This window comes from Oncorhynchus mykiss, chromosome 3 (assembly GCF_057628025.1).
Source record: "Oncorhynchus mykiss isolate SJ-2025 chromosome 3, ASM5762802v1, whole genome shotgun sequence".
Classification (NCBI taxonomy): Eukaryota; Metazoa; Chordata; class Actinopteri; order Salmoniformes; family Salmonidae; genus Oncorhynchus; species Oncorhynchus mykiss.
The window spans coordinates 79,750,022-79,822,110 of record NC_143024.1 but is presented as its reverse complement, the minus strand read 5'-3'; the positions used below and the strand labels follow the sequence as shown (position 1 = coordinate 79,822,110).

The following is a 72,089-nucleotide window of genomic DNA, read 5'->3' as shown; positions in this document are numbered from 1 at the left end:
CAATACAACACATTATTACACACTACCACAACATATCTACAATACAACACATTATTACACACTACCACAACATATCTACAATACAACACATTATTACACACTACCACAACATATCTACAATACAACACATTATTACACACTACTCTACCACAACATATCTACAATACAACACATTATTACACACTACCACAACATATCTACAATACAACACAGTATTACACACTACTCTACCACAACATATCTACAATACAACACATTATTACACACTACGCTACCACAACATATCTACAATACAACACATTATTACACAATACTCTACCACAACATATCTACAATACAACACATTATTACACACTACCACAACATATCTACAATACAACACATTATTACACACTACTCTACCACAACATATCTACAATACAACACATTATTACACACTACCACAACATATCTACAATACAACACATTATTACACACTACCACAACATATCTACAATACAACACATTATTACACAATACTCTACCACAACATATCTACAATACAACACATTATTACACACTACCACAACATATCTACAATACAACACATTATTACACAATACTCTACCACAACATATCTACAATACAACACATTATTACACACTAATGTACCACAACATATCTACAATACAACACATTATTACACACTACGCTACCACAACATATCTACAATACAACACATTATTACACACTACGCTACCACAACATATCTACAATACAACACATTATTACACACTACCACAACATATCTACAATACAACACAGTATTACACACTACTCTACCACAACATATCTACAATACAACACATTATTACACACTACTCTACCACAACATATCTACAATACAACACATTATTACACACTACCACAACATATCTACAATACAACACATTATTACACACTACTCTACCACAACATATCTACAATACAACACATTATTACACACTACCACAACATATCTACAATACAACACAGTATTACACACTACCACAACATATCTACAATACAACACATTATTACACACTACCACAACATATCTACAATACAACACATTATTACACACTACTCTACCACAACATATCTACAATACAACACATTATTACACACTACCACAACATATCTACAATACAACACATTATTACACACTACCACAAAATATCTACAATACAACACATTATTACACACTACCACAACATATCTACAATACAACACATTATTACACACTACTCTACCACAACATATCTACAATACAACACATTATTACACACTACTCTACCACAACATATCTACAATACAACACATTATTACACACTACCACAACATATCTACAATACAACACATTATTACACACCACCACAACATATCTACAATACAACACATTATTACACACTACCACAACATATCTACAATACAACACATTATTACACACTACTCTACCACAACATATCTACAATACAACACATTATTACACACTACCTCAACATATCTACAATACAACACACTACTCTACCACAACATATCTACAATACAACACATTATTACACCACTACTCTACCACAACATATCTACAATACAACACATTATTACACACTACCACAACATATCTACAATACAACACATTATTACACACTACGCTACCACAACATATGTACAATACAACACATTATCACACACTACTCTACCACAACATATCTACAATACAACACATTATTACACACTACCACAACATATCTACAATACAACACATTATTACACACTACCACAACATATCTACAATACAACACATTATTACACAATACTCTACCACAACATATCTACAATACAACACAGTATTACACACTACTCTACCACAACATATCTACAATACAACACATTATTACACACTACCACAACATATCTACAATACAACACATTATTACACACTACCACAACATATCTACAATACAACACATTATCACACACTACCACAACATATCTACAATACAACACATTATCACACACTACCACAACATATCTACAATACAACACAGTATTACACACTACTCTACCACAACATATCTACAATACAACACATTATTACACACTACCACAACATATCTACAATACAACACATTATCACACACTACCACAACATATCTACAATACAACACATTATTACACACTACTCTACCACAACATATCTACAATACAACACATTATTACACACTACCACAACATATCTACAATACAACACAGTATTACACACTACCACAACATATCTACAATACAACACACTACTCTACCACAACATATCTACAATACAACACATTATTACACACTACCACAACATATCTACAATACAACACAGTATTACACACTACTCTACCACAACATATCTACAATACAACACATTATTACACACTACCACAACATATCTACAATACAACACAGTATTACACACTACTCTACCACAACATATCTACAATACAACACAGTATTACACACTACTCTACCACAACATATCTACAATACAAAACATTATTACACACTACCACAACATATCTACAATACAACACATTATCACACACTACCACAACATATCTACAATACAACACATTATTACACACTACTCTACCACAACATATCTACAATACAACACAGTATTACACACTACCACAACATATCTACAATACAACACAGTATTACACACTACCACAACATATCTACAATACAACACATTATCACACACTACCACAACATATCTACAATACAACACATTATTACACACTACCACAACATATCTACAATACAACACATTATTACACACTACTCTACCACAACATATCTACAATACAAAATCCGTAATACAGCAATATAACAATATTACAATGTACGTGTGTGTAGAGTGTGTGTGGTAGCATATGTGTGTGTGGTAGCATATGTGTGCCTGTGTCTCTTCACAGTCCATAAGGTGTAGTTTATCTGCTTTTCAAATCATATTTTTCTGTTTGCATGAATTACTTGATATGGAATAGAGTTCCATGTAGTCATAGCTCTATGTAGTATCATACGTTTCCCATAGTCTGTTCTGGACTTGGGGACTGTGAAGAGACCTCTAGCTGTGTGCTAGTCATTTCAACTAGGGCTGTGGCAGTCATGAAAGGTTATTGTCATACAAAAGACTGCCGGCCTCATGGTAATTGACTGTTAATCCATAGGTTGCATATTTAATGCATGTCTCGCCAATGCGTCAAAATACAGCTATAACATTTCCCCTGTTTCGGCGCTGTCTCGTATTGCTGTCCATATGAGAGCTTCGGTAAAGAATATGTTATCAACAAACGGTATGAGAGTAGACACAGGAAAAATGTAACAGAGTTGATCCGCGTTGCGATTTCTTGATATTTAAACAATTTCTCTACATCTCTCCGCTATTCATGAGCTGATCTGCTATCTGTATAATCATCAACTAGATTTTGTCAAATAGCAGATATTCTGTCATTCGTTGGAGGTTATCTAGTGCGAACCACTGGTTTTAATCAGGGCAAGGCGACCGAAAACATGACCGAATACAAACAGTGTAGCTATTCCCTCCGCAAGGCAATCAAACAAGCTAAGCATCAGTATAGAGACAAAGTACAGTCGCAATTCAACGGCTCAGACAAGAGAGGTATGTGGCAGGGTCTAAAGTCAATCACAGACTTCAAAAAGAAAACGAGCCCCGTCACGGACCCGCTACTAAAACCTGCGGGCTTAACACCATAGTACCCTCCAAACTCGTCATTAAGCTCAAGACCCTGGGTCTAGACCCCGCCCTGTGCAACTGGGTCCTGGACTTCCTGACGGGATGCCCCCAGGTGGTGAGGGTAGGAAACAACATCTCCACCCCACTGATCCTCAACATCGGGGCCCCACAAGGGTGTGTTCTCAGCCTTCTCCTGTACTCCCTGTTCACCCATGACTGCGTGGCCATGCACGCCTCCAACTCAATCATCAAGTTTGCAGACGACACTACAGTGGTAGGCTTGATTACCAACAACAACGAGACGGCCTACAGGGAGGAGGTGAGGGCCCTCGGAGTGTGGTGTCAGGAAAATAACCTCACACTCAACGTCAACAAAACAAAGGAGATGATCTTGGACTTCAGGAAACAGCAGAGGGAGCACACCCCTATCCACATTGACAGGACAGTAGTGGAGAAGGTGGAAAGTTTTAATTTCCTTGGCATACACATCACAGACAAAATGAAATGGTCCACCCACACAGACAGCATGGTGAAGAAGGCGCAACAGTGCCTCTTCAACCTCAGGAGGCTCAAGAAATGTGGCTTGTAACCAAAAACACTCACAAACATTTACAGATGCACAATCGAGAGCATCCTGTCGGGCTGTATCACCGCCTGGTACGGCAACTGCTCCGCCCACAACCGTAAGGCTCTCCAGAGGGTAGTGAGTAGAGGTCGACCGATTAATCGGAATGGCTGATTAATTAGGGGCGATTTCAAGTTTTCATAACAATCGGAAATTGGTATTTTTGGACGCTGATTTTGCCCCCCAAAATGTTTTACACCTTTATTTAACTAGGCAAGTCAGTTAAGAACACATTCTTATTTTCAATGACGGCCTAGAAACGGTGGGTTAACTTCCTTGTTCAGGGGCAGAATGACAGATTTTTACCTTGTCAGCTCTGGGATTCAATCTTGCAACCTTACGGTTAACTAGTCCAACGCTCTAACCACCTGCCTCTCATTGCACTCCACGAGGAGCCTGCCTGTTACGCAAATGCAGTAGAAGCCAGGGTAAGTTGCTAGCTAGCATTAAACTTATCTTATAGAAAACAATCAATCAATCATAATCATGAGTTAACTACACATAGTTGATGATATTACTAGTTTATCTAGCGTGTCCTGCGTTGCATATAATCGATGTAACACTGGGGGATGATTTAACAAAAGTGCATTTGCGAAAAAAGCACAATCGTTGGACGACTGTAACTAACCATAAACACCAATGCCTTTCTTAAAATCAATACACAGAAGTATATATTTTTAAACCTGCTTATTTAGTTAAAATAAATCTACCCCCCCCTTTTTTGAAAATTCTGTTAAAAATCGCGCAACTTTTCAGCGTCCTGCTACTCATGCCAGGAATATAGTATATGCATATGATTAGTATGTGTGGATAGAAAACACTCTGAAGTTTATAAAACTGGTTAAATCACGGCTGTGACTATAACAGAGCGTGTGTTTCATTGAAAAACGCAAGAAAAACTGCTCTCTGAAAGCAAAAAATAATTTCCATAAGTCACTTCCACCAGTTGTTAAAGGAGAACAGAATTTAATGGGAATTTGCCTGCACCGTCTACAAATTCCGCACGATGGCGCCATTGTACTAATTTTCAATCGAATTAATTGTTGGAAAATCCATCCGTCTGACCCCAAGTTCTCCAGTCTTCACCCGGATGCAGTTTAAGGAGAGATCAGATTGCATTGTTTTTCAAGTGAGGACCTATTGAAGAGACATCGCCCTGTAATCGTTTTGATAGATTATAAACGTTTACTAATACCTAAAGTTGGATTACAAAAGGATTTCGAAGTGTTTTGTGAAAGTTTATCGTCGACTTTTTTAATTTTAAAAAATTACGCAGCGTTTAAAAACGATGAATTTTTCTGAATGACACTACTTCTATACAAAGCTATTTTGGGTATATATGGACCGATTTAAACGAAAAAAAGACCCAATAGTGATGTTTATGGGGCATATAGGAGTGCCAAGAAAGAAGCTCGTCTAAGGTAATGAATGTTTTATATTTTATTTCTGCGTTTTGGGTAGCGCCGTCTATCGCAAAATCTGTTGTTTACGTGTCGAGCTGGCATTTTGGGGGGTGCATGCTATCAGATAATAGCTTCTGATGCTTTCGCCGAAAAGCATTTTAAAAATCTGACTTGCTGGCTAGGTTCACAACGAGTGTAGCTTTAATTTAATACCCTGCTTGTGAATTTTGATCAAGGTTTGAGTTTTAACGAGTACATTTAGCATTTAGCGTAGCGCATTTGCATTTCCAGGTGCCTACTTGGGACATGTGCGTCTCAAGTAGATTCAAGAAGTTAAGAACACATTCTTATTTTCAATGACGGCCTAGAAACGGTGGGTTAACTTCCTTGTTCAGGGGCAGAATGACAGATTTTTACCTTGTCAGCTCTGGGATTCAATCTTGCAACCTTACGGTTAACTAGTCCAACGCTCTAACCACCTGCCTCTCATTGCACTCCACGAGGAGCCTGCCTGTTACGCAAATGCAGTAGAAGCCAGGGTAAGTTGCTAGCTAGCATTAAACTTATCTTATAGAAAACAATCAATCAATCATAATCATGAGTTAACTACACATAGTTGATGATATTACTAGTTTATCTAGCGTGTCCTGCGTTGCATATAATCGATGTAACACTGGGGGATGATTTAACAAAAGTGCATTTGCGAAAAAAGCACAATCGTTGGACGACTGTAACTAACCATAAACACCAATGCCTTTCTTAAAATCAATACACAGAAGTATATATTTTTAAACCTGCTTATTTAGTTAAAATAAATCCAGGTTAGCAGGCAATATTAACCATGTGAAATTGTGTCACTTCTCTTGCGTTCATTGCACGCAGAGTCAAGGTATATGCAACAGTTTGGGTCGCCTGGCTCATTGCGAACTAATTTGCCAGAATTTTACGTAATTATGACATAACATTGAAGGTTGTACAATGTAACAAGAATATTTAGACTTAGGGATGCCACCCGTTAGATAAAATACCAAACGGTTCCGTATTTCACTGAAAGAATAAACGTCTTGTTTTTATGAGATGATAGTTTCCGGATTCAACCATATTAATGACCTAAGGCTCGTATTTCTGTGTGTTATTATATTATAATTAAGTCTATGATGTGATAGAGCAGTCTGACTGAGCGATGGTAGGCAGCAGCAGGCTCGTAAGCATTCATTCAAACAGCACTTTCATGCGTTTTGCCAGCAGCTCTTTGCAAGCACAGCGCTGTTTATGACTTCAAGCCTGTCAGCCTAATGACTGGTTTAACCGTAGTGAAATAGCTAGCTAGTTAATGGGGTGCGCGCTAATAGCGTTTCAAACGTCACTCGCTCTGAGACTTGGAGTAGTTATTCCCCTTGCTCTGCAAGGGCCGTGGCTTTTGTGGAGTGATGGGTAACGCTGCTTCGAGTGTGGCTTTTGTCGATGTGTTCCTGGTTCGAGCCCAGGTAGGGGCGAGGAGAGGGATGGAAGCTATACTGTTACACTGGCAATACTAAAGTGCCTATAAGAACATCCAATAGTTTAATGATATACAAATGGTATAGAGAGAAAGTCAAATACTATATTAACTACAACCTAAAACCTCTTACCTATTGAAGTCTCATGTTAAAAGGAACCACCAACTTTCATATGTTCTCATGTTCATAGCAAGGAACTCAAACGTTAGCTTATTTACATGGCACATATTGCACTTTTACTTCTCCAACACTTTGTTTTTGCATTATTTAAACCAAATTGAACATGTTTCATTATTTATTTGAGGCTAAATTGATTTTTATTGATGTATTATATTAAGTTAAAATAAGTGTTCATTCAGTATTGTTGTAATTGTCATTATTACAAATTTTTTAAAACATTTTTAAAAATCGGCCGATTAATCGGTATTGGCTTTTTTTGGTCCTCCAATAATCGGTATCGGTATCGGTGTTGAAAAATCCTAATCGGTGCCACAGGCTCGTGTGGCGCGGTCACGAGAGAGTTAGCTCTCGTTCCATTGCTTTTCTACAGACAATGGAATTCTCCGGTTGGAACATTATTGAAGATTTATGATAAAAACATCCTAAAGATTGATTCTATACTTAGTTTGACAAGTTTCTATGACAAGGAATATAACTTATTGAACTTTTCGTCCGACGTTTGGCTGGAACTGAACACGCGTTTGGATTTGTTTACCAAACGCCCTAACAAAATAAGCTATTTGGACATAAATTATTAACTTTATCGAACAAATCAAACATTTATTGTGGAACTGGGATTCCTGGGAGTGCATTCTGATGAAAATCATCAAACGTAAGTTAATATTTATAATGCTATTTCTGACTAATGTTAACTACACAATATAGCGGATATCTTTTTGGCTGCTTTGTTGTCTGAAGGCTGTACTCAGATTATTGCATGGTTTGCTTTTTCCGTAACTTTTTTTGAAATCTGACACAGCGGTTGCATTAAGGAGAAGTATATCTCTAATTCCATGTATAACACTTGTATTTTCATCAACATTTATGATGAGTATTTCTCTAAATTGATGTGGCTCTCTGCACAATCACCGCATGTTTTAGAACTACTGAACGTAACACGCCAATGTAAAATGAGATGTTTTTTATATAAATATGCACTTTAGCGAACAAAACATACATGTATTGTGTAACATGAAGTCCTATGAGTGTCATCTGATGAAGATCAACAAAGGTTAGTGATTCATTGTATCTCTATTTGTGCTTTTTGTGACTCCTCTCTGTGGCTGGAAAAATGGCTAGGTTTTTCTGTGACTTGGTGGTGACCTAACATAATCGTTTGTGGTGTTTTCACAGTAAAGCCTTTTTAAAATCAGTCACTGTGGCTGGATTAATGAGAATTTGATCTTTAAAATGGTGTAAAATACTTGTATGCTTGAGGAATTTTAATTATGAGATCTTTGTTGTTTTGAATTTGGCACCCTGCACTTTCACTGGCTGTTAGCGAGGTGGGACGCTACCGTCCCATATATCCCATAGAGGTTAAAGTGTATATTTCCCAGCTGCCTGGTTTACATCTAAATATTGTGAAACATATGTGATTAAACATGAAACTATTTGTGAAAAGAAGTAATGTGATGTTAACCTTCTAAATGAGTAAATGGATTTTCATATAAAGAGTAACTAGTCAGTGTACACACCCCTGTGAGCCCAGACATCACATTTGGCATCATGGACCGGCCTTTTCTCTGAAGTGTATAAAATCACCAGTGACAAAATGTACATTTCATGCCAAAGAGACCCACGGTAAGCCGGACGTCTCGCATGGTTACGAAGTCAGAGAACACCAGGACAGGTCCCCACGTTGGGATGGCTACAATTATATAGACCATTAGACCATACAGCTGTAGTTTGGCTACACTTTCTCAGTCCTCACCCGTTTCCTTTGTCCTTTTGTCATATCGGTTTAGCCCACTAGAGACTTTTCTATCATTGTTAGTAACCCATATCTACTGTTTGTGATGTATGTTTGTGTGATTATTTAGTTAGTAAATAAATAATTAAGCCAATTTGTATATTGCTGATTCATTATGGAAACTAGGGTTCATGCAGATAAGGTAATAACTACCACATTACAGAGTAATAACTTGGACCCAATATCTGACGTCTCTCTCTCTGTCTCTCACTCTGTCTCTCTCTGACGCTCAGTCTGTCTCTCTCTGTTTGTTCTTCAATTTGTTCAGCTCGCTCGTATCTTTTTTTCAATCGTAAAGCGGCAATTTAAATTTAACATCATGTTCAATTTGTTAATTTTGTTCCCATCTCCATTGAGGGCGAGGGAAATAGAGGGAAAAAAGACACAGTGGGAGCTTTGAAATGCTAAACAAGATTGTTCTTGGCCAGCTGCCTCTACCCAGAACAAAACGTGTGTGTGTGTGTGTGTGTGCGTGCGTGTGCGTGCGTGGGTGCGTGCGTGCGTGCGAGACACAGACACAGAGAGAGAAGGAACCTGGACTTCACCAAAGAAATCAGAAATACAGACATTGTCATCCTACAAGAAACATGGTATAGAGGAGATGGTTGCCCTCTAGATTACAGAGAGCTGGAGTCTCACCCACCAAACTACCAGGTGTGCAACAGGGAAGGGACTCAGGGGGTATGCTAATTTGGTATAGAGCAGACCTAAGTCAATCTATTAAATGAATCAAAACAGGAAAAATTTACATTTGGTTAGAAATTCAAAAGGAAATGCTCTGTCGCACGCTGGGTATGTACATTGTCAAAGGTAGGCATCGAGGGAACTCCTAGGGTCGGTACACCTATAGCTCATCTCTTGGCAGTAGTACTGTAGACTACTTCCTCACTGACCTCTCTCAGAGCGTTCACAGTCAGCCCACTGACACCCCTATCAGACCACAGCAAAATCACAGTCTACTAGAACAGAGCAATACTCAAACATGAGGCATCAAAGCAAAATGAACTAAATAATATAAGAAATGCTATAGATGGAAGGAAAGTAGTGTGGAAATCTACCAAAAACAATTAGGAAACAACAAATGAAATCCCTTTTAGACAACTTCCTGGACAAAATGTTTCACTGTAATAGTGAAGGTGTAAACTCGGCAGTAGAAAACCTAAACAGTATATTTGACCTTTCAGCTTCCCTATCAAATCTAAAAATGTCAAGCAGAAAACCTCAGAAAATTAACAACAATGACATATGGTTTGATGAAGAATTAAAAAACCTAAGAAAGGTTTCTCAATTTCTATCCAACCAAAAACATAGAGACCCAGAAAACCTGAGCCTTCACTATGGTGAATCACTAAATAAATACAGAAATATACTACGGAAAAAGAAGGAACAGCAAGTCAGAAATCAGCTCAATGTAATTGAAGAATCCATAGACTCTAAACACTTCTGGGAAAATTGAATCACACTAAACAAACAACACAAAGAGTTATCTATCCAAAATGGAAATGTATGGATAAACCACTTCTCCAATCTTTTTGTCTCTATAACAAAGAACAAACAGCAAAAAATAAATTTACATAATCAAATAGAAAATCTTAGAATAAACTTTATTGAAGACTACCAGAACCCAGTGGATTCTCCAAATACCTTGAATGAACTACAGAACAAAATACAAACCCTCCAACCCAAAAAGGCCTGTGGTGTTGATGGTATCCTAAATTAAATGATAAAATATACAAACCACAAATTCCAATTGGCTATACTTAAACTCTTTAACATCATCCTTAGCTCTGGCATCTTCCCCAATATTTGGAACCAAGGACTGATCACCCAAATCCCCAAAAGTGGAGACAAATTTGACCCCAATAACTACCGTGGGATATTCGTCAACAGCCACGTTGGGAAAATCCTCTGCATTATCATTAACAGAAGACTTGTACATTTCCTCAGTGAAAACAATGTACTGAGCAAATGTCAAATTGGCTTTTTCCCAAATTACCGTACGAAAGAAAAGGTATTCAACCTGCACACCATAATTGACAAAGAAACAAATCAAAACAAATGCAAAGTCTTCTTGTGCTTTGTAGATTTCAAAAACGCTATCGACTCATTTAGGCATGAGGGTCTGCTATACAAACTGATGGAAAATGGTGTTGGGGGGAAAAACATACGACATTATAAAATCTATGTACACAATTAGGATCTGGCTAAAAATGTCATGTACTGTCATGTTGTCTTGTCTCTGTCCTTTCCCTTCACCCTGTCTCCCTCTGCTGGTCGTGTTAGGTTACCTTTTCTCCCCCGCTTTCCCCCAGCTGTCCCTTGTCTCCTCTAACTACCCATTCACCCCGTTCCCCACCTGTTCCCTTTTTTCCCTCTGATTAGGTCCCTATATCTCTCTCTGTTTCTGCTCCTGTCCTTGTCGGATTCTTGTTTGTTTGTGTCATTCATGCCTGAACCAGACTGTCATCATGTTTGCTGTAACCTTGTCCTGTCCTGTCAGAATCTGCCGGTCCATCTGAGCCTACCTATGTTTGGTAATTAAAGAAGCTCTGTTTAAGTTGATTCGCTTTTGGGTCCTCATTCACGCACCGTAACAAAAAATACTTGAATCGGTTATAGAACCAATTTCCCATTTATGGTTGTGAGGTCTGGGGTCCACTCACCAACCAAGAATTCACAAAATGTGACTCTGCATGCAGAATTCTGCAAAAATATCCTCTGTGTACAACGTAAAACACCAAATAATGCATTCAGAGCAAAATTAGGCCGATACCCACTAATTATCAACATCCAGAAAAGAGACGATAAACTAAACTTTCCATATCAAAGCCATCACCTACAGAGAGACAAACCTGGATAAGTGTCCCCTAAGCAGACTGGTCCTTGGGTTCTGTTCACGAACACAATCAGACCCCACAGAGCCTCAGGACAGCAAAACAATTAGACCCAAACAAATTATGAGAGACAGAGAGGCCTGGTGTCTGGCTGTGTGAGAGCCTGGCTATTGCCTGGCGATTATAGTCTGGCAATTGAAACAAGATGCCATTGAAAAAAAATGGCTGGCTAGAGAAGACAGACTATGTCATAACTCTGGGTCAGGAGAGATAGAAAGTGAAGAACACTTTCTAATCGTTTACCACAAACATATATTACTTAGCGAGTCCTTCCCAAAATTCACAATGAAAATGTCTACACATTTTACAAAACAATCAAACAAAGATAAAATGTGTATATTTGGGGGTGGAAAGGTATGTTGTGATAGATTTGGCCTCATAATAAGTCACAGCTTGTTAAAAGTTAAGGGAGGAAACATTAAATGTTTAAAAAGTTATATTGTAGAAAAAAATATACATATTGTACTATTTTATTATCATGATTGCATATAGACAATATAAATACCACCAATATAATATTTTTGTAGTTATGGATTAGATTCTGAACGTTGACCATTATTACATTTTGTATTAGATATTTATTTGTTTTATATACAGTACCAGTCAAAAGTTTGGACACACCTATTCATTCAAGGGTTTTTCTTGGTTACTACTGTTTTCTACATTGTAGAATAATAGTGAAGACATCAAAACTATAAAATAACACATATGGAATCATGTAATAACCACAAAAGTGTTAAACAAATCAAACATATTTTATATTTGAGATTTTTCAAAGTAGCCACCCTTTGTCTTGAGGACAGCTTTTGAATGAGTAGTCCAAACCTTTGACTGGTACTGTATATATATGAATTGTTGTTGTATTTTAGCTACTAGAGAGATGAGGGTGTGGGAGAGAAAGGCATTCTACTGCAATGCTCGAAGCACTAAATGCACCATTGCCATACTGCTTCCTACTCCTAACTCCCATCTGCACACACATACCACACAGACACACACACTCAACTATACAATCTCCATACACTGTTTAGTGTCCATTTCAGTATGCTTAGGTCTTGTCAGTGAAAGGTCTTGTCAGTGAAAGGTATGCTTAGGTCACAACTCTCTCTCTCTCTTGCTCTCTGTAGCCCACACACAGAGACTTACAGTAATGCAGAAGGTGATAGGCCTAATGGTACTGTATGTAAAGCAAGGCTGGGGTTGAAGTATGTCAACATCTGAACTCTGAGGAGCAGGTGTATAAATGTCTGATGCATGTGTATGTGCAGGGATGCAACTTTCACTAAGGACGGGGGGGACATGTCCCCCCCACCACCACCACATTATGTATGACATAGCGTTTTTGTCCCCACCAAGTTTTATCATTGGATTGTGATACAAAACGAGGCAACGGTGTGCTTTAGGACCATGCGGACGCATCCGAGAGGTCGGGTATGCTATTTGGAGTGTTTATCCGGCTGGATTTGAAAAATATATATACAAAAGAAAATGTATGTTCACCCCTACTTCTAAAACCAAAGTTGCACCACTGTCTACGTGTAATAGGAATAGGCTAAATACAATTACAGGCTATTTATATACTATAGGCTGAGGCATCAGAAGGATAGGCTTTATTATTTTGTTTTCACAACCGTTTAAAACACCATTAAAGTTGTCAGGAGCATATATCCTGGCCCAGGAGCGCCTTGAGGATGGCAATACTGTAGCAACTTCAGTCTGATACATTGTCAAATCAAATGTTATTGGTCACATACAGGTGTTTAGCAGATGTTATTGCAGGTGTAGTGAAGTGCTTGTGCTTCTAGTTGTGGCACATAGATGTCTTGACAGTGGAGTAGGCGATCTGGCTTGTGTGCTGGTGCTCGTTTTTACATTTTGGAACATTCAGTTGAACAGAAACGTTGCTGTATTGAACGATCAGTTGAAAAACAGGGAGGGGTTGGGTTGTGTGTTCAAAAAGCACCGATGCACTTTAAATACGTCACTCATTGCTTCAAGCCACATCCTGGCACACCCACCCAATGGAACAAACCTATCTCAAAGTCTGTTCAATAACGTTTAAGGAAAACGTGTCATTCGGTACAAACCGTTCCGCAATGTAGCAAACGTTCATGCGAACTGAACGCACCCCAAATTCCACGACAACTCAGTTTACACGAACGAGAAACCCGCCCTTTATCCTGAAAGATCAAGTCCCCCCCCAGTCAAATTCTGCATGGGCGCACCTTCTTGTTGACAGTTGTGTAATAGACCGATCCTGTCACTTGCTGCATCTGGCTGGTAAGAAATTAATACTATCTGAGAAAACTGCTCGCAAAGCTAGCAAAATTACATAGAAATAAGTAATATATACAAAATATCCCCACGAAATAATAATATAACAGTGTATGCCTAGTCATGACCCTAAACCAGGCGCTCCATTCGACTAGAGATCAGTAATGGGTTGAAATACATGTTGTGATCTAATGGAATGGACACCTAGAAGAATCTGTAAATGATAAGGCAAATCAGATCGTGGCACTCGCCACGATGTTGGTTTGGGTGGCTGCCAGCCCTGCCCCTCTCTCCCCCGGCCCTCTACCTCTGTCCGCTGACCAGCCTAGAGTCGGACGTCACAACGGTCCCTCCAGCAGAAACCAGGGTGACACTACGCCTGAGAATCTCAGCCAGTGACACAGAATGACAAGCCTGCCTGTGCTATCAGACCTGGCGTCGAGTCAACGTCGAGTCAACAAGGACAAAACTAGTTTAATTGATTTCATTTGCAAGGCAGGTAATTGGGCAAACTTAGTTTGATTATATAAAAAAAGGAAGACTTACTGCTGACTTTCATAGAGCCAAAAGCCGAGGGCTGCGGCACTGGTTTGCAGCTCTCCGCGAAGGAGGTGGTTCTGGGCCGCCCCGACATGATCCAATCCTCGAATCAAATACTGTATGCTACGTGACTGGCTTGGTAGATTTCTTTCTAAACCTTTGCATTCAAAGAATGACAGTTCCTTAATCTGAATGTTAGATTATTTACAATATGATTTTTTCTATCAACTCCTCTCCACGAGCCTTCACAGTCGATATTTTGACCTATCAATCTACCCTTTCTCGTCCCCCAATAGTCGTTCAAAGCATCCTTTCTTCCTTTGGTTCCTCGTTTTCCTTCAGTTGATAATAGGCCTTGGAGACGCGTCTTCGACTAAATAGTCATGAATCTGGCCCTGTGGCCCCCAAATGAACCCACTGCTGGTTTGATTTCCTTAATTTGGTCACAGTTGAGCACAAAATGACACAAGTGAAACTATCAGATAATGCGTTAATGGGGAATGGTTGCTGTGTATTCCTATAGATCCAGGACCATGCAGATCCTCTTTATATTCCGATGGAGACTCAACGATCCGTCCGCCATGCCGGCTCCCTCGCTCTTCTACCCTACCGACGATTCAAACGGAAAAATCTGTCAGTTGCCCAATTTTTACATTGACGATTTCCACGGCCCTGCAAACTCGTCCCAACTCCACACACGGCGACCGTCAAATCCGGTTATTCCAGTTGGCTATCGGGTCTTGTTCACTTCGTTCCTCTGGAAAGGGCAGTTCCAGTCAGACCCGACGATTCTTGTATTATTTTTTATTCCTTCACAATCGGTTTCGGGCTCGCTGTTTTATTCACTACGAACCTTTGTAACGCTATTTGCGTAAATGGTGAGGCTTGGTTGTATGGGCAGATGCGCGTGGAGACGGGGTTACGCCAATAAACCACTGTCGAGAATCGGAGAAAAGTGCACGCGCAATGGTATCTGGGGGGGTTAGCCGATTCAACCAATCCGAAGCGTATCCCTTGGCGATGGGCCGAGAGCCCCGTACTGTAGACCAATAAGGACGCTGTTCTTGAAGAACACATGGCATAGTTTGCTTGACACCGCCCCTGGTGTTCGGAAGCTCGTGTCCGTGCGTTATTGCGACTGGGGCAATGGGCGTTAACCGGGGGGTGGGGGGGGGGGGTCAGAAAGATTGATAGCAGTCTCAGCCAATCCAACTGAGAAAAATGGTACTTGCACCAAATGACTGAAAAGCTGCAACCGGTAATCTACCCAATAGCATTAGGCGCGCAATTAATGCTACTTTTTACTGGCGACCCGTGACAGTCAAATTAACAGATCAATGGGCTTGTTTGAGTAGTAAGGCTGAAGCAACCGACTGCAGACGAAAGTCGAGGAGTGAAGTTGGGGAAGTGCAATCTGGGACACCTGAAATTCGTACATATTTGTTGTTTTCCAACAGCAAAGCTCAGTGCAACATGGCAGTGTTGCCATGTTTGTATTTTTTTAATTATTTGTAATGTCGAAATGAACATATCTCCAACCCCTTTATCACACACTCTCAAATTGTAGCCTAAATATTACTGAACAAAAATATAAATGCAACATGCAACAATTTCTAAGATTTTACTGAGTTAGCATTCATATAAGAAATCAGTCAGTTGAAATAAAATAGGTCCTAATGACTGGGCAGTGAGTGGTGCAGCCATGGGGGGGGGGGAATAGGCCCATGTGCGTTTATATATTTGTTCAGTATATATACACACTGAGTGTACAAAACATTAAGAACGCCAGCTCTTACCATGACATAGACTGACCAAGTGAATCCAGGTGAAAGCTATGATCCCTTATTGATGTCACTTGTTAAATCCACTTAAATCAGTGTAGATGAAGGGGAGGAGACAGGTTAAAGTAGGATTTTTAAGCCCTGAGACAATTGAGACATGGGTTGTGTATGTGTGCCAGATGCACCATTTTCTGTCAAGAACTGCAACACTGTTGGGCTTTTCACACTCAACAGTTTTGCGTGTGTATCAAGAATGGTACACCACCCAAAGAACATCCAGCCAACCTTACACAACTGTGGGAAGCATTGGAGTCTACATGGGCCAGCATCCCCGTGCAACACTTTCAACACCTTGTAGAGTCCGTGCCCGACAAATTAAAGCTGTTCTGGGGGCAAAAGGGAGAAGGTGTTCTTAATGTTTTGTACACTCGTTGTATATTCCTCCTAATAGTGTACAATCTGTGTCTCTCTTCATAGCCTGGGCAATTGTTTGCATTCAAGACCAGGTTGTTTTTATTGCTTTCAGTTTGTCAGAGTAACAACTCATTTCGGTCATTTGTGCTTTAGGTGCTTTAGGTGTCACTACAGAACTGGGTTCAAACCCAGGAGGCGGTGCACATGGAGACCCATGAGGCGGTGCACAATTGGCCCAACGTCGTCCGGGTTAGGGGAGGGTTTGGCCGGCTGGGATTTCCTTGTCCCATCACAATCTAGCGACTCCTTGTGGCAGGCTGGGTGCCTACAAGCTGACTTTGGTCACCAACTGATCAGACACATTGGTGCGGCTGGCTTCTGGGTTAAGCGAGCAGTGTGGTTTGGCAGGGTCGTGTTTCGTGGGACACATGGCTCTTGACCTTCCCCTTTCCTGAGTCTGTAGGGGAGTTGCAGCGATGGGACGAGACTACCAATTGGATATCACAAAATTGGGGTGAAAATAAATGTAAAAATGAATAAAAAGGCACATTTCCTGCTAAATGTTTTTCCCCATGTGTAGAAATCCTGAAAACACCCCATCTCAACTGTATGCCAATATGCAAATGCAATTATGGATGCAGGAGCCCCCATTGCTTTTGTTTGTCACTCTCACTCAGATAACAGCAGTCGGTGCCATTTAAAATTAGGGAGGACAATGTATTTATTTATTAGCATGGCTTTACTTCTATTACAGCATATTGGATGACTGTCATTCATATTCCATTCACCCGGCTCAATGTAACATCAATAGGCGTAGGCTACTTACTACATGATACTCACATTTTCCTTATACACATCATGAATTAAAATGTACAAAGTAGGTGCACAGGTCGAGATACATTTTTGTTATCAAGGTGACAGACATTGACACATTCAATACTCCTTGCACAATTCCTTCTCACATCTACGCACTCTCCTCCTCTCACCTTTTCCCTTCGCTTGCGGACTTCAGTGCACAACACATCAGCTGTCTGCGACCAGGCAAAAAAACCTTTCTAAGCCAAACCTTCATATCATAACCGCTAACCGCTACACACAGCTTACATTGTTGTTACCCAATTAGCTAACGTCAAGTCAACAAAATAGCTACTAGAAGTAACATGTTAGTGAGCCAACTACAATCATACAGTACAGTGTACAGTTAGCAAGAAGTTTAGCAGTTACACCGGCGGGCCCGGGTGCCAATAAATTAATAAAACCAAACGCTTACCTTGACTTGGAAGAGTTCCAGTGTTGGATAGCCAAAGCCAGCTAGGTAACATAGCATCCCTCCCTGTTTGATCTAGTTGTTTGAGTAGGCTAAACTAGCTAGCTGCATTCGCTAGCTAATTAAGTGAAAAGGAAAGTGAAGAAAAATATTAAATATAGCTAGCTCTCTTGCTTTTCCTTCATTTTTGAAGAAATTCATTTGTTAAAAGTTATTCAACTATTGTCTGTCTCTCTCCTTGAGTCTACTCACCACATTTTATCTATTCACTTCAACTGCTCACCACATTTTATGCACTGCAGTGCTAGCTAGCTGTAGCTCATGCCTTCATTACTAGGTCCATTCTCGGATTCCTTTGATTGGGTGGATACAATATGTTCATGCTGCAAAAGCTCTTATGGGTTGGAGGACGTCCTCCAGAAGATGTCATAATTACTGTGTAAGTCTATGGAAGCGGGTGAGAACCACGAGCCTCCAAGGTTTTGTATTGAAGTCAATGTACCCAGAGGAGGATGGAAACTAGCTGTCCTCCAGCTACTCCATGGTGCTACCCTACAGAGCGCTGTTGAAGCTACTGTAGATCTTCATTGCAAAACAATGTGTTTCAATCAATTATTCGGTGAGGTGGATATATTTAGTATAGTTTTATAAAAAATATATATACATTTCTGAGGAGGATGGTCCTCCCCTTCCTCCTCTGAGGAGTTTCCACTGATGGCAAATGTGTAGAATTGCAGGAAATTAGCTGTAAAACTTAAAAACATTTCTCCCCACAGATGGCAAAATTAGTAGAATTGCATGACATTTGTTACAACATTGCTAAATGTTCTCTCTGCCCCATGGCAAAAGGTGTAGAATTGCAGTAAATTAACTTATACATGTACATTTCTCTCTCCACAGTCAAGAGGGGGGCCATTCAAATGTTTTGCCCACGATGACCCCCCAACCAAATCTCACTCAGGCTGTGGTTGGAGGGTAGGCCTAATGATCATTGCCTATTCTTATGTCACTACAATGACGTTACATTTGTAGGCCTACAGTATGAGAAGCCACAACCTCACATACACACACACCCAAGTCATTATGCTTATGCTCATTACTAAGGCAGCAGAGCCCAGTTCACCGTGATTGGTTGGTACACTATTATAGGCCTACACAATAGACCCAAATGCTCTCCAAAGCTTCTGTTTGAAGCCACATCATGCTTATTGTGTTCAAACACTCTGAATGCATTGGTATTAACATTCAATTTCCTACACAGATTTGTAAGGGTAAATTGAGGACAAAAGTTGTGTTTTTATGTTTTTTGATGATGGTAGAAGTTGGGTAAAATGGGTAATTTCACAAATTATCCAGATGTCAGAAATGTGAATTTGTAATAGCCTGACTTGAACTGATTTTAAAGATTTCCTTTCTCTACCACTTTTCCACCCCTCTCTTTCTTTTACCTCTCCCTCTCCCCTCCCTGCCGCCAGCTCTGTAATAATCAGCCTCTCTCTGGTCTGAGTTGGTCACATTGGAGATTATTGATTGGGGAGGATGCAGACACTGACACTTTCACTGCCAAAATGGCAGCCTGGCAGAAGGATGAGTAAAGATTCCAGAATGTAGTGTGTGTGTGTGTGTGTGTGTGTGTGTGTGTGTGTGTGTGTGTGTGTGTGTGTGTGTGCATATACAAAACAATATTAACACATTCATGCCAGGTGAATAAACACAATGTTATTCATACTGTATATGTGGGGAAAAGACTGACACCACTAAAGACTGACACCACTATCACACACAATGTGCATTAATGATCTTGAAAATAAAACCATCTTAAAGAATAGAAATGAGTCAACCTTGCTGGTTGCTCTACTCAAGTCATCTGCAGTCTAAGAAGTTAATGGTTCTTTTAAGCTGTTTATTTAGACTCTTTCATGTATTTTATGTTGATCTGAGGATGCCGTATCAAAGTGGTCTTTCAGTGGTGATGATGGATGCAGGATAAAAAGGAGTTGCTGTTTTCTCTTTAAGCACTTAACACTTCCCACTGTACACACACACACACACACACACACTCGCGCACACACAGCGAGAGATCAGTGTATTCTTAGCAAGAAAAACTGTGGGTAGAAAGAGCCTTGAGGAGAGATGAGTGCATATGAGAGAAAGAGAACGTAACATTATGACTATAACTACCGTTTCTGAAGGAGGCAAACGAGGCGCAACATACTATGGGGAGTCGCACTCTCGTGACTTTGGTTGAAGGATCCACTATCATGTCTCACAAGGCCAATAAGATCCACGACTCGCTGGAAGCCCCGCCTTCCACAGATAAGCGTGAGGCTCGGATTCATTACTTCAATGTAATACTGCTCTTCACCAAGCCCAGGAATGGGTGGTGCAGGGCCAAACAGGTGCTGTACCTTGTTTCCCTCCTTCAGAGAACAGTAGTTATAGTCATAACGTTAAATTCCCTTCAATCAGTCAACTTCTGTACACCATACTATGGGGAAATATAATCACGCTCAAGCCAACCCCAACAGATACGAAATGAAACAGCATGTGGCAGACCACCCAGACCTGGCCCTGCCAGATGCAGCAGTCTGGGTATTACATTGTGTGCTGTACTGGGAGCAGTGACATCCAAGTGATAAAACCTCACAAAAATGTGTGGTGATTCCCAACTCTCCGCAGCACAAATATCTCCTATAGTCAACCCATTAAACAAAGGCCAAGATGCTGCCAGACTCCTGGTGGAGTGGGCGCATACACCTCTATGTAACCCTTGCCCTTTGCTGCTATATGCCAGGGAGATAAAGCCATGTCCAGGAAGGTTTTGTAGGAGAGGATCTTCAGATCCACCAATTCCAGAGGCTCAAAGGGGGCCACACACAATGGTCCCAAAACCAACGCCGAGTCCCATGTGGGCGCAATGGGTTTAGAGACTGGTATGTGACGACGTACACCTTTCAGGAACCGCACCACCAGGGGGTGAGCCCCGGGTGAGGTTCCGTCAATTCCCACACGATGAGACAGCGGCCATGTACACTTTTAAAGTGGATTATGCTTTAAAAGCTCCTGTAGGAACATAATCTTGGCATCAGAGCTCAAACGCTTGCCACTTATACAGCCCTTTCATGGAGGGCACCCTTGCAGACTGAATGGTAGTAATAACTTTGTAGGTAAACCTCTATCCATCAGATTAGCCCTCTTAGGGGCCAGGTCCATCAAATCAAATCAAATTCTATTGGTCACATACACATGGTTAGCAGATGTTAATGCGAGTGTAGCGAAATGCTTGTGCTTCTAGTTCCGACAGTGCAGTAATATTTAACAAGTAATCTAACAATTCCCCAACAACTACCTAATACACACAAAACTAAAATGGGTGAATGAGAATATGGACATATAAATATATGGATGAGCGATGGCCGAGCGTCACAGGCAAGGTGCAATAGATGGTATAGAATACAGTATGTACATATGATATGAGTAATGTAAGATATGTAAACATTATTAAATTGGCATTATTTACCAAATCTCTGGCCTACACATGAGCCTGAGATAACAGGTCCCTGTGCAACAGCAGTTTCCATGGGTCCCAGCGTAAAGGCAAATGACCTTGGTGGACCAAGGCTGCCTGGGCCAACGAGGAGCCACAAGAATCAATGGTAAGCCCTCGCACCGCACCCACTCCAATGTGGGCTGAATAAGAACCGCTGGCAGGAAACACGTAAAGGAGGACCCGAGAACACTGGTGTGCCAGAGCAGCACTTGGGTCCATCATCAAGAAAAATAGACGACACTGCACGTTTTCTTGCAATGCGTAAAGGTCTACATCAGCCCTGCCGAAGTAACATTGAGAGAGTGTCCCACCTGGATAAAAGAGTCTCTCCCCATCTGTTGATGCATGCCACCACTGACATATTGTTGTTTCTGTCCAGTACAAGCCGGCCCAATAAAAACAGGGAAAGGCGCTTGAGCGCCAGATACTCTGGCTAATTGACATGCAGTGCGCTCTGCACCACATTCCATACCTTCCGAATTGAGTTGCCTTCATACAGCACACGCCACCCTTGGAGGGATACATCTGTCGTGATCACCTTGCGGGACACAACTCAGCCCATGGGAGCCCCCTGATAATAGCAGAGGGTCCTTACACTGGATAGAGGCCCATAGGCCTGACAGGGACACCCGAAGCAACCGGATTTGGTTGTGAGATGTGTCCAGGTGAGTGGCTAGCCCCACGGGAAGACTTCCATCACAGAAGCCATCATCCCAGGTAGGAATAGGCATGGGTAAAAACGCAATGTGTGACACAATCCGAAATGTGGCTAAGCAGAGCCGGAACCTGGACACCTACATGGGGATAGAAAAGCATGATACAGGAGTCTAGCGTGAGACCCAGAAACAGAATGTGCTGAAATGGAGTTAGTCAGCTAATTTTCTGGTTTCTAATGAAGCCTAGAGACTGAATACAGGACAGTAGCATGGATGTGTGTAACAGTGCTTGCCCCCTCGACTCCATGAGCATGGATGTGTGTAACAGTGCTTGCCCCCTCGACTCCATTAGCATGGATGTGTGTAACAGTGCTTGCCCCCTCGACTCCATTAGCATGGATGTGTGTAACAGTGCTTGCCCCCAGTGCTTGCCCCCTCGACTCCATTAGCATGGAATGTGTGTAACAGTGCTTGCCCCCTCGACTCCATTAGCATGGATGTGTGTAACAGTGCTTGCCCCCTCGACTCCATTAGCATGGATGTGTGTAACAGTGCTTGCCCCCAGTGCTTGCCCCCTCGACTTCATTAGCATGGAATGTGTGTAACAGTGCTTGCCCCCTTGACTCCATTAGCATGGATGTGTGTAACAGTGCTTGCCCCCTCGACTCCATTAGCATGGATGTGTGTAACAGTGCTTGCCCCCTCGACTCCATTAGCATGGATGTGTGTAACAGTGCTTGCCCCCTCGACTCCATTAGCATGGATGTGTGTAACAGTGCTTGCCCCCTCGACTCCATTAGCATGGATGTGTGTAACAGTGCTTGCCCCCTCGACTACATTAGCATGGATGTGTGTAACAGTGCTTGCCCTCTCGACTCCATTAGCATGGATGTGTGTAACAGTGCTTGCCCCCTCGACTCCATTAGCATGGATGTGTGTAACAGTGCTTGCCCCCTCGACTCCATTAGCATGGATGTGTGTAACAGTGCCTGCCCCCTCGACTCCATTAGCATGGATGTGTGTAACAGTGCTTGCCCCCTCGACTCCATTAGCATGGATGTGTGTAACAGTGCTTGCCCCCTCGACTCCATTAGCATGGATGTGTGTAACAGTGCTTGCCCTCTCGACTCCATTAGCATGGATGTGTGTAACAGTGCTTGCCCCCTCGACTCCATGAGCATGGATGTGTGTAACAGTGCTTGCTCCCTCGACTCCATTAGCATGGATGTGTGTAACAGTGCTTGCCCCCTCGACTCCATTAGCATGGATGTGTGTAACAGTGCTTGCCCCCTCGACTACATTAGCATGGATGTGTGTAACAGTGCTTGCCCTCTCGACTCCATTAGCATGGATGTGTGTAACAGTGCTTGCCCCCTCGACTCCATTAGCATGGATGTGTGTAACAGTGCTTGCCCCCTCGACTCCATTAGCATGGATGTGTGTAACAGTGCCTGCCCCCTCGACTCCATTAGCATGGATGTGTGTAACAGTGCTTGCCCCCTCGACTCCATTAGCATGGATGTGTGTAACAGTGCTTGCCCCCTCGACTCCATTAGCATGGATGTGTGTAACAGTGCTTGCCCTCTCGACTCCATTAGCATGGATGTGTGTAACAGTGCTTGCCCCCTCGACTCCATGAGCATGGATGTGTGTAACAGTGCTTGCTCCCTCGACTCCATTAGCATGGATGTGTGTAACAGTGCTTGCCCCCTCGACTCCATTAGCATGGATGTGTGTAACAGTGCTTGCCCCCTCAACTCCATTAGCATGGATGTGTGTAACAGTGCTTGCCCCCAGTGCTTGCCCTCTCGATTCCATTAGCATGGATGTGTGTAACAGTCCTCGCCCCCTCGACTCCATTAGCATGGATGTGTGTAACAGTGCTTGCCCCCTCGACTCCATTAGCATGGATGTGTGTAACAGTGCTTGCCCCCTCGACTCCATTAGCATGGATGTGTGTAACAGTGCTTGCCCCCTCAACTTCATTAGCATGGATGTGTGTAACAGTGCTTGCCCCCTCGACTCCATTAGCATGGATGTGTGTAACAGTGCTTGCCCCCTCGACTCCATTAGCATGGATGTGTGTAACAGTGCTTGCCCCCACAACTCCATTAGCATGGATGTGTGTAACAGTGCTTGCCCCCTCGACTCCATTAGCATGGATGTGTGTAACAGTGCTTGCCCCCTCGACTCCATTAGCATGGATGTGTGTAACAGTGCTTGCCCCCTCGACTTCATTAGCATGGATTTGTGTAACAGTGCTTGCCCCCTCGACTTCATTAGCATGGATGTGTGTAACAGTGCTTGCCCCCCCACCAGCCAATCGCGGCTATTTCTGAGGGCACGTATGTCTAGAATCTGGCGCAAAGTCCCGTCCCTTTTTTGTAACCAGGAACACCGGCTGCACCAGCAGTCCCGGATATGTCATGCCCTGTCCATAGAGAGCCCCCGGGGTTCTCTATGGTGCTTTAGGTAGGGCGTGACTCAGGGGTGTTCTAGTCGTTATATTTCTATGTTGGTGTTTTAGTGTGGTTCCCAATTAGAGGCAGCTGATTATCGTTGTCTCTAATTGGGGATCATACTTAAATTGTCCTTTGTGCCCACCTGTTTTGTGGGATATTGTTTATGTTAGTGTTTTGTGCACTACGGCGTTTGTTGTTTTTGGTAGTTTCACGGTGTAATGAAGATTGTGGAACTCAACTCACGCTGCGCCTTGGCTGCGCCTTGGTCCGTTCCTATCGACGATTCGTGACAGAATCTTTGACATTGGAACCACTCGGATTGCCTGCTTCTGGAGACGGAGAATATTTCCTCCCTCAAAACAAGCACATGGGGGATGTTCATCAAATTGTAGCCTGTATCGTGGCGTCACAGTGAGGCTCCCGTGAAGTGCCATCTGAACACCACCTTTTGGACTGGGAGAGATTGGTTCTTCTTCCATTTCCAACACTCTTGACAACCTGTGTCACTTTTAACACCCGTGAACACCGTGGAACTCAGTTGAAAAAACGATGTTTATGTGCCAAGGTTTGCCTAAAGCTCAGCCCACTCTGGGTACATGGGCTCTGGTGATAGTGACGTACCCCGATTGGCCTTGCCACTTTTATTTATTTTATTTAACCTTTATTTAACCAGGAAGGGCTCATTGAGATTAAAATCTCTTTTTCAAGAGCGCCCTGGCCAATATAGGCATGTATTCAGACATGAAACTACAAGTAATCTAGTAAAAACCATTGAATTCACAGGAGTATAAAACAGCAAATTATAAACATTGACAGGTCAGGGAATCAGCCTTAAAATCCTTCATCAGTGATTTAAAAACACCAATCGGGACAAGTTCTTCCAGTTTAAAAGTATTTTGTAAGGTGTTCCAAGACGATGGCGCAGAGTACATAAAAGCCCTTTTACCAAATTCAGTTTGGACATTTGGAACAGTTAGCAGGATAAAGTCCAGTGAATGAAGATAGTATCCACCACATTTCTGAACAATAAAAAGGTAGTAAACCCAAAATGGCTTTGTAAATAAAAGTATACCAGTGACTGAGCCTACAAGTGACTAGAGAAGGCCAGCCAACCCTGGTATACAAAGTGCAGTGGTGCGTAAAGGTTTTGCCTTTTAAAATAATCTCAAAGTGCCATGGTAAAGGGTGTCAATTGATCTCAAACACTGAGCGGAAGCATTCATATATAAAATATGTGTCTGGGTATTACATTGTGTGCTGTACTGGGAGCAGCATTAGTTTAGTCTTGTCAGTATTGAGGATAAGCTTCAATTGACACAAGGTATGAAATAAAAGCAGTTTGCATGTTCTGGAAAGGTTTTGTAAGAGACAACTGCATGCTCCGAAAGACCTACACTTGACAATCTCTGTCTTAGTATAGCATGATCAACTGTATCAAAAGCCTTAGAGATATCAATAAAAAAGTGAGACACCGTGCTGTTTTTTGTCAAGGGCTTCAGTGATATCGTTTAAAACCTTCATGGCTGCTGTAATTGTGCTTTGCTTCTTCCTGAAGCCCGATGGGTACATTGATAAAATAGAGTTAGTAAATAAAAACTATTTTAGTTGTTCACTTACAAGGGTTTCAAGTATTTTCACCAGGGGTGACAGCTTTGAGATTGGCCTATAATTATTTAAAAGAGTTGGCTCTCCCCCTTTTAAAAGTGGTAGGACAAATGCTGATTTCCAGATCTTTGGAATTTCAGCTATGAACTTGGGGGTACAGTTGTCACAACTACACTCGGTTTAGGCGGTAAGATGCATTCCGATAACTGGCTAGCACCCAGCATTGGACTGCACACATTAAAAATAAAAACTTTATCATGGAGGATACCCTATCGACCAGTCATAGGTACTGGTGACCAAGTGCCTTGAAACCTAGCTGGGAATGGAACAGCTATGAAAAACAGACTGCTAATTTGGGGGCTCAAATGAACCACAGAGACTGAGTGTGGGATAGTAGCGTGGTCGTGTCCAACCATGCCCGTTTCCTCGACCCCATTACCAACAACTAATCGCCTACAAAGCATATAACCTGTATCACTAGAAATCTCATTGAGACTAGTGAGCTACAGGTAGGAATCAGCAATGAATCCCAGTAATGAGCCATCTTTGGGGGAGGGGTGCCCTTTTGTGGACAGTGACCCAACTTGTCACTCTCACCTTTGGGAGTTTTATAAACCCTTTGAACCCTGTGAACACTGTGGAACGCGGGGTAGCAGAGGGAGCAGGATTAAACATAGATAAACTTCCAACATATGTTGTACTTACGTGAGACTTTATAGCCTTCATGAAGCCCGGCCCCTTTACGGGAACAGGGGGCTCTGGCAATGGCTGACGTAATACCAAGTTTGCCACTGTTGTCACAGTAATGCTTTTGGTGAGGGGTGCACTGGTCACTCAGACCCGTTTAAAGTCCCCTTGCTCCGGGGGGCTCCTTCTTCATTGGAGGTGCATGCAAAACCTGTAACCTTCTCCCTCCAAATCCAGGAACTGAAAATACGAATGGGGTTGCCATAACGCCTAGGGAACGCTAGTAAGTTTTACTCGCCAGAAGTTAATCATGCTAGCCAACGTTAGCCAGGAAGCTTTTTTAGCATAAGCTAGGCTAGCAGCCTCTTTGACAGCAGGACAGTCCATTTAGAATAACCAAGAGACTTAACACTACGTATACTAAACAAGAGAGCTACCCCAGCAACTCTACAGTGGGGAGGCAGGAATAGCTAGTAATAGTTAGCGCGCCTCAGTGAGTTAGCCAACCTGGCTAGCACACTATGCAGCGCTCGTTTAGCTAATCCGGTCTTGAAAATCCACATAGGACCGGCTCACCGAAGTGGGACTGGACCCTTTATCAACAAGTCTGGGAAGAGAGGCAAGCAGTGCTTGACTGAGGCAGACACATGCAGCTGGGGGTACCTGGCTGTTCTCCCGTAACAGGTGACAGAGCACACAGGAGCCGGGTTGGGCGCAGGCAGCCACCGCATACCCCATGCCCAGACAAACAAGATATTTGACCACCCAATCCATCTCTGCTTCCTGCACCCCGGTCCCAGCCGAGGTACCGGCATCCAAGAAAGGAAAATCGCCATCGCAATTCCAAGATTCCTCAAACATGCTACACGTCTTTCCAGGGAGTTTGTATGCAGTACATGGTTTGAGCGAGGGCTGCCTTAACGTGCTCCGAGACAAACTAAATACAGATGGTGAGTATCTTTCAGAGACATTTTTTAACCGTATGACTGAGGGGATGATCTTGACCCCGAACCCGGTTTAGCCATCGTCGTCTCAGTCGTTTTCTTAGTCATCTTACTCATTGCACCAGCAAATTGAAGAATAACAAATTATTTGTGAGTAGAAAACTTATGAGAACAAGTATAACCTTCAGCACACAACGTCCAGGGCGTAAGCACGCTCTACCACTATGGGGCAGTTTAGTTTGCGCAACGTAAAACAGTCTTGTACCGAAGTTGACTGATGTCTATGAGGGAATGATGTCTATTTTTGTGCTATGAGGGAATGATGTCTATTTTTGTGCTATGAGGGAATGATGTCTATTTTTGTGCTATGAGGGAATGATGTCTATTTTTGTGCTATGAGGGAATGATGTCTATTTTTGTGCTATGAGGGAATGATGTCTATTTTTGTGCTATGAGGGAATGATGTCTATTTTTGTGCTATGAGGGAATGATGTCTATTTTTGTGCTATGAGGGAATGATGTCTATTTTTGTGCTATGAGGGAATGATGTCTATTTTTGTGCTATGAGGGAATGATGTCTATTTTTGTGCTATGAGGGAATGATGTCTATTTTTGTGCTATGAGGGAATGATGTCTATTTTTGTGCTATGAGGGAATGATGTCTATTTTTGTGCTATGAGGGAATGATGTCTATTTTTGTGCTATGAGGGAATGATGTCTATTTTTGTGCTATGAGGGAATGATGTCTATTTTTGTGCTATGAGGGAATGATGTCTATTTTTGTGCTATGAGGGAATGATGTCTATTTTTGTGCTATGAGGGAATGATGTCTATTTTTGTGCTATGAGGGAATGATGTCTATTTTTGTGCTATGAGGGAATGATGTCTATTTTTGTGCTATGAGGGAATGATGTCTATTTTTGTGCTATGAGGGAATGGTGTCTATTTTTGTGCTATGAGGGAATGATGTCTATTTTTGTGCTATGAGGGAATGATGTCTATTTTTGTGCTATGAGGGAATGATGTCTATTTTTGTGCTATGAGGGAATGATGTCTATTTTTGTGCTATGAGGGAATGATGTCTATTTTTGTGCTATGAGGGAATGATGTCTATTTTTGTGCTATGAGGGAATGATGTCTATTTTTGTGCTATGAGGGAATGATGTCTATTTTTGTGCTATGAGGGAATGATGTCTATTTTTGTGCTATGAGGGAATGATGTCTATTTTTGTGCTATGAGGGAGTGATGTCTATTTTTGTGCTATGAGGGAGTGATGTCTATTTTTGTGCTATGAGGGAGTGATGTCTATTTTTGTGCTATGAGGGAGTGATGTCTATTTTTGTGCTATGAGGGAATGATGTCTATTTTTGTGCTATGAGGGAATGATGTCTATTTTTGTGCTATGAGGGAATGATGTCTATTTTTGTGCTATGAGGGAATGATGTCTATTTTTGTGCTATGAGGGAATGATGTCTATTTTTGTGCTATGAGGGAATGATGTCTATTTTTGTGCTATGAGGGAATGATGTCTATTTTTGTGCTATGAGGGAATGATGTCTATTTTTGTGCTATGAGGGAATGATGTCTATTTTTGTGCTATGAGGGAATGATGTCTATTTTTGTGCTATGAGGGAATGATGTCTATTTTTGTGCTATGAGGGAATGATGTCTATTTTTGTGCTATGAGGGAATGATGTCTATTTTTGTGCTATGAGGGAATGATGTCTATTTTTGTGCTATGAGGGAATGATGTCTATTTTTGTGCTATGAGGGAATGATGTCTATTTTTGTGCTATGAGGGAGTGATGTCTATTTTTGTGCTATGAGGGAATGATGTCTATTTTTGTGCTATGAGGGAGTGATGTCTATTTTTGTGCTATGAGGGAGTGATGTCTATTTTTGTGCTATGAGGGAATGATGTCTATTTTTGTGCTATGAGGGAATGATGTCTATTTTTGTGCTATGAGGGAATGATGTCTATTTTTGTGCTATGAGGGAATGATGTCTATTTTTGTGCTATGAGGGAATGATGTCTATTTTTGTGCTATGAGGGAATGATGTCTATTTTTGTGCTATGAGGGAATGATGTCTATTTTTGTGCTATGAGGGAATGATGTCTATTTTTGTGCTATGAGGGAATGATGTCTATTTTTGTGCTATGAGGGAATGATGTCTATTTTTGTGCTATGAGGGAATGATGTCTATTTTTGTGCTATGAGGGAATGATGTCTATTTTTGTGCTATGAGGGAATGATGTCTATTTTTGTGCTATGAGGGAATGATGTCTATTTTTGTGCTATGAGGGAATGATGTCTATTTTTGTGCTATGAGGGAATGATGTCTATTTTTGTGCTATGAGGGAATGATGTCTATTTTTGTGCTATGAGGGAATGATGTCTATTTTTGTGCTATGAGGGAATGATGTCTATTTTTGTGCTATGAGGGAATGATGTCTATTTTTGTGCTATGAGGGAATGATGTCTATTTTTGTGCTATGAGGGAATGATGTCTATTTTTGTGCTATGAGGGAATGATGTCTATTTTTGTGCTATGAGGGAATGATGTCTATTTTTGTGCTATGAGGGAGTGATGTCTATTTTTGTGCTATGAGGGAATGATGTCTATTTTTGTGCTATGAGGGAGTGATGTCTATTTTTGTGCTATGAGGGAATGATGTCTATTTTTGTGCTATGAGGGAATGATGTCTATTTTTGTGCTATGAGGGAATGATGTCTATTTTTGTGCTATGAGGGAATGATGTCTATTTTTGTGCTATGAGGGAATGATGTCTATTTTTGTGCTATGAGGGAATGATGTCTATTTTTGTGCTATGAGGGAATGATGTCTATTTTTGTGCTATGAGGGAGTGATGTCTATTTTTGTGCTATGAGGGAATGATGTCTATTTTTGTGCTATGAGGGAATGATGTCTATTTTTGTGCTATGAGGGAATGATGTCTATTTTTGTGCTATGAGGGAATGATGTCTATTTTTGTGCTATGAGGGAATGATGTCTATTTTTGTGCTATGAGGGAATGATGTCTATTTTTGTGCTATGAGGGAATGATGTCTATTTTTGTGCTATGAGGGAATTATGTCTATTTTTGTGCTATGAGGGAATGATGTCTATTTTTGTGCTATGAGGGAATGATGTCTATTTTTGTGCTATGAGGGAATGATGTCTATTTTTGTCTATGAGGGAATGATGTCTATTTTTGTGCTATGAGGGAATGATGTCTATTTTTGTGCTATGAGGGAATGATGTCTATTTTTGTCTATGAGGGAATGATGTCTATTTTTGTGCTATGAGGGAATGATGTCTATTTTTGTGCTATGAGGGAATGATGTCTATTTTTGTCTATGAGGGAATGATGTCTATTTTTGTCTATGAGGGAATGATGTCTATTTTTGTCTATGAGGGAATGATGTCTATTTTTGTGCTATGAGGGAATGATGTCTATTTTTGTCTATGAGGGAATGATGTCTATTTTTGTGCTATGAGGGAATGATGTCTATTTTTGTGCTATGAGGGAATGATGTCTATTTTTGTGCTATGAGGGAATGATGTCTATTTTTGTGCTATGAGGGAATGATGTCTATTTTTGTGCTATGAGGGAATGATGTCTATTTTTGTGCTATGAGGGAATGATGTCTATTTTTGTGCTATGAGGGAATGATGTCTATTTTTGTGCTATGAGGGAATGATGTCTATTTTTGTGCTATGAGGGAATGATGTCTATTTTTGTGCTATGAGGGAATGATGTCTATTTTTGTGCTATGAGGGAATGATGTCTATTTTTGTGCTATGAGGGAATGATGTCTATTTTTGTGCTATGAGGGAATGATGTCTATTTTTGTGCTATGAGGGAATGATGTCTATTTTTGTGCTATGAGGGAATGATGTCTATTTTTGTGCTATGAGGGAATGATGTCTATTTTTGTGCTATGAGGGAATGATGTCTATTTTTGTGCTATGAGGGAATGATGTCTATTTTTGTGCTATGAGGGAATGATGTCTATTTTTGTGCTATGAGGGAATGATGTCTATTTTTGTGCTATGAGGGAATGATGTCTATTTTTGTGCTATGAGGGAATGATGTCTATTTTTGTGCTATGAGGGAATGATGTCTATTTTTGTGCTATGAGGGAATGGTGTCTATTTTTGTGCTATGAGGGAATGATGTCTATTTTTGTGCTATGAGGGAATGATGTCTATTTTTGTGCTATGAGGGAATGATGTCTATTTTTGTGCTATGAGGGAATGATGTCTATTTTTGTGCTATGAGGGAATGATGTCTATTTTTGTGCTATGAGGGAATGATGTCTATTTTTGTGCTATGAGGGAATGATGTCTATTTTTGTGCTATGAGGGAATGATGTCTATTTTTGTGCTATGAGGGAATGATGTCTATTTTTGTGCTATGAGGGAATGATGTCTATTTTTGTGCTATGAGGGAATGATGTCTATTTTTGTGCTATGAGGGAGTGATGTCTATTTTTGTGCTATGAGGGAGTGATGTCTATTTTTGTGCTATGAGGGAGTGATGTCTATTTTTGTGCTATGAGGGAGTGATGTCTATTTTTGTGCTATGAGGGAATGATGTCTATTTTTGTGCTATGAGGGAATGATGTCTATTTTTGTGCTATGAGGGAATGATGTCTATTTTTGTGCTATGAGGGAATGATGTCTATTTTTGTGCTATGAGGGAATGATGTCTATTTTTGTGCTATGAGGGAATGATGTCTATTTTTGTGCTATGAGGGAATGATGTCTATTTTTGTGCTATGAGGGAATGATGTCTATTTTTGTGCTATGAGGGAATGATGTCTATTTTTGTGCTATGAGGGAATGATGTCTATTTTTGTGCTATGAGGGAATGATGTCTATTTTTGTGCTATGAGGGAATGATGTCTATTTTTGTGCTATGAGGGAATGATGTCTATTTTTGTGCTATGAGGGAATGATGTCTATTTTTGTGCTATGAGGGAATGATGTCTATTTTTGTGCTATGAGGGAATGATGTCTATTTTTGTGCTATGAGGGAGTGATGTCTATTTTTGTGCTATGAGGGAATGATGTCTATTTTTGTGCTATGAGGGAGTGATGTCTATTTTTGTGCTATGAGGGAGTGATGTCTATTTTTGTGCTATGAGGGAATGATGTCTATTTTTGTGCTATGAGGGAATGATGTCTATTTTTGTGCTATGAGGGAATGATGTCTATTTTTGTGCTATGAGGGAATGATGTCTATTTTTGTGCTATGAGGGAATGATGTCTATTTTTGTGCTATGAGGGAATGATGTCTATTTTTGTGCTATGAGGGAATGATGTCTATTTTTGTGCTATGAGGGAATGATGTCTATTTTTGTGCTATGAGGGAATGATGTCTATTTTTGTGCTATGAGGGAATGATGTCTATTTTTGTGCTATGAGGGAATGATGTCTATTTTTGTGCTATGAGGGAATGATGTCTATTTTTGTGCTATGAGGGAATGATGTCTATTTTTGTGCTATGAGGGAATGATGTCTATTTTTGTGCTATGAGGGAATGATGTCTATTTTTGTGCTATGAGGGAATGATGTCTATTTTTGTGCTATGAGGGAATGATGTCTATTTTTGTGCTATGAGGGAATGATGTCTATTTTTGTGCTATGAGGGAATGATGTCTATTTTTGTGCTATGAGGGAATGATGTCTATTTTTGTGCTATGAGGGAATGATGTCTATTTTTGTGCTATGAGGGAATGATGTCTATTTTTGTGCTATGAGGGAATGATGTCTATTTTTGTGCTATGAGGGAATGATGTCTATTTTTGTGCTATGAGGGAGTGATGTCTATTTTTGTGCTATGAGGGAATGATGTCTATTTTTGTGCTATGAGGGAGTGATGTCTATTTTTGTGCTATGAGGGAATGATGTCTATTTTTGTGCTATGAGGGAATGATGTCTATTTTTGTGCTATGAGGGAATGATGTCTATTTTTGTGCTATGAGGGAATGATGTCTATTTTTGTGCTATGAGGGAATGATGTCTATTTTTGTGCTATGAGGGAATGATGTCTATTTTTGTGCTATGAGGGAATGATGTCTATTTTTGTGCTATGAGGGAGTGATGTCTATTTTTGTGCTATGAGGGAATGATGTCTATTTTTGTGCTATGAGGGAATGATGTCTATTTTTGTGCTATGAGGGAATGATGTCTATTTTTGTGCTATGAGGGAATGATGTCTATTTTTGTGCTATGAGGGAATGATGTCTATTTTTGTGCTATGAGGGAATGATGTCTATTTTTGTGCTATGAGGGAATGATGTCTATTTTTGTGCTATGAGGGAATTATGTCTATTTTTGTGCTATGAGGGAATGATGTCTATTTTTGTGCTATGAGGGAATGATGTCTATTTTTGTGCTATGAGGGAGTGATGTCTATTTTTGTGCTATGAGGGAATGATGTCTATTTTTGTGCTATGAGGGAGTGATGTCTATTTTTGTGCTATGAGGGAATGATGTCTATTTTTGTGCTATGAGGGAATGATGTCTATTTTTGTGCTATGAGGGAATGATGTCTATTTTTGTGCTATGAGGGAATGATGTCTATTTTTGTGCTATGAGGGAATGATGTCTATTTTTGTGCTATGAGGGAATGATGTCTATTTTTGTGCTATGAGGGAATGATGTCTATTTTTGTGCTATGAGGGAGTGATGTCTATTTTTGTGCTATGAGGGAATGATGTCTATTTTTGTGCTATGAGGGAATGATGTCTATTTTTGTGCTATGAGGGAATGATGTCTATTTTTGTGCTATGAGGGAATGATGTCTATTTTTGTGCTATGAGGGAATGATGTCTATTTTTGTGCTATGAGGGAATGATGTCTATTTTTGTGCTATGAGGGAATGATGTCTATTTTTGTGCTATGAGGGAATTATGTCTATTTTTGTGCTATGAGGGAATGATGTCTATTTTTGTGCTATGAGGGAATGATGTCTATTTTTGTGCTATGAGGGAATGATGTCTATTTTTGTCTATGAGGGAATGATGTCTATTTTTGTGCTATGAGGGAATGATGTCTATTTTTGTGCTATGAGGGAATGATGTCTATTTTTGTCTATGAGGGAATGATGTCTATTTTTGTGCTATGAGGGAATGATGTCTATTTTTGTGCTATGAGGGAATGATGTCTATTTTTGTCTATGAGGGAATGATGTCTATTTTTGTCTATGAGGGAATGATGTCTATTTTTGTCTATGAGGGAATGATGTCTATTTTTGTGCTATGAGGGAATGATGTCTATTTTTGTCTATGAGGGAATGATGTCTATTTTTGTGCTATGAGGGAATGATGTCTATTTTTGTGCTATGAGGGAATGATGTCTATTTTTGTGCTATGAGGGAATGATGTCTATTTTTGTGCTATGAGGGAATGATGTCTATTTTTGTGCTATGAGGGAATGATGTCTATTTTTGTGCTATGAGGGAATGATGTCTATTTTTGTGCTATGAGGGAATGATGTCTATTTTTGTCTATGAGGGAATGATGTCTATTTTTGTCTATGAGGGAATGATGTCTATTTTTGTGCTATGAGGGAATGATGTCTATTTTTGTCTATGAGGGAATGATGTCTATTTTTGTGCTATGAGGGAATGATGTCTATTTTTGTGCTATGAGGGAATTATGTCTATTTTTGTGCTATGAGGGAATGATGTCTATTTTTGTGCTATGAGGGAATGATGTCTATTTTTGTCTATGAGGGAATGATGTCTATTTTTGTCTATGAGGGAATGATGTCTATTTTTGTCTATGAGGGAATGATAAAACATGAAGTATGTTATTCATGTATTCTTAATGGTCTAATTAACTAGTTCAGTTACAATTAATCCAACAGGGAACAGTTTTATGGCGTCATTTTCCGTGTTTAGTAGTAGACTTTGAGTTTAGAGAATTTATCAAAGTCTATAAGGCACAGCACACACAGTAGCATCATATCAGCTTTAAATACTGTCCAGTTTCTGTATCATTAACGCCAGCAAAATAACCAGTTTACATAAACTCATTCATTCTGAACATCAATGAAGCTGCATCCTCTTATTGAGAAGCATTGGCAGCCGGTTGTGGGAAAGAGAAGCAAACCTCATACTGGGTGAAGGGGGCAGGCCAATAGGTTATACAGATAATCAATCAGCTCACGGAGAATTACAATTGATTGTTATTGGAGGCAGAGCTTCCAATTAAAATGCAATACATTCAGTACATTGTGCACTTGCACGCATGCACACAAACAGTCAAATCAATAAAAATACCAACATACAGTACTTCATTGAGGGATTTTGATGTTTGAAAAGGTAAACAAAAGCGTAAAAGTCATTACAACTCAGTCAAAATGGTTACAAGGGGCCTACATATTATTTACCATATGTATTGACAGGAGGCTTCTGAGGGGAGAACGGCTCATAATAATGTCTGGAATGGAGTTAATGGAATGCTATCAAACACATGGAAACCATGTGTTTAATGTGTTCGATACCATTCCATGAATTCTGTTCCAGCCATTACTATGGTCCCCTTCTCCCTCATTAATGTGATACAGGCCACCTGTGGTATGTACAATGAGCTCCAAAAGTATTGTGGCCGTGACAATTTGTGTTGTTGTTTTGCCTCTGTACTCCAGCACTTTGGATTAGAAATGATACAATGAGTGTATTTTCATCCATATTGGGGGAACCGTTGGGAAATTACAGCACTTTGTGTACATAGTCCCCCCCATTTTAGGACACCAAATGTACTGGGACAGATTCACTTATGTGTATTAAAGTACTCAAAAGTTTAGTGTTGGTCCCACATTCCTAGCATGCAATGATTACATCAACGTTATGACTACAAACTTGGTGGATGCATTTGCTGTTTATTTTGGTCGTGTTTCAGATTATTTTGTTCCCAATATAAATAAATGGTAAATAATATATTGTGTCATTTGGAGTCACTTTTATTGTAAATAAGAATAGAATAGGTTTCTAAACACTTCCACATTAATGTGGATACTACCATGATTACAGACAGTCCTGAATGTGTCGTGAAGAATGATGAATGAGAACGTTACAGTTGCATGAATATCAAACCCCACAAAAAATGCTACCCTACCATGTCATTGTAATGGTGAGAGGTTAGAATGTCTTGGGGGTATGATATGTGTGTGTCTGTAACTTTCTCACTCATGATTTATTCAGGACTATCCACAATCATGGTAGCATCCACATTAATGTAGAAGTGTTTAGACGCATTCTACTCATATTTACAAGTGACTCCAAAATATATACATTATTTACCATTATTTACCATTCATTTCTATTGGGCACAAAATAATCTGAAACACAAGAAAAACAAAAAGCAAAAGCTTGCTGTAATCATTGGACTACTTTAATACATACAATACCAGTCAAAAGTTTGGACACACCTACTAATTCAAGGGTATTTCTTTATTTTTACTATTTTCTACATTGTAGAATAATAGTGAAGATATAAAATCTATGACATAACACATATGGAATCATGTAGTAACCAAAAAGAGTGTTAAACAAATCAAAATATATTTTATATTTGAGATTCTTCAAAGCAGCCACCCTTTGCCTTGATGACAGGGTTGCAAACTCTTGGCATTCTCTCAACCAGCTTCACCTGGAATGTCTCTATACCTTTGGTCCCCTAAAATATGGGGACTATGTACAAAAATTGCTTTAATTTCTAAATGGTTTACTCGATATGGATGAAAATCCCCTGAAATGAAAACTGACATTCTGCACTTTAACATCCTAGTCATTATATAATTTCAATTTAAAAGTGCTGGAGTGTATATCCAAAAGAACTAAACATGTGTCTCTGTCCCAATACTTTTGGAGTTCACTGTATGTGGTAACAGATAAATAAAAGTCATTTTTTTGTAACATGTAACAATCTATATGATCTACTGTAAATACTGTATCATATTTAGCTACAAATATACATTTTCTATAACATCACCTAGAGACATTGGCAGTTAGAGCAATAAATGAAAGACAAAGTCAATCAATTAAAAGCAGATCCCAGACATCATACAGCAATCTCAATCCATTCAACAACACACCCCAACCCCAACACACCCCAACACATCCCATTTCTAAAACACTTGCAACCAAATGAAAGAGTTTCTAAGGTGATTGTTGTGAGGTAATGTGTTGCAAGGATACTCCTCATGTAAATAAGGAAGAACATTACCATGAATGCAAAGTCAGATGTTTTGCCTTCTAAATAGCCATGTTGGATGGGTAGGCCTACAAGGAAAGCATTTACTTCAGTTCACACTCAATTTACTACTTCTCAATAGCGTTACAACAGTGCGTAAACTCAATTGTTCTGCCGTGAACTGGCCATTGAAAGTAAATTACAACACAATTTGACTTGAATGATTCTTCCGCAGCACCCATTCAAATGAGGCTCCAGAGAGGCTTATACGAAGGTGGGATTGAGGTCTTCCTTGAAGTTGACCACAGGGTGTGTGGAGCGGCAGAGGCCGGCAACACCGTCGTACTCACTGTCCGAGGAGTATGAGGAGGAGCTGTCGCTGGAGGGGTGGTAGCCGTGTGGCAGGCAGGCATCGCAGTAGGGTCGGTGGTAGTAGCAGTAGTCAGCCGAGCTGCTGGAGTCTGAGTCCCAGTAACCATAAGAGTCCCTGCCACGGTCTCGGTCTAGCCCTCCCTCACCGCTCCCCTCCCCGTTTGAAGGGCCTGGGTGGGTGTGTCCTGAGAAGGGGGTGATGGAGCATTTTCGAGGGGGTGGTAGCCGGTGCTCCCACCTCGAGCCATGCCTCCCACACCTATTTGTTGCTCTATGCCCTGCCTCTTCCCATTCTTCTGAATCACTGTCTTCAGGGCGGAGGGGACTGGTCTCTGGGCCAACAGGCTCGAGCTGGGGTTGTATTTTTGAGGGGTGCTTATCTAGTTGTAAGGATCCAGCATCCCTCCTCCTTCCCCAGCGAGGAGTCTCTGACCCTGGGTAGTAACAGGGCGGAGGCCCCCCTCTGGGTTGATGGAATGGAGGTCTGCGTTTCCTCATCACGTAGGGGGAGATACTGGGGTAGCGGAAGAAGAGAGGTGGATGATGGGTGCGAGGGGCATGGAGGGAGAGAGGAGAGCGGACTGAGGGGTCGGTCGAGGAGGGCAGAGTGGGTCTCCTGATCCCCCTGCTGTGATTGGGTGAGCGGAGGGCTGTTTCCATGACAGGGACCACACTCAGTTCCTGGAGGATCTCCTGCAGATGCTCACTGCTCACAAACCCTGCCGGCCTGACGCTTGTCACCCTTGGCAACACGGGATGGCCATGGCAACCTGAGGGTTCTGACTTTCCCACCGGAAAGAGATGGGAAGAAGTAGTGATATAGTTTGACTGACAGGAGGGTGTGGTTTTTGTCCCTGCCCTCTTCCCTGGTGTCCTGACTCCTGTCCTGGAGAAGACAGAGGGCTTAGGGGAGACTGGGAGGTTAGACCTCACCCCTCCACACTGCTGCTGGGACCCAGTCCCCTCAACCTTACACCACCCTGTCTCAGTCTCCATCCCTGCACCCTGGATGTCTTGACCAAATTCTACACTCCACTGTTTAACATTCACACCATCCCCTGGGGGAGGATAGAGGGCAGGTGGAGGAGTAGAGAGAGGAGCAGAGGGAGAATCAGAAGAAGGTGTATAGATAGCAGAAGTAGTGGGAGGAGTAGACATAGGAGGTGCAGAAAAGGTAGGAGAAGAGAGGGGAGGTTCTGCTATGTCCCTGTGTGGCAGGGGAGTTGGAAGGCAGTCGGACTGCACAACTATGGTCTGGGTGAATGAGGAGTGGAGGTTGGTGGTGGAAGAGTCAATTTCCTGGTCCTCGTGGGGGTGGCTACTGGACATGAGGCACAGTAGCTTGTCTTTGGCATTGTTCACCTGCTCCTGCAGACTGTCAATCACAGCATTCTTCTGCAAAATGACAACAACAAGCTTTAAAATCCCCTTCAATACAAAAAACATTATCAACAACAATCTGGGACCTAAAGAGTTGGGTGAAAAGTTAAAGATTAAAGGTTATATGGGAAGTTAGTGATGAATAGAAGAGTACTCAGAATACAAAGCAAATGAGTTTAGGTAGGTATGTATTCTAGTGTTGAGGAGTCACAGAGATTATGTTGAATACAGGACCATGTAAGGGGTAAGTAAGGGGGAGATTCACCACCTTCTATATTAGAGGGCAAGTGAGGGATAAAATACTACATCGCCTACACACTGACTACCTCATTGAGGAGCCTCTTCATGGAGTTGTTCTCCCCCATGAGGTAGTAGATCTCATCCTGGCTGTAGACAGACTGGACACTCTTACTGGGGCTGCTGAAGTACTTCGCCATTTGACTAGGGTTGTTGTGCTCCTCCTCAAACCGACGCCACTGGGTCAACTGGAAAGAGGGGAGAAAGAGGGAGGGAAGAAAGGGATGCCAAGGTAGAGAAAGAGGGGGATTATGATGGATAGTCGGATAACTGTCAGACAAGTGTGCCACACCCTTGGAATCTCCAGGGGTGGGGCACTTCCTTTCCGTCCAGGATGCATTCCTGTATCATTGCATCAGCTGACCACCAGCTACTTATGGGGAGTCATTAATGTGTTGGGGCAGGCTGCACCATGTTGACTCATGGAGATCCAATGTGTCCAATGTGTGTCCAATGTGAGTCACACTCCAGTGTTAACACACAGACACACACACAGACACACACACACACGCACACACACAGAGGGACACACACACACTATGACAAGGTATGGGAAACACTCACATAGCCACTCAAATTGGGCCTGGGGGTTTCTGTCTGTCTGTCTGTCTGTGATGTGTAGGGGCACGTCGATCGCGTCATACTCGTATTTGTAATATTAACTGTTTTTATCACACTTGATTTACTCATGATTGGAAAACCGGAAGTACACTTCAAATGCAGCCAGGTCACCCATGATACAAGTCAGAATTGAACGTCCATCCATGTCTGAGGACGTTGGGAGATGACGTGGAAACTGACCACTAGGGGCAACCGTGGGCACTGTTACCTTCAAATAGGTTTCAGGGTATTGTGGACGGGGATGGTGGATGGGCATAAGCATCTGCCTCTGATGCCAAAGGTTGCAAGTTCAAATCCAGTGATAGAAAGTTGTGTTTTTTAAATGTTTGTTTTAAGACTATCCAGAACCTTAACCCTTACCTTAACCATTCAGACTTAATGCCTAAACTTAACCTTGAACATTTCGAAATGTGACGTTTGAGAAACATGGATGTCTAATTCTGAAGTGAGACTGAGAGCTAGTTGTTTAAATGCCGGTAAAGCCTATACATCAAGTGCACATTACTGTGCTATCACTCAGAGTACATTGTTATGTTCCTTCATTACTGTGCTATCACTCAGAGTACATTGTTATGTTCCTTCACTATTGTGCTATCACTCAGAGTACATTGTTATGTTCCTTCATTACTGTGCTATCACTCAGAGTACATTGTTATGTTCCTTCATTACTGTGCTATCACTCAGAGTACATTGTTATGTTCCTTCATTACTGTGCTATCACTCAGAGTACATTGTTATGTTCCTTCATTACTGTGCTATCACTCAGAGTGCATTGTTATGTTCCTTCATTACTGTGCTATCACTCAGTTCCTTCATTACTGTGCTATCACTCAGAGTACATTGTTATGTTCCTTCATTACTGTGCTATCACTCAGAGTACATTGTTATGTTCCTTCATTACTGTGCTATCACTCAGAGTACATTGTTATGTTCCTTCATTACTGTGCTGTCACTCAGAGTACATTGTTATGTTCCTTCATTACTGTGCTATCACTCAGAGTACATTGTTATGTTCCTTCATTACTGTGCTATCACTCAGAGTACATTGTTATGTTCCTTCATTACTGTGCTATCACTCAGAGTACATTGTTATGTTCCTTCATTACTGTGCTATCACTCAGAGTACATTGTTATGTTCCTTCATTACTGTGCTATCACTCAGAGTACATTGTTATGTTCCTTCATTACTGTGCTATCACTCAGAGTGCTTTGTTATGTTCCTTCACTCATTCACACACATTGTTATACGACCCCGACAGATGAAAATGCACGATTTTCTTACTTAGTCCTATTCAATTATAAACAAAATAGGCAAAAAAACATGCCTAATACATGGCTGGCTACTACTGCCTAATACATGGCTGGCTACTACTGCCTGCATTTATTCTAAGATAGGCTAATTCACTTGCCCCATGTACTGTTTAACTTTACAGAGGAGCAAAACTTCTCCCCTGACACTTATGCCACAACATTTGTACAATCAAAATAAACAATCTACACTTGTCATTTTATTTTCTAATAATCCGTCACTCTGTAAACATGTCTGGTCCAGAATAAATAATAATAGCAAGAAAGCATGGGCTGGTTATACGGCTTGTTCTAATCGCAGGCTCAACCGGTACTTTACAGACAGAAAAAATAGACAATAGTTGTTTCGAGCACACAGCGCTTCACACTATTTTAGTGAAAGAGAAATGCGTGCTGGCAGCTGAAAATAACTGTTTTCCGATCCCGGATCATTAGATATCCGGAATATTCTCCATATCCGTTACAATACTTGTTTTGTCAGAGTACTCGGCATACCCCTAGTGATGTGCGCTAACTGTCTCTCTCACCTGAGGTACAAACAGCATACAGTTGGTGGCGAGGGTACAGATGAAGATGGCCCCAGCCACCATACTATAGACCACGTTGGGCCAGGCCTGCAGGAACCGCGACACCGGGACTCCCACTGCCGTGGACAGGGTGACCAGGCTGACCGCGGTCATGATGGTGGGGGACTGGTTGACCGGAGGGAGGCTGACGTTGCTGGTGAGACCAGCCAGGTAGGTCCCATATAGGAGCAGGCTACCCTGGAGAGACCGCAACACAACCACATTATGTTCATGACATGTTTACCATGACAAACCAACACAAACTCAGGGGAAACAGCAACTATTTGCTCTCATGTTTATCTGAGTATTTCTCCCAGTTATATGCTTTACCTTCATCACGGCGAGGAGGATATGCCACAGGTCTGAGTAGAGAGAGGAGCAGGAGTCCAGCTGAGACAGAGAGTAGGACATGTCCCTCTCCACCACCTTGACCACAGCCCCAATGGACCGAGCACATTTGACCGGGTCGGTTAGACTCCAGGCGGTGAGAACCAGCAGGTCCAGCAGAATCAACAGAGATACCAAGCCCATCAACTGGATGTCTCTGATGATCTGAAACACAGAGTTCAGTAATACACCATGCAACACATACACTCTGTGACACACAGATCATTAAACTTCTTATGGCTGCAGGGGCAGTATTGAGTAGCTTGGATGAAAGGTGCCCAGAGGTGCCAGAGTCAACGGCCTGCTCCTCAGTCCCAGTTGCTGATATATGCATAGTATTATTAGTATTGGATAGAAAACACTCTGAAGTTTCTAAAACTGTTTGAATGATGTCTGTGAGTATAACAGAACTCATATGGCAGGCAAAAACCTGAGAAGAAATCCAAACAGGAAGTGGGAAATCTGAGGTTGGTCGATTTTCAACCCAGCCCCTATTGAATACACAGTGGGATACGGATAAAGTTGCACTTCCTAGAGCTTCCACTAGATGTCAACTGTCTTTAGAAACTTGAATGAGGCTTCTACTGTGTTGTGGAGCCAGATGGGAGCTTGAGTCAGTGGTCTGGCAGAGAGCCAGGTCCTGGTCACACGCATTTCACATGATAGCAACCTGCATTCCATGGCTTCTCTACAGACAGAGGAATTCTTCGGTTGGAACTTTATTGACGATTTATGATAACATCCTAAAGATTGATTCTATACTTAGTTTGACAAGTTTCTTCGACCTGTAATATAACTTTTTTAAGTTTTCGTCCGGCATTCGGATGGACCTGCACGAGTGTTTGGATTTGTGTACTAAACACGCTAACAAAAGTAGCTACTTGGACATAAATAATGGACAAATCAAGCATTTATTGTGGAACTAGGAACTGGGAGTGCATTCTGATGAAGATCATCAAAGGTAAGGGAAAATGTATAATGTGATTTCTGATTTCTGTTGACTCCAACATGGCGGATAATTTTATTTATTTTCTGAGCGCCGTCTCAGATTATTGCATGGTTTGCTTTTTCCGTCAAGTTTTAAAAAATCTGACACAGCGTTTGCATTAAGGAGAGGTATGTCTATATTTCCATGTCTAAGAATTGTATTTATCGACATTTATAATGAGTATTTCTGTAAAATTATGTGGCTCTTTGCAATATCACCGGATGTTTTTGGAACTAGTGAACGTAACGCGCCAATCTATACTGAGATTTTTTTTTATATAAATATGAACTTTATCAAACAAAACATACATGTATTGTGTAACATGAAGTCCTATGAGTGTCATCTGATGAAGATCATCAAAGGTTAGTGATTCATTTTATCTCTATTTGTGCTTTTTGTGACTCTCTTTGGCTGGAAAAATTGCTGTTTTTCTGTGAATTGGTGGTCACCTAACATAATAGTTTGTGGTGCTTTCGCTGTAAAGCCTATTTGAAATCGGACACTGTGGTGGATTAACAACAAAATTACCTTTAAAACGATATAAGATACATGTATGTTTGAGGAATTTTAATTATGAGATTTCTGTTGTTTTGAATTTGGCGCCCTGCACTTTCACTGGCTGTTGTCATATCGATCCCGTTAACGGGATTGCAGCCCTAAGAAGTACAAGCCTTTACCCTCCACCCTCCCCCTCTAAACACACGCACACAAAGGAGGAGTGACGAGTTACAACACCACAACACACACTTCGACCAGAGAGACAGAGTGAGAGGAGCAGCCTGCTTACCACTCTCTTGTCAGGAACACGTTGGGTGAATACTCTGTAGAGCCGCCATGTTTTCCCCAGGATGGGCACAAATACCAGAGTGCTGCCAATACACAATGTCCAGATCCTGGCCTAGGACACAATACAGTAACACCCCATAATATCACCCAATATGGCATCATCAGAACAATGTGTATGTCTGTGTGTGTCTGTGTGATACTTCAGCTCCACTATAAGGGTTGTGTTGCTTTGCCATCAGCGTTGCGTCAATGTGACGTTCTACCCGCTACACAGAATGTGTCGTTTTGAGAGTGGAGAGGGGCGGAGGGGAAGAGTGTAGCAGGGTAGTGGGTGTGTCTTACCTGGAGTATTGCTCTGGCTCCTCCCCCTTGTAGGTGGGTGCGTTCCTCAAAAGCAAATAGGAAGCCACTGCTGTAGGTGAGGATACTTCCACACAGAGTCAGCACATTAAGGTTAGGACTGGACATCTTCACTATCCTGAGACAGAGAGAAATACACACACATATCAACAAAATAAAGGTAAAACTGTTCACGCCTGTCTATCGATTTGAGCAAGTGCATATGCTTTTAAACGTGAGTTTGTGTATGTGTGTGTGCATGTACCTGTTGTTCTTGAAGCGCAGGGTGAAGAGCAGGAAGCAGAAAGCCAGCAAAATGCCACAGGAGAGCATGGTCCAGACAACTGCACAGAGCACTGGGGAGAGAGACCGCCTCTGCAGCTCCCCTTCCATCTACAGTAGATATCAATCACATTTCAATTAGGAGTTCGTAATTGCCAAAACCTTTGGTATGTGTGTGTGTTTGTGTATGTTTTTAATGTGTTAAAAGTATTATATGTGTTTTGGATGCTATTATTTGCTTTCTGGAATGATTGGAGTATGCCCAAAACCTTCAACCTGTATAGTGTTTATTTTCATCACCTAAAACATTTATTGCATAGAACTTTGCAAGCCGAATGCACAGAAAACAGACTACTTTCAAAATATTATTTTTTAAATCAACTACACATTACATAAGGTCGAGAAAATATATCATACTGCAAAAGCTTCTATAACAAATAAAACTGACACAACACTCAGGCCTTTTCTCAATTGGACAAAAGGCCATCCTCCACCCTCCCTCCTCTCTCCTCCGTGACCTGGAAACCAAGTGGTTGGCAAGGTTGGGTAGGTTACTTTCTAAATGTAATCCGTAAAAAAAAAAAAACAGTAAAAAAAAAAATTGTAATCAGTAACATAACTTTTGGATTACCCAAATTTAGTAACGTAATCTGATTACATTCAGTTACTTTTAGATTACTTTCCCCTTAAGGGGCATTAGAAGAAGAATAAAATGTATGTTACCAATTGAACAACATTATTGCAGGATAAATCAATGTTAAACTTCATATAGCTGGCCATATATGGATGATTCATTTGACTTTATGGGTTGGTTATGTTGGCTCCTTCTAACCCATCGCTTTTTACTACATATATAATAATACGATTAAATGTTATCTTTAAATTACATTTATTAATGTCCAAAAATGGATGTATCAACTACAGATTGCCCCTTTAAGTCTATCAAAAGTGTGCGAGTTTGAGCTTGTGTCCATTAGGCCTATGGATTATTTTTTTTTTATGTATCAGCATAAATTAGATGAGCCACTTTTATTCCATAGGCTTGGAATAAAATAATTTGCCTGATGATGAGCGATTTCATGCAAGCTCATTTTTGTCCACTTTCCCTCTCCTCGCCGCCTCTCCTTCATTACCTTTGACATTTTTCAAAAAGAGACAGAGGAGCGAGGACAGAGAAGAGAGGACAGGGGAGATAGGACAGAGGAGAGAGAGTACAGAGGAGAGAGGACAGAGGAGAGAGAGTACAGAGGAGAGAGGACAGAGGAGAGAGGACAGAGGAGAGAGAGTACAGACGAGAGAGGACAGAGGAGAGAGGACAGAGGAGAGAGAGTACAGAGGAGAGTACAGAGGAGAGAGAGTACAGAGGAGAGAGAGTACAGAGGAGAGAGAGGACAGAGGATGCAGGAGTTGCGCAAATGCAAATGAGAAAAGGCCTCAGTGTCCTCTTCTAAGTAGAGGTGGAAGTTTAAGGTGAGGAGATGAGGTCACTGACGGGAGATATCACCAATGGCGCTGACCCCACCGTTACTCTTTCAGGGGTTGAAGTATGGACAGAGTCTCTCTGCGAAGATGTAACTGTGAATGAGTAGATATGAGACCTGGACTCCACATCATGCCCCCCTTCCCAGTCTACATACACGCCCACCCTCTGGTGCTTCTCGACCAGTGGCAGTGGGACAGGGGGGTCTGCAGAGCCCAGTACTTAGTCCTGTTCCTCAGGCCGACTGTCCAGTAGCCACGCTCAGGGTTTAGGCTATTCCCTCCTTTCTTGTTGACAGACTCTCTCCCTACTCCTATGTCCCACTCGGTCTTCCCCTTCACCTGCACCTCGTAGTAGAACCTCCCTGAGGAAAAGCCCTCCTTCCTCAGGACACTGATACCAGGGTAAAACCTCTCAGGGTTGTCAGGGAGGTTCAGCGCTGTTTTGCCGTGGGCCACTTGTTTTACCGTTGTCAGAGAGGATGACTTTGGGGGAGCTGTATCAGGGTCAGTGACTTCTCAAACTGGGACCGAGCTCTACTCACAGCTCTCCTTACTGTTCTTACGTACACAACACTTTGACCAATGATCTCAGACCAGTTCTTGGTGAGAGGAGGGGTGCACAGGGATGGGAAGCTATGGATGAGGTGAAGGTGGTCCTCAGTGTGTGAGAGCTGCTCCAGCTCAGTGTCTCTCCTTCAGCCTGCCTCTCTGCTCCTTTCTGCTCCTCCCCAATCACCTCAATGAGCTCAGCCTGGCTTCTCTGAATGGAGCGCACCAGAGCAGTAAAGACCTCCAAGCTCTCCCTAATATCTCTCTCTGAATTTATTCTGCCTGATTGTACTGTGTCTTTGATGTCCTTCACTTTCTGCAGTCGACCTTGAATCATCTGCTGCATGACATCCTCCATGTTCGCTAGATGAAGCCTCCTTTTTTTCTCCAATGGGACAGTGTTGTGTTTCTTGTGTCTTTTCTCAGTGCATACCTGACACATGTATGTCTGGTTACTTCTACAGAACAGCTCAAGAAGCTTCTGCTACCTCTTACACACTCTGTCCTCCATGTTCATGACAGGCTTGATCAGGTTGTGTTTCTTGAAGGTGGTCAGTACGTGGTGAGAATACGAAGTGAATCTCACAGTAAGAGGCCCGACACTCCAGGCAGGACTTGAAGGCCTTGCATTTCCTCCCAGTGTAGACAGGGTACTTCTCCACATTGGGCAGCTTGGGGTTGGTCTTGGTCCAGCGGTTGGTCCTGGGTAAAAAGTAGCAGTCGCACTCGTTTCAACTGACCTGATTGGCCATTTCAGATATGAAAGTATTGACTTTGAGATCAGGTGTTCTGCTGAATTACTGCTTACACATGGGACACTGACACGGGCTGGTGGTATGCCAGGACCCATGTATGCAGTCCTTGTTGTGTCCACATGGGGTTGGGATAGTGAACACGTATAGACAGATGGGGCACAGGAACTGTTCCTGAGACAGCAGGCTGCTGGTGGAAGCCATGTCTGGGTCTGGGAAGACATCCAACAAAACCACATGGGACTTTTATGAAATCGACACCAGGATTTTTTACTGTCATTTTTTCTCTAGTGTACGGTTGTAGACAACCACTTTACGCAGTTATGCCCAACTAGCTTTCGCAATACATGTAAACAGTGGTACTAACGTATCATTATGGTTTTATATTTTATTCAGAAATATGGTGTTTAGGAACAAATATTTATTAAGAGATAAAAACAAGAAAGGGCACTGATTGACACTTGTTCAATGTGTCAATCAGCATAACACAGTGAAGTGTAATGTAATACAAAAACTCAATTGAACTGTATTTATCCCCTCACGATATTTAGAACTGGGCTGTGACAGATGTTGAAGCTTGATTAAACCGCAACATAACTAAGGCCCTGTGTTCTGAGCAATCACGTGACATAGCAAGCTTTTATCCTGCATTTAAAAGAGTTATCCATAAATGAGAATTACAACAAATATTTAAGCAATTCTCTGAGGATGGTGCTTGACCATCTGATATAAAAAGAAATGGGGACAGTTTGATGAAAAATCTTTGAACATAGGTTAAAATCCAGGCATGTCACATGATTGTGCAAGACACAAGGCCCTAAACATAACATACAACAGACGCAATGCAGCACAAATGAAATAACCTGTAAGAAAGGCCATGCCTTTGCACGTGACTTTCCCCACAGACTCATTAGGGTGATTTCTCCCCTTCTCAGCTGTCTATCACAACCTCCTGGTTTCCACTAATCAGAGTGCCCAAATGCACATTTGGACTGTGACCCCTCCCACTCCAGGTCAGAGTGGCCATCGCTGTCGGCAGATGAAGACGCAAGTTCCCAAGGGCCGGCATTTATATGCCCTCCAAAGAAAGATTGGTGGACCAAGATTCAGAGGTTAGATTAAGAAGGAAGAGGGGGTGTTTGCTCGATTGTGCTTGGGACATTTGTTTGTTTGTTTGTACCTTTACCCCTTTTTTCTCCCCAATTTCGTGATATCCAATTAGTAGTTACAGTCTTGTCCCATCGCTGCAACTCCCCTACGGACTCATAAGAGGCGAAGGTCGAGAGCCATGCGTCCCCCGAAACACGACCCTGCCAAGCCGCACTGCTTCTAGACACGCCAATGTGTCAGAGGAAACACCGTCCAGCTGGCGACCAGAGTCAGCTTGCATGTGCCCGCCCTGCCACAAGGAGTCACTAGAGCGTGATGGGACAAGGAAATTGATAAGAGAATTTTGTTCTTCGGGTTCATAACCCAATTTAATTGTGATTACTCAGTATGCTATGTCAGGATTTGTAAGATACTGATAGAAATGAAAACAGACAGAGGCCCAGTCTACCACAGTTAAATGTTTATTCACGGGAACGTTCTGAAGTCAAGAATACAAAGATTTGTATTCTTGAGGAAGATTTGCGTGCATCCATTAAAACCACAAGTCCATTCCTTCATATGTATCACAAAGACAACTTCTATGTGTTTGTGTGTGCTGGTGAACAAGAGCCAATAAAACTCTAGATATGGACATATCTGCCTGTAGCGAGTCAGAATCTTAACAAACAGAAATATTTACTAGCGGGTGAGGGCATTCACAGCTGACTGCTCAGACAAGCTCCAGCTAGCTGTTTTCACAAACTTCTACTCACCTCTGTGTGTGTATTCAGAAGGTGCAGCCATGTCAAAGTCAGTATATTTTGTACTCAATCTTGTAGAGCGATCTGTGAGGGAATTTTGCTATGCCTAAGCATAAAGTTCTCATTTTAGAGTGCCATTTACCATGGCTTGTCCCTGTCTCTTAGTGCTAGGCTGCACTGCAGCTTCTCTCAAAGGTAAAGTACATGGATGAATTAACCCTTAACATGACTGTCAGCTGAACCATGTATCTTTATGGTTGCCATTTATCCAATACCTTCACACTTTCTGTTCATATTATGTAGGAGTTCATAATGCTGTTTTTGTTGTAGCCACAGAAGATTTACTGAGGATTTGACCAAATAACAAAGATATCGAAAAGCAGTGTGCCCATTGCAGATAATTTTATTCATGCAAAGATGATTAAATGTAATATTTTCACACACCATTTTTCAGATACAGGTGCATATATTGGGGCAGGATTAGTAAGGAGCTACATGTTCACTTTGTCATCATACAATCGTAAAAGACATCACAATAGACTCCTGCAAATGCGATTCCAGATTTCTGAGCAAGATACAATCTATATATCTACACTGAACAAACATATTAACGCAACATGTGAATTGTTGGTCCCATATTTCATTGGCTGAAAGAAAAGATCCCAGAAATGTTCCATACGCATAAAATGCTTATTTCTCTCAAATTTTGTGCACTAAATTTTACATCCCTGTTAGTGAGCATTTCTACTTTGCCAAGATGATCCATCCACCTGACAGGGGTGGCATATTAAGTTCATTAAACAGTATGATCATTACACAGGTGCACCTTGTGCTGGGGACAATAAAAGGCCACTCTAAATGTGCAGTTTTGTCACACAACACAATTCCACAGATGTCTCATGTTTTGAGGGAGCATGCAATTGGCATGCTAACTGCAGGAATGTCCACCTGAGCTGTTGCCAGAGAATTGAATGTTCATTTCTCTATCATAAGCTTCCTCCCAACGTTGTTTTAGAGGATTTGGCAGTACGTACAACTGGGGTTGGATGGATACATGTTGGCTGGGTGTGGTTGGGGAAATGGGATGAGATGAGAGGTTGGGGGTGTGAAATAATGAATTGAGAAAATGAATTGATTTGAATTTAAATATTATACCTGTAACCCCTCAACAACAACAAAATATATACCTCTCTAGTGATTGAAAATAAATCAATGTATGGAAAGTCCTGTTCTTTAGGATGTCAACGACACATGAGTGAAATCTCAATCAGATTGTCTCCCAGAGAGATGATCAATGGTGCTGACATTTTATCAATGCCACAAAACCCAAGGTTGAAGTATGGGTAAAGTGTGTCAGTGAAGGTACAACCAGTAAACAAGTTGATACGAGAACTGGTATGAGCATCGTACAAGGAGACCTCACCCTCTTCATAATCCACATAGACCCTATCGTCTGGGGCTTCTTACTCAGGGAGAGGGGGGTAGAGTCTGTGGTGCAGGCCTGATAGACATTCCCTTTTCCCAGCTGGACAGTCCAGAGTCCATTCTCAGGCTTTTCTGCAATAACCTTTCTGTTGATGGACACTCTGGCCACTCCTTCACTCCAGAGAGTATTTCCCTTCACCTGCACCTCGTAGTAGAATCTCCCTGAGGAGAAGCCCTCCTTTCCCAGGATGCTGGAAATGTGGAAAACATTTCTGGGTTGCCAGGGAGGTTTTGTCTTCTACCCGCATGTCTTGCTTGTTTCGTATCTTCAGAGAGGAGAAGATTTGGGTGGGCAGTATCAAGGTCCAGAGTTACATCTACTGACCACTGCTGTATCATCTTCAGCTCAGAATCACATAACCTCTTCACTTCCTTGTTCAGTGTCTCTTCAAACTGAGAGCCAGCTCTCCTCACAGCGTTCTTCACCGTCCCAATATACTCAACACTCTTGACTCCTGATCTCCGATCAGTCCTTGGTGGTTAGTGTTGCTCAGGGATGGGAAGCTCTGGAGGGGGTGAAAGTAGTCCCTGGTGTGTGAGAGATGCTCTATCTTAGAGCGTCACTGCTTTAGCTCAGTGATTTCCGTCTCCAGCTCTTTAATGAGCCCTTCAGCCTGGCTCTCCGCTGCTTTCTGCTTCTCCTCAACCGCCTCAATAAGCTCAGCCTGGCTCTCTGCTGCTTTCTGCTTCTCCTCAACCGCCTCAATAAGCTCAGCCTGGCTCTCTGCTGCTTTCTGCTTCTCCTCAACCGCCTCAATAAGCTCAGCCTGGCTCTCTGCTGCTTTCTGCTTCTCCTCAACCGCCTCAATAAGCTCAGCCTGGCTCTCTGCTGCTTTCTGCTTCTCCTCAACCGCCTCAATAAGCTCAGCCTGGCTCTCTGCTGCTTTCTGCTTCTCCTCAACCGCCTCAATAAGCTCAGCCTGGCTCTCCACTGCTTTCTGCTTCTCCTCAACCGCCTCAATAAGCTCAGCCTGGCTCTCCACTGCTTTCTGCTTCTCCTCAACCGCCTCAATAAGCTCAGCCTGGCTCTCCACTGCTTTCTGCTTCTCCTCAACCGCCTCAATAAGCTCAGCCTGGCTCTCCACTGCTTTCTGCTTCTCCTCAACCGCCTCAATAAGCTCAGCCTGGCTCTCCAATGCTTTCTGCTTCTCCTCAACCGCCTCAATAAGCTGAGCCTGGCTCTCCACTGCTTTCTGCTTCTCCTCAACCGCCTCAATAAGCTCAGCCTGGCTCTCCACTGCTTTCTGCTTCTCCTCAACCGCCTCAATAAGCTCAGCCTGGCTCTCTGCTGCTTTCTGCTTCTCCTCAACCGCCCCAATAAGCTCAGCCTGGCTCTCCACTGCTTTCTGCTTCTCCTCAACCGCCTCAATAAGCTCAGCCTGGCTCTCTGCTGCTTTCTGCTTCTCCTCAACCGCCTCAATAAGCTCAGCCTGGCTCTCCACTGCTTTCTGCTTCTCCTCAACCGCCTCAATAAGCTCAGCCTGGCTCTCTGCTGCTTTCTGCTTCTCCTCAACCGCCCCAATAAGCTCAGCCTGGCTCTCCACTGCTTTCTGCTTCTCCTCAACCGCCTCAATAAGCTCAGCCTGGCTCTCCACTGCTTTCTGCTTCTCCTCAACCGCCTCAATAAGCTGAGCCTGGCTCTCCACTGCTTTCTGCTTCTCCTCAACCGCCCCAATAAGCTCAGCCTGGCTCTCCACTGCTTTCTGCTTCTCCTCAACCGCCCCAATAAGCTCAGCCTGGCTCTCGGCTGCTTTCTGCTTCTCCTCAACCGCCCCAATAAGCTCAGCCTGGCTCTCTGCTGCTTTCTGCTTCTCCTCAACCGCCTCAATAAGCTCAGCCTGGCTCTCCGCTGCTTTCTGCTTCTCCTCAACCGCCTCAATAAGCTCAGCCTGGCTCCCGGCTGCTTTCTGCTTCTCCTCAACCGCCTCAATAAGCTCAGCCTGGCTCTCTGCTGCTTTCTGCTTCTCCTCAACCGCCTCAATAAGCTCAGCCTGGCTCTCGGCTGCTTTCTGCTTCTCCTCAACCGCCTCAATAAGCTCAGCCTGGCTCTCCACTGCTTTCTGCTTCTCCTCAACCGCCTCAATAAGCTCAGCCTGGCTCTCCACTGCTTTCTGCTTCTCCTCAACCGCCTCAATAAGCTCAGCCTGGCTCTCTGCTGCTTTCTGCTTCTCCTCAACCGCCTCAATAAGCTCAGCCTGGCTCTCTGCTGCTTTCTGCTTCTCCTCAACCGCCTCAATAAGCTCAGCCTGGCTCTCCACTGCTTTCTGCTTCTCCTCAACCGCCTCAATAAGCTCAGCCTGGCTCTCTGCTGCTTTCTGCTTCTCCTCAACCGCCTCAATAAGCTCAGCCTGGCTCTCTGCTGCTTTCTGCTTCTCCTCAACCGCCTCAATAAGCTCAGCCTGGCTCTCCACTGCTTTCTGCTTCTCCTCAACCGCCTCAATAAGCTCAGCCTGGCTCTCCACTGCTTTCTGCTTCTCCTCAACCGCCTCAATAAGCTCAGCCTGGCTCTCGGCTGCTTTCTGCTTCTCCTCAACCGCCTCAATAAGCTCAGCCTGGCTCTCGGCTGCTTTCTGCTTCTCCTCAACCGCCCCAATCTCTCGGCTGCTTTCTGCTTCTCCTCAACCGCCCCAATAAGCTCAGCCTGGCTCTCCACTGCTTTCTGCTTCTCCTCAACCGCCCCAATAAGCTCAGCCTGGCCACTCTCTATAGAGCGCATTCATTCTGTAAAGATCTGCAAGCTTTCCTTTATCTCTTTCTCTGCATTTATTTTATTGGACTGTGCTGTTCCTTTAATCTCCTTAACTTTCTGCAGTCGACCCTGAATTATTTGCTTCACATCAACGTCCATCTTTTCCAGCTGAGCTTTCATGTCCCTGCTTTCGTCCACTAGAGAGACGATGTTGTGGGCATTGTGGTCAAGTCTCTGTGCAGAACTGACACACATATGTCTGGTCAGTCTTACAGAACTGCTCCAGAGGTATATCATGCCTCTTACACAATCGTTCTTCAAGATTCCCCACAGGGTTGATCAGCTTGTGTTTCTTTAAAGCTGGGACATTCTTATGAGTCTCCAGGTGAGTCTCACAGTGTGAAGCCTGACAATTTAGACAAGACTTCATGGCCTTGACCTTCCCTCCAATGCAGAAGTCGCAGTTCAGTTCTCCAGCTCCAGGTTTGGCTGCCGCTTGCTCCAAGTGGTTGGTGTCATTCCCTTGACCTGGTGCCCAGAAGCAATCAACCAGTTCAGAAATGAAAGTATTGACCTTTGGCTCAGGTCTTTTGGGGAATGTGTGCTTACACAGTGGACACTGGCACATGACATTGGTTCTCCAGTATTCGTTGATACAAGCCACGCAGAAGTTGTGATTGCATGGGGTTGTGACTGGATTCTTGAAAACATTCCGACAGACAGAATGGAACTGATCTTCAGACAGTACAGTGCTAAATGATGCCATGCCTGCGAATAAACAGAAAGTGAAATCAATTTTCCTGAACGAGTCAGCAATCTGTGTTATTTTGCCATTTACAAAATAAGTACACTTACTGTACGTAATTTATTCTCACTTATTTAATTTATGAAATAAACAATAATGCTGGAATTTTAAACACAGAGCAAACAAGAGAAGCTATGATACACAAGAAAATTAGAAGATTTGTTCTTTATCTTCCCAATGGGCACACACTGGTTAGGTTGAACCAACGTGGAAGAGACGTTGAATTGAAGTCAGTGCCCAGTGGGTTCTTACCTGAGACGATGGGTGTTGTTGGCGGATCTTTTTTTTCTCTTGAATCCTGAGGACTCCGAGTGCAGGAGACTTAGTTCAAGTGCTCAAAGAAATGTATAAGCAGAAAGTGTGTTCGGGTATTCAACATTCAGCTCTGCTGTTCAGTTCCATTTCAGCACCAGGCTCCTCCTGACACCACATTGAAATACATTGAGCTTCCTTTTCCATCTCTTAAAGGAGCAGATATCTTTTTATAACTCTCTACATACATACTTTTTCACTGTTCTAATACAATTATTCCAGAAAAATATCACAATGTTCACATGATATGTTATTAGTTTAGCTCATTAAATTGAAAAGAGATCATTTAGAAGGGTGTAACACCAACCTTACACCTGACCCTCACACTGGGCACGGATGTCAATTTAACGTCTATTCTACGTTGGCACAATGTAATTTTATTGAAACAACGTGGAAACAACGTTGATCCAACCACTGTGTGCCCAGTGGGCGGACACTTTGGGCAATGGGCACAGAGGTCAAAACAAAAGCAAGTGTTTGTGTGTGTGTGTGCATGTGCGTGTGTTTACCGTGCTGAGGGTACATAGTCTCTGCAGTATCTCCAGGCCCTTTTGTGTATTGACTCCAGGGTGGATGAGGCAGAGTCTGGAGTCACAGTAAGAGCTGCAGTTCTGCTCTGATTCCATGGCTGGACCCAGTCTGTCAGCCCTCACACACACATCCTGAAGAACAACACACAGCTGTCATTAACTGTTTCAACACACTACAATACTACATACAGACACAGGTAAACTGAGAGGAGAGACACAAACACATATTTAATACCGTTCTTACGTGTGTTTAATAACACACAAACTCCTATTCTCTCTTCCCAGTCAGAAATATTGAGTTTCACAAAACACAAGAGTGCAGAAGTAATGCTAGATAAAAAAAACTATACTCAAGTCTCCTACTACTATTTATTTTGATTAAGATTTATTTTATTTTGTTTATTTAGATCTTTAATCCCAGCCCCCGTCCCTGCAGGAGGCCTTTTGCCTTTTGGTAGGCCGTCATAGTAAATAAGAATTTGTCTTAACTGACTTGCCTAGTTAAATAAAGGTTAAATAAATACATAAATAAATGAACTCAGCACACTGCTCAATGCTCACCACAGGGTGGAGCCATTACAAAGGTCCCAATCTAACAGGACAGGAATGGAGCCATTACAAAGGTCCCAATCTAACAGGACAGGAATGGAGCCATTACAAAGGTCCCAATCTAACAGGACAGGAATGGAGCCATTACAAAAATCCCAATCTAACAGGACAGGAATGGAGCTATTACAAAGGTCCCAATCTAACAGGACAGGAATGGTGTTAGGAGCAGCCAGTCACACTGCTCATGGGAAGTGTAGTGTAGTCTAAGGGGAAACACACTGACAGTGAACTTTGAAACACTAGATTCATATAGGAGTGTGTGGTAGGTAGGCAGAATAGAGTGTGCGGAAGGTAGCCTAGCGGTTAAGGGCATTGGGCCAATAACTGAAAGGTCGCTGGTTGAATCCCTGAGCCGACTAGATTAAAAATCTGCCTCTGCCCCTTGAGCAAGGCACTTAACCCTAATTGCTCCTGTAAGTCGCTCTGGATAAGAGTGTCTACTAAATTACTCAAATGTAAATGTTAAATTAATGTGACAGTAAAAATTACACAGCTTTGTGAATAAGGGTAGATTGGACAGACAATTACCACAGAAACTTCAGGAAAGCTACTGGGAAAGGCAATGCTTAAAAGGCCACAGCGAGGTCTGACCAAACCCGACTAAGAGCACAGGATTTGGCCAATTGGAGAGGAAGTTTGCATGCTTCTGCTTGTCCTCAGTCTCCACAAAACAACACAGAGCTGAATGACATAATATATGACCACAGTTAGATGTATGTATGTGAGAGTGTATTTATTGTGCACTAGTTTCACTGTAATATCATACTGTTTTATGTGATTACCCAAAAACCAATGATGTTATTGAGCTTGACAGGTAACTTACAATGCAAGACAGTGGTCCCGCATATGTGTTCTGGTCCATGACAAATAAACAACAACAAATAAACAACAGATCCATCCATAAACCAGAACAAGCAGCAGCTAGAAGAACCATAGGATTATCTTAGGTGTTTTATGAGGTTACACCTGGGTTACACTGACATGTCGCTGATATAATTATGTACAATGGCACATGACATCATACAATGTTTCGATCTGTCTTCTACAGTACCCCTTCAACAACCACACTGACTCATGGGCCACATGTCGTTTGTGTACATCTATCTTTATGTTTATAGTTGTGTGTATGTGCATATATGCGTGAGTGTGTGTGTGTGTGTGTGTATCTGTCTGTAACTGGGTCTAGATTAATGTGTTTATGAGTGTCCTAACTGACAATTGTGTGTGTGTGCTTTATGTGTCACTGTCTGTGTGCTGACTAAGACATCCCCAGGGCTTTGACTGTCTCTCAGTATCGATAGAGTCGCAGGCTGATGACAGGGTAGGCTACTCTCACTATGCTGTGTGACTTACATTGTTTTACTCACAGGTCTAGTGCAGTCAAAAAATGAGATTTTCCTGTGTTTTATATACACTCAGTGGCCCGTTTTTTTTAGGTACACCCATCTAGTACCGGGTCAGATCCCCTTGTAGACTTGAAGGGATGCACCTGGTCAGCAACAATGTTTAGAGATGCTGTAGCGTTCAAATGTTGCTCAATTGGTATCAAGGGACCTAACGTGTGACAGGAAAGCATTCCCCACACCATTACACCACCGCCACCAGCCTGTACCGTTGACACCAGGCAGGATGGGATCATTGACTCATGCTGCTTATGCCAAATTCTGCCTGCTATCAGCATGACGCAACAGGAAAAGTGTTTTGTCGGACCAGGCAATGTTTTTCCACTCCTGAATTGTCCAGTGTTGGTGATGGCAGTGTTGGTGTGGTCGTCTGCTGCAATAGCCCATTTGTGACAAGGACCAACGAGTTGTCCTTTCCGAGATGCCTTTCTGCACACCGCTGTTATATGCCTGTTTGTGGCCGCCTGTTAACTTGCACGATTCTTGCCCTTCTCCTTCGACCTCTCATCAACGAGTTGTTTTCACCCACAGGACTGCCGCTGACTGGATGCTTTTTGTTTTTGGCACCAATTTTGGTAAATCCTAGAGACTGTTGTGCGTGAAAAGCCCAGGAGGCTGGCTGTTTCTGAGATAATGGAACCGGCGTGCCTGGCACCGACGATCATACCATGCGCAAAGCGTTTTGCCTATTCTAATGTTCAGTCGAAGAGTAATAATGCCTTTTTATACAGCAAGCTGTAAGGATCGACGCTGGAGACAATAAGTAAGTACAGGGAGTGAACATTTACTGGGAAAACGGACATCAAACCAAAACAAGAACAGCGTCTGGACGGGGAATATAACGACAATACGAAAATAATGCTGACACGGGGGAACCAACTGAGGAACAGACAGATAAAGAAGGGCAATTAACAAAGTAATCGAGTCCCGGTGAGACCAATATTAAGCAGCTGTGCGTAATGACGGAGACAGGTGTGCGTAATGAAGGGCAGCCTGGCACCCTCGATCGCCAGAGAGGGGGAGGGGGAGCGGGAGCAGGCGTGATAGTACCACACCCTCTAGGGGCGCCACCTGGCATACCACCTGGGCAAGCCTGATGTGCCGGCCGAGGCATGGGTGCAGGACAAGCTAGCTGAGGCATGGGCGCTGGACAAGCTAGCTGAGGCATGGGCTTGGACAAGCTAACTGAGGCATGGGCGCTGGACAAGCTAGCTGAGGCATGGGCGCTGGACAAGCTAGTTGAGGCATGGGCGCTGGACAAGCTAGTTGAGGCATGGGCGCTGGACAAGCTAGCTGAGGCATGGGCGCTGGACAAGCTAGCTGAGGCGTAGAAGCCCGACGAACCGGCAGAGACGTGGGAGCCTGGCTGACCAGCTGAGGCATGGGAGCTTGGCTAACCAGCTGAGGCATGGGAGCCTGGCTAACCAGCTGAGGCATGGGAGCCTGGCTAACCAGCTGAGGCATGGGAGCCTGGCTAACCAGCTGAGGCATGGGAGCCTGGCTAACCAGCTGAGGCATGGGAGCCTGACGATCCTGGTGAGGCATGGGAGCCTGGCTAACAAGCTGAGGCATGGGAGCCTGGCTAACCAGCTGAGGCATGGGAGCCTGGCTAACCAGCTGAGGCATGGGAGCCTGACAATCCTGGTGAGGCATGGGAGCCTGGCTAACCAGCTGAGGCATGAGAGCCTGGCTAACCAGCTGAGGCATGGGAGCCTGGGAGCCCGATGAGCCGGCTGAGGCGTAGGAGCCCGACGAGCCAGCTGAGCAGACAGTGAGCACTGAGCAGACAGTGAGTTACGTGTCACAGCCACGTGACTCACTGTCTGTAGGAGCAAACCATTTTCGTGAACAGGATGGTGTAACTAATAAACTGGCGACTGAGTGTACATTTCCACATTATGAGGTTGCAATAATACTGTGAAATTGTGAAAATTATGATAATGTCCTTTAAGTTTAAAGCTGTTTGAAAAGATGCATGACATTTCTGCTTGTCTAGGTGTGATGGAGTTTGCGCTTCATTGCTCTGTATGGGTTTTGACTGACAGCCGTTCTGAACTTGAGCATTGCGTGTGACAATAAGTTGTCCCCATCACTCCTGCTATTGGGCAACTTTTACTAAATGTTTGTTGTCTGAGTGAGGGAAATGCTGTAAATTATTAGCACTCTATGTATTTTGAAAGACAAGCCATTGAGGATTATAATAAATACTGCTTTGATCTCATACAAGCAAGCCAAACACCTGTGAGTCCAAATGTGCACTTCAGATTCCCATATCATACGCCCGCCGCATGTGGCAGGGGCTACAGTCCATTACGGATTACAAAGGAAAACCCAGACACGATCTGGCCAACAACGCCTCTCTACCAGATGAAACTCAATGCATTTTATGCAGGCTTCGACAATAACAACATCATAATGGGTGTGAGTGCCGCCACTGACCCATTGGACTGGTGTGCTTAGTCCCCTCCTGTACTCCCTGTTCACCTACGACTGCATGGCCACGTACGACTCCAACACCATCATCAAGTTCTCTGATGACACGACGGAGGTAGGCCTGAACACCGGCGATTATGAGGCAGCCTACAGGGAGGATGGCAGTGTGATGCCGGAACAACAACCTCTCCCTCAATGTCAGTGAGACCAAGTAGCTGTTCGTGGACTACAGGAAACGGGGGGGCGGGCCCGTCCCCCATCCACATCAACGGTGTTGCAGTAGAGCGGGTAGAGAGCTTCAAGTTCCTCGGTGTCCAAATCACAAAGGACTTAAAATGGTCCACACACATCAACAGTCATGAAGAAGGTGCAACTGCACCTCTTCCCCCTCAGGAGGTTGAGAAGATTTTACATGAAATCCTCAAAACGTTCTACAGCTGTACCAATGAGAGCATCTTGACTGGTTGCATCACTGCTTGGTATGGCAATAGCACCGCCCTCTATCGCATGGCGCTACAGAGGGTGGTGCAAGCAGCCCAGTATATCAGGCGGTGTGAAAGGACGGCCCGGGAAAATCATTAAAGACTCCAGCCACCCAAGACATAGACTGTTCTCTCTCGTTCTGCATGGAAAGCGGTACCGGTGCACCAAGTCTGACACCAACAGGCTCATGAACAGCTTCTACCCCCAAGCCATAAGACTGCTAAATAGATAACAAAATGGCTACACAGACTATCTGAGTTGACCCTTGTAATACATTTTTGCACGGTCTCTATGCACACTCAGAGGGCTGTACACACTCAAGCACACTGACACTCCAACACACACACAAACACTCACTCAAATCATTTCCTTACACACATAATATACACATACATTTATACGCTCACTCACATACAATCATCATATACACTGCTGCTACTCTGTTTATTATATATCCTGCCTAGTCATGTTTCCCCTATACATATCTACCTCTACCACTCCAGTATCCCTGACCATTGTAAATACTGAAACTGACTGACCCTGTATATAGCATGCTTACTTACTTTATCATGTTCTTATTATTTTATTTATCGTGTTTTTGTTCTACTTTGTTATTTTTAGTATTACATTGTTATTGATTACTGCATGGTTGGGTTTTGAGTTTACAAGAAATGCATTTCACTGTACTTTGTGCATGTGACATTAAAAGCGTGAAACTAGGCCTCTTACTCAAACCTTTGTTATTTGTTTGTCTTATGTTGTACCTACCCCACATTCTCCAGGAATATTCTCATGTTAGTGAATGTCTCCAGAGTATTTTCAGACTGCATTATCAACAAATGTGTCAAAAAGTACAATAAATGTAAAATGCACATAAAATGAACAGTGTAACGTTTGGATTCAGTCGTGTGTCAGGTGAACTGTTGTGTTCTCACCTTTAGTTTTTTTTTAAATCCCATAATCTCCAATTTTCCCAGTTTAGATCACACCGTTGGACATTCCTGCAGACACAACCGGGCCAAAGAGGCTTTCCACCGGTTTTTCAAAATCCTCTCCATCAGTTTCAACCACGTTGAAAAGTATGCCACCTTGACGAGGTCAACAAAGGTCAGTTAACACCTAACACGGAATTCAGCATGAGCAACGCACATGAAACCCGATTCCAGCCCCGGCTGCAAGGTGACGGACATGTTTTGACAGTACACAGCATAATGGTTATAAGGTGTGTCTCTGTCTACATTTGTCCTGGTCTCGGGCGGAGAAGACAACTTTACTGTAAGAGCTTATAGTTAGCCTCTTGAAAACTTTCACTAGTCACCTCACTCGGCTACATCCATTATGTTCACCTGTTAGATGATGTATAGTCAGAGATCAATGGCCAGTAGGACTGTCAGTGATAAGTGGCTATGTTTCTACTATTGTCCACCCTTTAAATAGAGAAATTATGTTTCATCCATTTATTGTCCCTGTCAGTTTGCCTGACCCAATCCCCTCTCTCCATTTAAGACGGGTGGCGCGGGAGCAGTGGGTGAACTGCATGCGGTCAGCACGGCTGGACAAAGCGCGGCCAGTGTTCTGAGGGGCAATATTGAAACCTTCCACCTCACGCTGTAATCCATTTAGCCATTTATTCTAAAGATGATCAAGTGTAAGAATGCAGTTATTGGCATTGCTTGCCCTTGCTTAAAACCAACGGGGTGAAAATGTATAGATGTGAAAACCTAAACAAAAAAATTCTGCTTTCCCTCTTCGAAAACACATTTTTTCTAATAATTTCATCCTACCTTGGTTTAGCACCTTCTCTACATGATGTGGGCTTAGATCATAGCTGGTGCAGAGTTAGTCTAGCTTATCTCTGCTGGTAGATATTGAAAGTGTTAACTTCATCCCTGGTCTCCCATACCCATAAACATTAAATAAATTCCAGAATGTGTTTTACTTTAAACAGCTTGAAAATAAGCATGTTTCAAACAGTCTGCTTTGTCTTATAATCCTCTGATTAAAAATATTTGAGAAAATAAAATGAGTGAAAAATATTACAATCTCACATTAAAACAATTAAATGTTCAATGCAGCCTTTTTTTTATCTCAATATAAAATCATTTCTGGGTAACCTTACTGTGATAAAATGGTCAAAAATAAACACAAATGGCTTCTTAATAAAGAGCAATTTCGCAAGCAAAAATGTTGGCAGAACTCTCTGGGAGGGGTCTGAGTTGGGAGGGGGAAAATGAAAAATAGCTGTTATTGGCAGAGAGGTTTGGAACTCTCTTATTGGTTTATTAACTTACTGCCTGGTGATGTCACCAAAACAGGCTGAAATTACAGGCAGTCTTTTCAAACAGCTCTTACATGCTGATCGAACCGTCTCCGCGCATGAATCTGCCATTGTGCGCATTTAGATTTAGTTTATCCCCACCAGACGCGTTCATGACACACAGGTTAAAATACCAAAACCAACTATATTCATTTGGGGACAGGTCGAAACACACATGAAGCATTCTTGGACATTTAGCTAGCTTGCTGTTGCGAGCTAATTTGTCATGTGAGATAAACATGATAAACTTGATGAATCTCTCCTCAATCATCTTTCTTTCTTCTTCTTCTCTTCTGTGGATTTTTTATGGTGGTTGGCAACCAACTTTAACCTCGCTCAGCTCTCACATCTTGTAATCACCCACGTGGGTATATGCTTGTAAAAATCAATGAGTAGAAGGGAGGATGAGACTTTCAGCAAGTTAAGTATCTAAACTAGAACCAAGTTCTATTTTAGCGCCTGGCTGTTGTAAGGATGGACGCTGGAGACGAGAAGCAGGTACAGGGAGTGAACATTTAATCACCATGGACAGGAACAGAATATGGACAGCGTCTGGTAGGGGAAACAGAAACGACAATAATGCTGACATGGGGATGAAACAGAGGAAACAGACAGATAGGGAAGGCAATTAAAACGTGAAGGAGTCCAGCTGAGTCCAATGGGCGCAGAAGTGCGTAATGATGGTGACAGGTGTGCGTAATGAAATGCAACCTGGCGCCCTCAAGCACCTGAGAGGGAGAGAGGCAGCAGGCGTGACAGCTATGCAGACCCCGCAAGCAGTTTGGATGAAAATATTGAATAATATGTACAGTACCAGTCAAAAGTTAGGACACACCTACTCATTCATGGGTATTTCTTTATTTTTACTATTTTCTACATTATAAAATAATAGTGAAGACTTTAAAACTATGAAATAACACATATGGAATCATGTAGTAACCAAAAAAATAATCATTATATTTGAGATTCTTCAAAGTAGCCAACCTTTGCCTTGATGACAGCTTTGCACACTCATGGCAATCTCTCAATCAGCTTCATGAGGAATGCTTTTCAAACAGTATTGAAGGAGTTCCCACATATGATGAGCACTTGTTGGCTGCTTTTCCTTTACTCTGCGGTCCAACTCATCCCAAACCATCTCAATTGGGTTGAGGTCAAGTGATTATGGAAGCCAGGTCATCTGATGCAGCACTCCATCACTCTCTTTGGTCAAATAGCCTTACACAGCCTGGAGGTGTGTTTTGGGTCATTGTCCTGTTGAAAAACAAAAGATAGTCCCATATAGCGCAAACCAGATGGGGTGTCATATCGCTGCAGAATGCTGTGGTAGCCATGCTGGTTAAGTGTGCCTTGAATAAATAAATCACTGACAATGTCACCAGCAAAGCAACCCCACACCATCACACCTCCTCCTCCATGCTTCACGGTGGGAGCCACACATTCGGAAATCATCTGTTCACCTACTCTGCGTCTCACAAAGACATGGGGGTGTGAACCAAAAATCGCAAATTTAGACTCATCAGACAAAAGGACATATTTCCACCAGTCTAATGTCCATTGCTCATGTTTCTTGGCCAAAGCAATTTTTGTCTTATTATTGGTGTCTTTTAGTAGTGGTTTCCTTGCAGCAATTTAACCATGAAGGTCTCCTCTGAACAGTTGATGTTGAGATGTGTCTGTTACTTGAACTCCGTGAAGGATTTGTTTTGGTTGAAATTTCTGAGGCTGGTAACTCTAATGAACGTATCCTTTGCAGCAGATAATTGTATAATTGTATCATTTTTGTATTTATAAAAGCTAAATCAGAGTCCATATCATTTGGTTCAAAATAAAACAGAATATCAGAGTCTCTCAGATTAACATTAATAGTTGTTTCTTTTAAGATAAAATAGTTTAACTCACTCCAAAATCTTATGACATAACAATCCCTAAATAAATGGTCAAGAGTTTCTGGGTCACAACCACAAAATACACATTTATTATCAAAAGCTATTTTGAATCTGTGTATAATAAAGTTCTTCACAGGGTGGATTCTATGAATGAGTGTGTATGATACTTCTTTCACCTTATTAGATATACAATATTTACCAGACAACAACGAGACTTTGTTCCAATTCACTTGTCCTAGGGCTGCATTTCAGTATATTCTAGCAGAGGGAATAGTAAAATCTTGACATAGTTTCTTATATACATGTTATTACATTTATAGTTTAAAATGTCAATTCCTTCTAGCTGTATTGAGGCTACAAAATCCTCAACAGTTGCACTTGGAGTAATGATATATTCTCCTAAAAGAAGAATAGCACCTTTAGGGACAGCTCTAACAACAATGTGATAGTCCTCAGGAGAGAATGTAACATTGTGTGTTCTCCTGAATTCTGGATAATCATATAGTTGTCCATTATTCAATAATTGTTTAACCGAGATAATGCTGTTGTCAAACCAGTTCTGGAAAAAAAAGACTTGTTTTTATATTTTATGTCTTTATTATTCCAAATTGTATATCTATGTGGATAAAAAATTATGTTTGTACATGAGGTTCCAAGTTAGAAGTACTTGTTTATGAAAGTTAGCAAGATTAATAGGGATTTTACCCACATCAAAGTTGCATTTGAGTAAGAATTCTAGACCCCAAAACTGTTGGAATATTAAATTAGGGATTATATGCCAAATGTGAGCCTTATTTCTTAAATAGTGTTTTATCCATTTGATCTTAAAGATTATATTAGAGGTTTTAAAATCCAGAGCATTCAACCCTCCCTCACTTTGGGTGCTACATATTACCGCTTTTATTAAATAATGAGGTTTGGTATCAACCATTTTAGTTACTGACAGAGGAACATCCAAGGCAAAGGAGGTATAAACTCATCTGGACCTCCAGATTGATAAAAGTACACGTCCAGATGAAGATCTCTTAATAACCAGGAGTTAAATCTCTTTACTATTTTCTCTTCAATAGGAGAGATATTTAAGTTGGCCCTTTCTTTCTGATCTTTGCGTACATTAATAGCAAGATATGTGATCGCATCTTTTACAGGGATATTACATACTGAGTTTAAGTCACATTTCCTAATATACAGAGATAAACAAGACACGTGAAAAGGCATTACAGTTTTTCTCAGTCGCTTTGGTGCATTTCTTAGATCAAAAGTGCAATTCTTGATACTACTTGTACAAATTCCAAATCATCTAGTCACTTGTGTACATCATTAAAGCAATTTCTTATTCCTTTGAACAAATTGCAATTGATAATGTACAAGTGTCAGCTTTTTTCCAAATTATCAATTGCTCATGTCATGTTGATCAAAATATAGTAGATGGTTCTCTGTTGAATAGTCTTACCCCGCAAAATTGTTGAACTATTTGTCATAAACTGTCAAGCATAGTTTTACACATTTCTATTAGACCTTTTGTACAAAAACGTGAATTGATGAATCGTGCAGGTGAAATTGACCCTCACTCATGAAGGAATGTAAAGTGTTAGTTCAATCAACAATCAACCAGTTGTCTAAATTGCTCAAAGGTGCATCTCATGAAGAATCAATTGGCAAGCATATATAGACAGACCACAACACAGAGTTGCAATTTTCCAATAATGGATGGACCAGGAAACGAACAGGGTCAACAGCCAAGAGGAGGAAGAAGAGGAGCAAGGATGTGTGGTGGAAAGCAAAACAGAGGAAGAGGCAGAAGAGGACATAGGCGCATATCTGATGATATAAGGGCCACTATTGTAGACCATGTTGTCAATCATGGCCTTACAATGGCTGAGGCGGGTCGAAGGGTGCAGCTGAATATTGGGAGATCAACCGTGTCCTCAATAGTTCAAACGTTTCGAAGAGAGAACAGTTATGTCCACCAATGTACAGTGCACTGTTACTGTATATAAGCAGTATACTGTATACTTCCTACAATGCTTCATATTACAGTAGTCCACTTGTATTTCACAGCATACAGAAATATACTCTATACAGATACATACTGCACCTTACATGCACCCACCTGTATGTTTTACAGTAAAATGTGTGTTCACATAGTTTTTGTCAATGTGAAAGTGTGCGATGCATCACTGCATTTTTCCCCACATAGGACTGCAAGATTACCTCAAACCAGTGGCAGAGGACGCCTTTTCACACCTCAACAGGAGGAGGCTATTTGCACCATGGTCCGAGCAAACAATGCCATGAGACTCAGGGAAATACAAAGGACCATTATAGAAGACAACGATGTCTTTGAAAACATCCATACGGTTAGCATCTCAACCATCGACAGGGTGCTGCATAGAAACCAGATGAGTATGAAACAGCTGTACCGTGTACCATTCCAAAGGAATGAGGACAGAGTTAAGGAGCTACGGTACCAGTATGTACAGGTAAAACATATATATACAGTGCCTTGCGAAAGTATTCGGCCCCCTTGAACTTTGCGACCTTTTGCCACATTTCAGGCTTCAAACATAAAGATATAAAACTGTATTTTTTTGTGAAAAATCAACAACAAGTGGGACACAATCATGAAGTGGAACGACATTTATTGGATATTTCAAACTTTTTTAACAAATCAAAAACTGAAAAATTGGGCGTGCAAAATTTAATACTAAAGTTAATACTTTGTAGCGCCACCTTTTGCTGCGATTACAGCTGTAAGTCGCTTGGGGTATGTCTCTATCAGTTTTGCACATCGAGAGACTGACATTTTTTCCCATTCCTCCTTGCAAAACAGCTCGAGCTCAGTGAGGTTGGATGGAGAGCATTTGTGAACAGCAGTTTTCAGTTCTTTCCACAGATTCTCGATTGGATTCAGGTCTGGACTTTGACTTGGCCATTCTAACACCTGGATATGTTTATTTTTGAACCATTCCATTGTAGATTTTGCTTTATGTTTTGGATCATTGTCTTGTTGGAAGACAAATCTCCGTCCCAGTCTCAGGTCTTTTGCAGACTCCATCAGGTTTTCTTCCAGAATGGTCCTGTATTTGGCTCCATCCATCTTCCCATCAATTTTAACCATCTTCCCTGTCCCTGCTGAAGAAAAGCAGGCCCAAACCATGATGCTGCCACCACCATGTTTGACAGTGGGGATGGTGTGTTCAGCTGTGTTGCTTTTACGCCAAACATAACGTTTTGCATTGTTGCCAAAAAGTTACATTTTGGTTTCATCTGACCAGAGCACCTTCTTCCACATGTTTGGTGTGTCTCCCAGGTGGCTTGTGGCAAACTTAAAACAACACTTTTTATGGATATCTTTAAGAAATGGCTTTCTTCTTGCCACTCTTCCATAAAGGCCAGATTTGTGCAATATACGACTGATTGTTGTCCTATGGACAGAGTCTCCCACCTCAGCTGTAGATCTCTGCAGTTCATCCAGAGTGATCATGGGCCTCTTGGCTGCATCTCTGATCAGTCTTCTCCTTGTATGAGCTGAAAGTTTAGAGGGACGGCCAGGTCTTGGTAGATTTGCAGTGGTCTGATACTCCTTCCATTTCAATATTATCGCAATATTATCGCATTCCAAAAGATTCTTTCCACGTTGCATTGGAAGGGAAAATATCCGGTGTGATGTGGATGAGAATATGTGGGTCGACAGACAGGAACGTCTGGATGTGTAGAGACAGCACAACAGTGCTGCGGGCAAAGTTGTGCCTTAGGGGTGGTGTCCTGTGTTTCTTTCTAATTTAGTTTTTTTTCCTTTGTGCCCCTTGGGTTGTCCAGTCTCTTTCAATCAATAACCCACATACAGTCATATGTAAATAGTACTGTTGAAATTGATATATGCCATAGAAGTGCAGCCTTGTGCATTTTCAATACAGTAGCTGTCATCCAAACTGTAGCCTAAGTTTATATCAGGTAATACTGTCAAAGTACACAGTTACATTGACAACATGCCTAAACATTTTGGTGACCTTGTTCGTGAACAATGACTTATCATTCTGATGACACTGACATGATCATTGGCATGAATATTTACTTTTGAGAGATGTACTAAGGATTTTTAGTGACTGACTAGCTTTAGAAACATATCTATTGTATATTGCAGTTTGTATAAATTGTTCTGAGAAATGCACTTATTATTTTGCACATGTTAGTGATGATGTGAAAAATGCACCAAAGCGACTGAGAAAACTGTCATTCCCTCAATAGCTTTCCTGACTTCATTATGATCTTTCAAAAACAATTGTGAACATTTTCTCTCTTTATCTTGTATCTGATTATCCCTAAAACAATCCTTATTTATATGAAGTGCCATAACTTGTGTAAACAATAGAAATAAGAAAGGAGAAATTGGGCATCCTTCTTTAATTCCGCGTCTAATGCGAAGTTCCATGGGATAATTTAACAGAGCTGTTACTATTATTGTAAAATGTCTTAATTACACTTTGAAAATATTGACCAAAACCAAAAAAATTGAAGAGTCTCAAAAATAAAATAATGTTCAACTGTATCAAAAGCCTTGTAAAAGTCTACAAATAAAATAAAGCTATCTTCCATTGTAGTCTATCAAGTCCTGTACTAGTCGAATATTATTACATATATGTCTCCCCTTCATAAAACCAGACTGGGTATCATCAATGATTTGGCCAAGACCTTTTTAAGTATTTCTGTAAAGATGGATGCAAGTAGCTTTCCATCATTGTTCATTAATGTGATTGGTCTCCAATTTTCTATCATAGGATCTTTGTTTGGTTTGGGTATTACAGAAATGAGTCCTTGTGTCATAAAAACAGACAGGACCCCTAAATCAATTGCCTCCTTAAAAACATTAAATAAAAATTAAACAATATCCTCCTGAAAATATTTATAGAATTCACTAACAAGGCCATCATTCCCTGGATATTTGTTCTCTTTTAATTTGCTGATACATTTTTAAAATTGAATTAATATAAAAGAATGAATCTAGTAGGACAGGCATTACTGGAATTTCACAGTATTATTCCAACCCGAATAGAGTGGAAATATATATATATAAAACACAGAAATGTCACGTTTTTACTGCACTGGGCCTTTAATAAAAAAAAACGTACAGGGTTCAAATCCTAATTTTCAACCTCAAAAGTCTACCACCAACTCAATGAATGGCATACTTTCCTGCACTGGTTTATCATATAGGTTTTCATGAAAATCTCATTTAAAATCACATTCCATTTCAAAAGCTGTGATTCTAACGCACATCTTCAAACTGTATTTGATTAAAAAAAATAGATACATCGGGTGGGTATTTTTGCAATAGCACAATCACACATATTAGCAACTAGTTTCGGTGTTATGGTCTATGATTCCGTCTCTCGATAATAAAGGATCAATTTATTAACAGAGAGAAGACGAAACAGAAAGATAACGTATGCAGACGAACCTGACGGAGTAGCTAACTTCCCGGTAATAATGTCCGTATGGTGCGTACAGTGTCCCGGCGCCTCGCCGCTGTCCTCGCTCCATCGCTGGCGTCTCACCAAGTAAAACCAACTGTCCAGTGAAGTTTAGCTCCAACTCCACTGCGACCCATTGTGAAACACTCCCAAGAATCCAATTCGAAGACTTCTTTGATAATCCTTTTTATGACAAATGAGAACTATCCTAAATCCTATCCCAAAATGTGCCCTGGTGTCAGTAAGAAAAAGTACATTCAGAATTGCAACAAGTTTTCATGAGCAGGGGGGTGGGGGGGTGAGATATTGAGGAAGGGAGTGTGTGTGTCGCTGTAATTAACGTTAGTGGGTAGCGCGGAAGTTGTAGCCAACTCGCGGGCACATATTATTTGCAAATAGAGAACATGGGAGCACAGGGGGTATTTGACAATGCAGTTTCACCAAACACACTACCGTTTGTTTCTTTTTGACTGAGTTCCCCAGCCGAGAAACGCACGGAAATAGAAATTGCCTGTGTCGCCTCCCAGTGGGCAACACGTGGTTACATCAGCGTTGTTTCCGCGTCATTTAAACAACAAATATATATCTGATGACATGGTGACACGTTGATTTCACGTCATTTGACTTCTCAACCAAATGTTACTCAAAACTAACCGTTGAAGTGAAGTATTAACATGATCAAACCCCCCACAACCCCCCAGAGTCCCCCACAACACGGCCTTCACGTCCAGACAGTGCTGCGGCGCCTAGGACGATGCATCTAGGGGAGGGATATCCTCTGGGCCCCGAAGGACGGGACAGTGATTGATTCGGAAGAGCAGGAGGAGGCGAGTTTGATAAGGACTCACTCACCCTGTTACGTTACAAAGGACCGAAGACAGCTTTTTAACAAAGTAACTTTTTTTAGATGTTTTCGTGTCTTAAAAATGTTTTACTTTTGTTAAATCATTTGTACACATTTTAAATGGCTTTTACAGATGTGATGTATTTATAAAGAAAATTACTTTTATTTACGGTTGTTTCTATTGGTTTAAACATGTACTTTTTAACACATTTAAATGTAATATTCGTATGCTGTGTTTTATGCTTTTATGACGTTTTTATGTGTATAAAATGATGTACAAAAATATATATGAGCTGTTTTAAAGGAAAT

General features: G+C 41.9%; 3 protein-coding genes across 5 annotated transcripts in view; all 3 read right to left on the bottom strand.

Annotated features, from left to right (window-relative positions):
- LOC110504531 (glycogen synthase kinase-3 beta) overlaps positions 1 to 16,080 on the bottom strand; it is a 69,968-nt gene extending 53,888 nt beyond the window's left edge. For all 3 annotated transcript variants that reach the window (XM_036975017.2, XM_036975018.2, XM_090230241.1), the window contains exon 1: positions 14,977 to 16,080. In XM_036975017.2, coding sequence (XP_036830912.1) covers positions 14,977 to 15,064 — 88 coding nt within the window. In that variant the 5' untranslated portion in view covers positions 15,065 to 16,080. The remainder of the gene's footprint in view (positions 1 to 14,976) is intronic.
- Positions 16,081 to 36,521: 20,441 nt separating this feature from the next.
- Positions 36,522 to 71,683, bottom strand: LOC110520463 (putative G protein-coupled receptor 156). The gene is made up of 9 exons (XM_021597798.3): positions 70,924 to 71,683; positions 56,308 to 56,460; positions 45,858 to 45,985; positions 45,596 to 45,731; positions 45,255 to 45,365; positions 43,423 to 43,644; positions 43,054 to 43,290; positions 40,627 to 40,785; positions 36,522 to 40,315 (listed from the first exon to the last, which is right to left on the bottom strand). The coding sequence occupies exons 2-9, from the start codon at positions 56,422 to 56,424 to the stop codon at positions 38,813 to 38,815; spliced, it is 2,613 nt and encodes an 870-aa protein (XP_021453473.2). The 5' UTR covers positions 56,425 to 56,460; positions 70,924 to 71,683; the 3' UTR covers positions 36,522 to 38,812.
- Positions 50,893 to 55,309, bottom strand: LOC149984690 (uncharacterized). The gene is made up of 2 exons (XM_090230525.1): positions 54,955 to 55,309; positions 50,893 to 54,603 (listed from the first exon to the last, which is right to left on the bottom strand). Exons 1-2 carry the CDS (start codon positions 55,307 to 55,309, stop codon positions 52,553 to 52,555), a joined length of 2,406 nt encoding a protein of 801 aa, XP_090086651.1. The 3' UTR covers positions 50,893 to 52,552.
- Positions 71,684 to 72,089: the final 406 nt, after the last annotated feature.

Coding starts and splice junctions, on each gene's coding strand:
- LOC149984690 (XM_090230525.1), bottom strand. CDS start 55,309: ATGTGCCAGTGTCCACTGTGTAAGCACACATTCCCCAAAAGACCTGAG. Junction 54,604..54,954: donor TATACCTCTGGAGCAGTTCT/GTAAGACTGACC, acceptor GTTGAGGAGAAG/CAGAAAGCAGCCGAGAGATT.
- LOC110520463 (XM_021597798.3), bottom strand. CDS start 56,424: ATGGAATCAGAGCAGAACTGCAGCTCTTACTGTGACTCCAGACTCTGC. Junction 43,645..45,254: donor GTGTTCCTGACAAGAGAGTG/GTAAGCAGGCTG, acceptor TCTGTGTTTCAG/ATCATCAGAGACATCCAGTT. Junction 40,316..40,626: donor TGAAGAGGCTCCTCAATGAG/GTAGTCAGTGTG, acceptor GTCATTTTGCAG/AAGAATGCTGTGATTGACAG.